General features: G+C 40.6%; 1 protein-coding gene and 1 pseudogene across 1 annotated transcript; both read right to left on the bottom strand.

Moving 5' to 3' along the window:
• Positions 1-4,442: 4,442 nt before the first annotated feature.
• LOC138849464 (microtubule-associated proteins 1A/1B light chain 3 beta 2-like) lies at positions 4,443-7,649 on the bottom strand (annotated as a pseudogene).
• A 4,797-nt stretch (positions 7,650-12,446) lies between these two features.
• ADAMTS5 (ADAM metallopeptidase with thrombospondin type 1 motif 5) lies at positions 12,447-66,304 on the bottom strand. The gene is made up of 8 exons (XM_002716775.5): positions 63,151-66,304; positions 50,868-51,000; positions 39,880-40,047; positions 30,317-30,600; positions 27,500-27,683; positions 26,963-27,138; positions 24,155-24,330; positions 12,447-19,128 (listed from the first exon to the last, which is right to left on the bottom strand). Exons 1-8 carry the CDS (start codon positions 64,255-64,257, stop codon positions 18,561-18,563), a joined length of 2,796 nt encoding a protein of 931 aa, XP_002716821.2. The 5' UTR covers positions 64,258-66,304; the 3' UTR covers positions 12,447-18,560.
• Positions 66,305-72,089: the final 5,785 nt, after the last annotated feature.

Raw genomic sequence — 72,089 nt, 5'->3', positions numbered from 1 at the left:
CTGGAGATCTCCGGAAGCGCACGTGGGGCGGAGAGGCACGCACCTCCGCTGGAGGCAGTTGTGTCTGATATTTTCTTCTCATGGCCAAACTGACTGGTCTCTGTCCAATGATAACGCAGAGACTCATCATAAAAATTAGAAACACAAAAACGAATCATTGAAGTTTCATTTTTTTTTTGCCCCATGCAAATGGAGCAATAGCTCTCAGAGTAAAACAAACAGGATGTAAACAGTCTGTGCAATATCGCATTCTAAGGACGGACCTTGGAACACTTGAGACTGTCTCTTGATGAGTATCTGCCCTGGCATCCTTAGAACAGAGCAAGGAAAGCATGCAGAAGTATTGGTGGTATTTACGGTCAGTATTAGTGGTGTATACAGCTTACCTGATCAAAGCAGAGTGGGAAGAGCATCACAGTCTACAACCATGAAAATCACGCTGACAGTCTAGAGGCTTCTTGAACAGCCAGATTCTGTTACTGACAATGTGATTACCTTTCTCCCTGCCTTGTGATTTCCTTGTACAAGCATCGCCCTAGCTTTAGGTCACTGACTACAGGAAGTCATATTCACTATTGTGTCTCATCATTTTCACAAGTCATGTTACGTAAATGTTCAGGAAATACTTTCGCATGATCAATGCATACCAGCCATGTTTGACTCTGAAGAGCGTAATTTCCATTTGTAGGAGGTTATTTCCTAGAAAATTTCATTTTACTACATATTGCTTTTGTTTCTGTAACTTGGGTTTTCTTATTTAGCTTCTGTTTATAAATTATTTAGAATTACATGTATTTCCTACATAGGAATTTATTATGCAAAACATGGCTTGAATAGAATTCCCAAAGAAGTATTCTGGACCAAAAACTTTTGTGTTTCTATATAGTATAGATTTTTCAGAAAAAGATAAATTTAAGATCAAATGTAAAGTACTCAGACAAAGGCATATTTTCTGGAAAATGAGATAAGGCCTCTTTGAAGAGATTTTTTTGTTCCTTCCCAAAATAAACAAAAAAATTCTGTATTTATAATGATTTTCCAGAATTTTCTGATTCTGTTACTGAACTCACATAGTAGGACTATCAATGCCAAAATTCCAAAACACAATTTAGGAGTCCATTTCTCGTTGATTACAGGAAAAACCATAATGGGCTTCAGAAACATTCTATCAAAATTGAAATAATTTTATCTTTTTTTTTTTTTTTTGACAGGCAGAGTGGACAGTGAGAGACAGACAGAGAGAAAGGTCTTGCTATACCATTGATTCACCCTCCAATGGCTGCTGCGGCCGGTGTGTTGCAGCTGGCGCACTGGTTGATCTGAAGCCAGGAGCCGGGTGCTTCTCCTGGTCTCCCATTGATAGAAGAAGGATGCAACATATAAACTGTCTCTTTTTTTTAAAGATTTATTTATTTATTTGAAAGTCAGTTACACAGAGAGGGGAGAGGCAGAGTGAGAGAGAGAGGTCTTCCATCTGATGGTTCACTCTCCAACTGGCTGTGACGGCCAGAGCTGCACCGATCTGAAGCCGGGAGCCAGGAGCCTCCTCCAGGTCTCCCACATGGGTGCAGGGGCCCAAGGACTTAGGCCGTCATCCACTGCTTTCCCAGGCCACAGAAGAGAGCTGGATCAGAAGTGGAGCAGCCGGGGTTCGAACCGGCGCCCATATGGGATGCCCGCGCCTCAGGTCAGGCGTTAATCCACTGTGTCACTGCGCTGGCCCCCAAACTGTCTCCTTAGTCTCCAGGCTCCTTTTCAGCAGTACATACCTTTCACAGGCTGTGTTGGTGGATTTACAATAATTCATCCATAATCTCTCTTTGGTTCCCTGTAGGATCAATGATAGAGGAAGTTGTAGGGCTTACAAGTGAGATCTATCACTTTAAAGGACCAGGAACATGTTTGCAATTTAATTAACTAGAGCCAAATTAAGTCGTCATGCGCATTTCCTAAATAGCACATTTTCTTCCTAATTAGAATGGTTTTAGTTGCTCATGAAGTGACTCAGGAGATGACTGAACAATTCGTGACATCATTGTATACAGCTGCCTTAACATATTTTGGAAAATGAAAATATCTGTCCAACTTCACCCATACAACTAATAAAAACTTTCTTCACCATCTTAAATTTGGTGCCTGTTTATATCAGATACTTCTGTTTTTCAGAATGATGACAACTTTCAGAAATGCTGACTTTTTTCCAGAGGGAAAAGAAAAAGACACACAGACCAGGAAAACAAAACAAAAACAATAAGGATCAATTCTTATTCCCCACCCAACCTGGAAGACTCCCCAAAGTCAGGACTGGCGTATCAAGTAAATTACAGCTTGTGCGACTTATTGTCTGCAGCTTGCTTATTTTTATACTCAAGTGAATATCATTTCCACTTAATTGTTAACAATTAAGCCTTTGTAATTCTAAACATTGTTGTTTCTGAAATGAAAGAGCCCATTTTTTGTTTGTAGAAATGGCATGTTAGCAAAGAAGAAACAACTTTAAAATGTTGATAATTAAATGAATGACTTTTAAAAAAAGATTTATTTATTATTTGTTTATTTATTTGAAAGGCAGAGTTACAGAGAATCAGAGAGAGAGAGTGAGAGATATCTTCCATCTACTGGTTTGCTCCCCAAATGACTGCCCAGGCCAGATCTGGGTTTATTGGAAGCCAGGAGCCAGGAGATTTTTCCGGGTCTCCCACGTGGGTGCAGGGGACCGAGAGGACTTGGGTAATCTCCCACCACTTTCTCAGGCACATTAGTAGGGGACTGGATCCTATATGGGATGCTGGCACAGCAGACAGTGGCTTTACCCACTATGCCACAGTGACATCCCCAAGAGTGACATGTTTTCTAATTTCTCAACTCCTGGAAGTATTTGATTCACATACTGTGAAATTTTTAGTGAGTTGTGTTAAGGAAGCGTATTTTGGAAGTTCAAAGCACAGTAAAAAAGACATCTTTTAGATTCAGCTTGGTTCTCTGGAAACAGCTGCTCTTAAAACATGAGCCATTTTATGAAAAGATAGAGCATACTACAGAGAGGCCACACAGGTTACATGAAGACAGAGGGCACTCAGCTGAGATTGGCTTTCTAATCACAACTTGCCAAGATACCGGGCATGTGAACGAACTGGATAGGTTCACTCTAGTCCAGGCCTTTTGATATGTGAAGTAGAAATATCATTCACTGATTCAATGAGTCTGTTTTTGTGACTATATCCCACATGAAATTATACCCTTCCTCTCCCCATGCTGTGATTATTGTCATGAATCCCTCACTTTGTGATATGAATATCTCTTTTTTTAAGAAAAATTCTGGAGTTAGAAATGTGCCAGAGGATTCCAATACAATCCCATCAAGGTGGCATGTACCAATACCATCTCACTAGTCCAAGTGATCAATTTCAGTTCACAATTGATCACACTGATAGGTCTAATAGTCAAAGGGATCACACAAACAAGACTAGTGTCTGCTAATACTAGCTGATAGAATAAAAAAGGGAGAGAACGATCCAACATGGGAAGCAGGATGCACAGCAGACTCATAGAATGGCAGATGTCCTAAACAGCACTCTGGCCTCAGAATCAGCTCTTAAGGCATTTGGATCTGGCTGAAGAGCCCATGAGAGTATTTTAGCCATGGAAAGTCAAGACACTCTGGAAAAAAAAAAAAAACCTAAATAAAAGATCTCTGCGAGTGAGATCCCAGTAGAAAGAATGGGGGCATCAAAGAAGGAGGTACCTTTCTCTGAAGGGAGGAGAGAACTTCCGCATTGACTATGACCTTGTCTAAATAAGATTGGAGTCAGTGAACTCAAAAGGCTTCCATAGCCTTGGCAACTCATGACTAGAGCCTAGGGGGATTACTGACACCATAAACAAGAGTATCAAATTGTTTAGTCAACAGCAGGAGTCACTGTGTACTTACTCCTCATGTAGGATCTCTGTCCTTAATGTGTTGTTCAATGTGAATTAATGCTATAACTAGTACTGAAACAGTATTTTACACTTTATGTTCTGTGTGGGTGCAAACTGTTGAAATCTTTACTCAATATATACTAAATCGATCTTCTGTATGTAAAGATAATTGAAAATGAATCCTGATGTGAATGGAATGGGAGAGGGAGCGGGAGATTGGAGGGTTGTGGGTGGGAGAGAAGTTATGGGGGGGGAAGCCATTGTAATCCATAAACTGTACTTTGGAAATTTATATTTACTAAATAAAAGTTTAAAAAAAAAAGAAGGAGGGAAATCTGGATTCATACCAAGCAGCAGGAGCCAGCCATGTGGAAGAGCATACAGGCCAGAAAACTAAAAAAAAAAAAAAAAAAAAAAAAATTCTAGATATGTGTTTGTATATAATATCTGCATTTAAAATTATTTTGGCAAAATGCTAAATAATTGTTGAATTTTAAAACTAAAAAAACCACAAATGAATATAAAAGAAAATATTAACACTCACTGAGTCCCAACTCATGAAATCATATAGTTCAATTACTTGCTGCTTTAAATTTTGGGATGGATTGTGAACTGCAATATATGAGCAGAATGACTTTGTTTAACTTTTAATGTATTGAAACCTTTACTTGTGGGACTGGTGCTGTGGTGCAGTGGGTTAAAGTCCCAGCCTTCAGTGCTGGCATCCCACATGGACGCTGGTTCAGGTTTCAGCTGCTCCACTTCTGATCCAGCACCCTGCTAATATGCCTGGGAAAGCAGCGAATGATGGTCTAAGTCCTTGGGCCCTTGCACTCATGTGGGAGACCCAGAAGAAGTTCCTGGCTCCTGGTTTTGGATCAGCTCAGCTCCAGCTGTTGCAGCCATTGGGGAGTGAAGCAACAGATGGAAGACCTCTCTCTGTCTCTCTCCCTCTCTGCCTCTCTCTGCAACTCTTTTAATTAATTAAAAATAAATCTTTAACAAAAGACAAAAAAAACCCTTTACTTATGTATTTACTGGCAATAAAACTGCATGTTGGAAAACATTGTTCTAGGTAATAGATAAATGCATTCATTGACTCCTTTTGCTTTCTTTCCACTGTTCAGTTCCATTTGGTTGTTATTACTGTGTCTGTAGATTCTGCACTCTGCCCCAAGCTATTAGCTAATGCCTTCTTTGAATTAGAGAGTGTTTAGCAGCTCAAGTGACTCCATATCACAGTTGGCTTAGATGATGGTTGTATTCCAAGTTTTTGTGCCAGATGTAGTAACTCTGATTCTATTATTCTTGTGTTCCCCCTTGTATTATAATTCCAGTAACTAGGTCTTAACCTTGTTCATTCTGATTATGGGTTATATTACAGGGGTGGGGAACAGTGAGTCCATGGGCCATACAAGGCCTGTGAAATCATTTGGTCTGGCCCTGCCAACGCAACTGCATCCCAGACTCAAAATTCAATAAATCGGTACCAGGATAATTTCTAAGCTGATTATTTTGTATGGCTCATGAATGATGTTATAAATATCCAAAAGGCCCTTGGCAGAAAAAAAGTTTCCCATCCTGAATGACAGTTGTATTGGTCAGCTTTTCATTACCGAGATAAAATACCTGAATCAGCTCACCTGATAAGAAAAAAATTTAGTTAGATCACAGTTTTGGAGGTTGAAAGTCAAGGACATGTGGCACCATGGATTTGGACTCTGAGGACAGAGATGAAGGGGACAGTGCTGCACGTGTAAAGGAAGAGTCACAGGGCAAGCTGGGAAGCGGAGTGCAAGGGTCAGACCCAGCTTTCATAAGCAGTCCCCTGGAGAGAACTACCCCTGGAGGACACATGCCCCCTGTGACCCACTGACCTTCTGCTATGCCCACCTTCTAGATATAGCAATTGGATTAAGTCTAAGTACTGCTAACTTTCTTGGCAATTTAGAATGCAAAGTATTTTATTTTTAAACTCCTAAAATTTGAAAACAAGATAGCCTAGTTAAGTCATAGTTTTCCAAAGCTGAATGTATTTCTTTGGAGCTGTTTTGCTGCTTGACACACAAAAATCACTTCCTACAACTCCTAGGTGGGAACACTACTATTTGGATGACCTGTGAGTGAATGATTGAAGGATCAGTCTCAGTTGCTAACGCCCATTTTTCTCCTTGGTCAGGATCTTTAAAAATCTAGAGTCGATGCATTGCTCTGGTCTTGCAGTGACAATTTCATTCCAAGTGTCTCGTGGGAGGCACACCTCTTATAGAGGAATCCCTCTTCATCCTTCCCACTCTCATACCTCTGAGATCTGCGTGGATCTGCTCACCGTGCTGTGCCCATTCATCAAGAGGAAGAAAGCTTGATTAACGTTGAGCCGTAAGTGCCTCCTAATTATTTTGATGAGTTCACTCATGTTCACATGATCAGCTACAGAGAATTAAGTTTTTATTCAGGACAGAAGCTGCTTCTCATTCTTGTATCTTTCTTTTGTCACTGGAATTTTGGTAGAATGATGCTGTCAGATAAGCAGCATCTGTTGCCCTTTGTTCTACCCCAAAAGTGCAGAGCTGCTTGAAGGTTTTCTCTGAAGGCTGGGTGGTGATGGCAGGAGGTCCCCGTGGCTATGTACCACTGACTTGTGATTCTGGAGTTTAAAGTGCAGCATGAATTAGGAAGGCAATCGTGTTCAGACTGCAGCAACACCTTTGCTAATACTCCACTCAAGAAAGGGACCTTTCTTGGTTTTCATCTGTGTGTTCATTTTCTATTGGTACCGTGGCAGGTGCAAATGTTCAGAAGCTTTATACAACGAATGTTTATTATCTCATAGTTCCAGAGATGCTCAGGAGCAGTGTGGCTCAAGTGGATCTCCGCACCAGGTTTTTCAAGGCTAGAATCAATCAGCTGGAGTGGACTCCTTTCTGGAGGTTCTGAGTATGAATCTCACTCCAAACATGTCCAGTGTGTTTCGTATTGCTGTACTAGAAAACTCTAATAGATATAGCAACTTGTAAAGGATACAAACGTATTTCTCATACAGTCTGGAGGTTGTGAGATTCAAGGTTAGGAAGCCAGAATCTGATGAGGCCATCTTGTTGTATAATAACCTAGTGGAGAACATAGTATGGAGGGAAAGAGAGAGAAAGAAAGAGAGAGAGAGAGAGGGATCACCCCCTTTTAAAGGAATTCACTCAGTAACAACCGTAATGCATTTATTAAGGCAGGTCCTTACAACCTAGTAATTTCTTAAGGCTTGCACCTCTCATCACTGTTGCACTACGGATCATCTTTCCAACACATGAACTTCAGGGGACATACTCAAATCATAGCAAAGTTCCTTTTGTTTGTTGGCATCCAGTTTCTTAAAGTTGTACAACTGAGGTCCCTTTCTCCTTGTTAGCTATCTGCTAGGAGTAATTTTCTCAGCTACCAGAGGATGCCTGAATTAATTATCTTGTGGCTCCCTTTCTCCATCTTCCATGTCAGCAATGGAATCTCATGCTTAGAATTTCCCTTTCCTTTCTGCTTTTGCATTTCATTTTTGAAATATTTATTTTATTTATTTGAAAGGCAGAGTGATAGATTAGGGGAGGTAGAGAAAAACCTTGCATCTGTTTGTTCACTCCTCAAATGACCTCTACAGTCAAGGCTGGGCTAGGTTGAAGCCGGGAGCCTGGAACTCCATCCATACCTCCTTTGGTGCAAGGTAAAAGGAATTTTGCCATCTTCCACTGCTTGCCCAGGCTAATTAGCAGGGGGCTGGATTGGAAGAGGAGCTGCTGGGATTTGAACTGGTATTCAGTTTTGATATGCAGCATTGTAAGAGAGAGCTTAACCCACTCTGCCAGGTCAATTTTCCTTCCCTTCAGTTCTGAAGATTTCATGTCATTATATTGTACCTTTCAACTTAATCCAGGATAATTTCCTAATTTTGATGGCTGTTGCTTGGTAACATTAACTCCAACAGACAATGTGTTCACAGCAGTTCCTGGATTATTGGCATAATCAAGGGATGAAAACCATGGGAGGGCATCTTTAGAATTCTACCTTCTACAATGAACAGTTCTAGGAACTAAAGTTCTCTTTGTTAATCCAATACCCATGTTCTTGCTATCATGACACTATCCCTACTCCCCTGACCTAACCTGGTTTGACTTTTTTCTAAGATATTAAAAATAGTGTTATGGTTTAAAATATTTTCATTACCACATTTTGCCCACATTCTGAGACATTCTTGACCATTTCCTGAACCTCTTAATATGACTTTCTGCCTGAATTGTCATTATTTCATTTGCTGACTTCGTTATTCAAGTACTTATTGAACTCATGCTATGTGCCATGTAACTTCCTAGGAGCCAGTGACAAAGGAGTGAACCAAAAAGATCACGTTCTAATATATACATTTGCACATCTGTGTAAATGATGGAGATAACGGACATAAACACATGGCTGCATAAAGATCTCTCAAATAGTTATAAATTCCATGAAGAAAAACTGGAGGAGGGAAAAATTAATTTCATTTGAGTGATTAGGCACAGGAGGAGAGGAAACTCATGTATAAGAGAAGAGTGTTCTAGGGTAAGGACTCTGGGCCAGGTTCATGCTTGATTTGATGAAGATTAAAAGGGAAGCAGAGTAGCTGGAACACAGAACAGAGATGGGAAATGAGAAGACATCAGAGAAGTAGGTGGGAGCAGAACCTATGGGGCATTCAGGGCTATGGAAAGATATCACAGTTTTACACTGAGTAAGATGAAAAGTTGTGGAGAATTTTTATCAGCATTAAATGATCTGACATACGGTTTTCCATGAACAATATGGCCACTGAAGGAAGCTGCAGGCAACCCGATTAGGAGGCATTCACTCTTGCTCAAGGTGGGAAAAGTTTGGACTTGGGAGGTAGCAGTGGGGGAGGTAAGACTTGACTGGGTGTAGCAAAACCTTGAAGAAAGGACTCTCAATTGCTTGTTCTGACACACTAGCATTCTGTCTGATTTTCTGGTCAGAGCTGCAAGGACTTTTTCAGGCTTCTGCCCATGCAGGCTCTTGTGTCTCTATCTTCTGGATCCTGTCCAGCTCTAATATCTGAGCTCCCATCTTGAAATGCTTAAAAAATACAATGAAGATACAAGGAGCAAGAAAGACATTTTTGAAAGAGAGAGACAGTAAAGGAGTTTGAGAGTGGAGAAATCATCTAGACCTCTTTTTGTTACAATGTCTAAAATGTATCAGACATATTTGAAAGGGGAATAGTTAATGGTTGTCAAAATTTTTTGTAGGACTATTTTTAACCTGAAAGTAGTTCATTCACTGTTTTTGGAATGACTCTACTTACAAGTGATTAATAAATATGTTTTATGCCTTTCTTTTTAAAAATTTGTTTATTTACTTGAAAGGCAGAGTTACAAACAGGGAGAGGGAGAGACAGAGAGAGAGAGGTCTTCCATGCAATGGTTCACTCCTCAAATGGTGGCAATGGCTGGAGCTGGGCCTATTTGAAGCCAGGAGCCAGGACCTTATTCCTGGTCTCCCACGCAGGTGCAGGGGTACAAACACTTGGGCCAACTTCCACTGCTTTCCCAGGCCATAGCAGAGAGCTAGACTGGAAGTGGAGCAGCTGAGACATGAACCAACGCCCATATGGGCTGCAGGCACCACAGGCAGAGGGTTAGCCTTCTATGCCATAGTGCCAATCCTTGTTTTATTCCTAAGATTTAGATGCTTTTAATCTTAAATAATAACAACAAAATTATAATGATTTCAATGTAAAGCTAACCTCAATGAATACTGAAAAAATCCCTTATATGAAATATAGCGTTTTCATGTGACCTTTGCAGATCCTCCTGTGTACTTTAAAGCATCTTTACATTACATGTAATTCTTAATACAATGTAGATGGTGGGTAAACAGTTGTTCTATGGTGGTGTTCAGGAGATACCGACAAGAAATGAAGTCTGTACACATTTACAGTGGGCACAATTTTTCCTTCAAATATTTTCTTTTTTTTTTTATTTATTTGAAAGTCAGAGTTACAGAGAGAGGGATAGAGAGAGAGAGAGAGAGAGAGAGAGTATGTTCATTTGCTTATTTACTCCCCAGATGGCTGCAATAGCCACGGCTGGGCCAGGATAAGGCTAGGAGCCAGGAGCTTCTTCCAGGTCTCCTATATGGGTAGCAGGGACTCAAGCACTTGGGCCATGTTCCACTGCTTTTCCCAGGCCATTAGCAGGCAGCTGGATCAGAAGTGGAGCAGTGGGGACTCGAAACAGTGCCTAACTGGGATGTCATTGTCACATGCTGTGGCTTTATCCACTATGTCACAATGTTGGCCCTCTTCAAATGTTCTCAGTTTGCAGTTAGTGGTATACATAGATGTGGAACAAGAGGGTTTGGAGGGCTAATTGTATTGATTCATTGCTTGGGAAAACATGAACTGAATTGAAAAGATTCAGTAATATATCAAGAAAGACATAATGGAATGCAGGAATAAAGACAATTTGAACTTCACAAACACCTAAAATTCCATTTCCAATAATCTCCTTTGTTTATTCTACTCCTAATCTAAAAGCCAGTCCTGGGACACTTTTTGACTTTGACCTTGTTAGAGCCAACTCATTATTAGTGGTGAAGGAGTTTGCAAGATAAAATACTGATGTTTTTAAAGCCTTACTAACAGTTTCCAGGTTTTCCAAATCAGATTCTCTTTTCTGTCCTTAAGCAACAATCCTTTGCATTGCTGGAAGCTCCTGCCTATGTCATTGTTGCTTTCCTGGGTCTCCATCTTTTCCAGCCGTCTTCATTGGAATTTCAGAACTACTCTTGCTGTGACTCAGGGAACCCATCTACTAGGGCATCTAAACACTTTCTCCAACCTCATACAGTCCTTTACCCTCCATACAATCCTCCCTGATATGCACAGCCCACAGGATTGAAGACCTTCAGTGCTTAAAGAAGCCACAATTTGAAAATAAAGTGCTCACAGCGGTGTATGGAATTGGTGAGAGCCAGATAACCATTAATGGTTACTATGTTGTGGCTGCCATTTGTAGTTTTGGAACCTCAAGACTAACCAGAGAGGAGTATGCTTGAAGTCAGGAGGCCCTTACCATAAGATATGGTCTAATAAGATATTCCGAACACTCTTAGCTATTTTTTGATGACTAAATTTATATGCTAATGTGCTCCATTAACAACATGTTGTTGAACAAAGGACTGCATAGTTGATACTGGCTTCATAAGATTTTATTGCCTAATGACATCATAAACCGTATAAACACGCTCCCTGATGTTCACACAAAATCACCTAATGACTTAGATCTCAGGATGCATGCCCATAATTTTAAAAATTCATTTATTTATTTCAGTGAGAAAGTTGGAGTCTAGCGCTCAGTCTGCATCTCTGCCATCACTGCTGCCCTCTGCCTCCCCTCAGGGTATGCCATAGAAGGAAGCAGAAATCAGAATTGTGCTGGAACTCAAACCTAACACTCTGTTATGGCATGTGGGAGTTCCAACTGGTGGCTTAACCACTACGTCAAACTCTCACCTCTATATGGCATTTTCAAAAAATGTCTTTTAAAAGTATGTCTTGTACTAACTAGAAAATGTAAGTGCCAAAATTCTAAAATATTATTTGATATGAGGGAAAGGGAAATTCAGAATTTGGAATGTACACTAAACACTTGTGATTTCAGGTTTAAAAAAATTAATGTCCTTAGAAAACTTAATGCTATAGAATTACTAGCTAAAAAAAAAAAAAAGACTTTTGCTAGTGAATTGCAGTTTATCTTTTACTTCCACATTTGTATTATTATCTTTATTCTTGAATTTTACATATGGAATAAATTTATGTATAAAATAGAAGTGAAACAGTTGACCATGTAATTTGTTCTTTGTAATTTAACAGAATTTCAGTACTAGGCAGCCTTTAGAGAGTAGTAGTCTAGTAAGAAAAATGTGAAGCAATAGTTTTGTGGTATTTTAAATCAGATGAAGTATTACATGTTTATAACAAAATGGGCCAGCGCCGTGGTTCAATAGGCTAATCCTCTGCCTGCAGCGCTGGCACACTGGGTTCTAGTCCCAGTAGGGGTGCCAGATTCTGTCCCGATTGCTCCTCTTCCAGTCCAGCTCTCTGCTGTGGCATGGCAGTGCAGTGGAGGATGGCCCAAGTGCTTGGGCCCTGCACTCACATGGGAGACCAGGAGAAGCACCTGGCTCCTGGCTTTGGATCAGCACGGTGCGCTGGCTACAGCGCGCCAACTGCACCAGCCATTTGGGGTTGAACCAACGGAAAAGGAAGATCTTTGTCTCTCTCTCTTTCACTGTCCACTCTGCCTGTCAAAAAAATAAAAATAATAAAAAAATGTCTATAACAAAATGAATGATAGATGATAGAAGTCATGGAAAATATAGGGTCTCCTTAAGACCTGGCTTCGTGCTACTAGTGGGATGAAGAAATTAAACATAATTGGACATGTGTTCCCAACTTTAAAACATATCTTGTACAGTACATACTTTAATCTAGTTTATAATTTAGATTTATTGTGTCCACTAAAACCACAAAAGCAATGTTTAATTTTACAGTTTAACATCACACATAGGGAAATGTCTTACAAAATAGGATATGTTCCTTAATAAAAAATATACAGACTAGGTCCCACACAACTCAGTTCAAGTAGTTTACCTGAACCACAGTGCTGTTGTGGAATGCAGGCAACAAGACACAGCAATGCTTTAAATAGCTGATTCAGATTTGAAGTTTGCCAAAGCTGAAGAGATGTTTTAAACAAGACCTGCTTTAGTTTTCCAAGATTTTCTTCTTCTTTCTACTTCACTATATGCCAACACTTCTAGAAAATTGAAGTTCATAAGCAGTTTGCATTTTACATCTTATAAATAGTGTGCAAATCTGCAATATTTTTCTATACCATGAAAGCATGTTTTAAGATTTTAAATTTTGGTTAAATCAACTTAGTTTTATTATTTGAATTTACTCACATACCCTAATGTAGGAATTTAATATTTGTGCAACTGCTTACATCAAATGGAGCATATTTCTGTAATCTGTTTAGTTATCTGCACTGTCTATTTACAAAGCACATGCATGACTTCCTCTGACTAATAGGTCATTCCAAGATGTAGGCAGTGTTTGTCAACTGTTAATGGTAGCAAAATGAACCCATATTTTTCAAGCCTGGCTGTATAATATAAAAACATCACCCAGAGACTATATTTCTTAAATCAAAAGTGTAGCGTCACAAAGTTACATAACAATATGAACTTCTAAATATACTCTCAGTATAGGTAGCAATGTTTGTAATATATTGTAAGTTGTGAAACAAAAGGCTGAGAGATGCCGTCAGTAATGTTTACAAAAATATTGCAAAACTTAAAAAAAGTCAGGCCAAATGTGCACAGATATTTAAATGGAGTAGTGAGAGCTTAGTAAATACTGAAACATAGCTTTCAAACCTGACTGTGGCCTGACACTCTTCAATTTTTGATAATAGCTTAATTGTGTTTAGAATATGTATAGTTTATATTGCTTGCCACAGTCGGTCAGAATGACCACTGAATGTGCTTATGTTTCAAACTTTGAGTATCAAGTTGCACCCAGCTTTAACAAAAACCTGAGAGGTCATTCTTAAAAGTTATTAAATCACTTAGAAAGAAATAGTAATTCAAAAATGTTGCATTTAACAGTTGACCACTGATGATATTAGCACCTTAATAGGAATTACAACTGATTGTTGGATGTGCCAAACAATCAGGAAAAATGTATGCACTATTGTACTTATAAATCACAGTTTTCCTCCCAGTGTTAGACTTTGGGTCATTCTGATGTGGCATTGCCTTATAGGATGATGGGATATTAATTCATTTTTTTCACTTGACCTATGCAATCTACATGGACTACTTAGTGGAAGTATATGATTAAAAATAGAAATAGAAAAATTATTTCTAAAGTGGTGTTATATTAATAAGATGCAATTAACTAGGTTAACTAATGTGCACTTCTAAGTCTTATGCTAAAGTCTTTCAAAACCAGTGTCTTTGTATTTCTTTATTTCTTCCACAAAACCTGCATGGACAATTATATAACATGGTATCAAAGAGATAATTGCCAGATTATTTAATCCGCTTTCTGAGGTGAATACCACCCATATTCCCATTTTCAGTTGTGTAAATACATGGTTTCATATTTCAATATGTTCCCATACATCAGTTGAATAGAGCACAATTACACATTACAGACTAATGTGCTTCATGAAGATAAAACTAGATAAGTCATTTCTATAGTTCATGCTAACATGGGCTATTCAGCAATTAGGCTGATCTGTTTATTTTGTAATCTACAACTACAAATTGTTGGCAAATGAGAAAAATTAATAGCGAAAACATCCAAGTTTTTTTCTGTGTCTAAATGATAAACTACTTTGAATTTGTCTCTATTATAACTTTAGATGACCATTTCAGTGGTCATCTATTTTGTATCTTTGAAATGTTCAAAAATATAAAGTTATTTGTTTGGCTTGAAGTTTAACTATGAATATATTAGTAATATTCCTAATTGGGCCAGTGAGATTTCACACTCAGCCATAGACTGCTAGCAAGTGTCAGTCATTATTAAACATGACCTTACTGTACAAATTGTGACCCCTGAGTCACAGCACAAGTACTGGACTTCTGAATCTAGTAGCTGTTCTCATCCAAATCATTACAATAAGCTTGTTTAAAAGGGAGAAGTTGATAGGAAAACATCAGAACCAGAGATGGATCCAGTGCATTGTGCTGTGAGGCAAAGGTGCTCTGTCTTATTCTTGTAATCAGACAACTAAATTATAGTCAGAGGCAAATTGGTATTATCAGACATGTCCCTACCTGTCCCAAGTTGAATCACCACTCCAGGGGATTTAATAGTAGCAATAAAAAGTCACATTCTATCAATGAACACACCATATTTGGAAACAGTTATGATTACTAACATCTGAATCATACGAATCCATTTGTTTGTAATCATCTATGGAATTCTACAGATACTAGGGAATAAATGATATTAAAGTTATTAAGTGTTTCAAAAGCAGCAGAAGACAAGTTTTATTATAATTTACATCACTCAGAGGTGTGTGTACACAAATTTTACATAATACATCAATAGCTCCTTGTCTAGATTACTCAATGAAGTGCGTGGACCTGATTCTTGACTGTGCTACAGCTACTATGGGAAGCTTTCTAAATGCTCAAGTTTAAAACCTGCACCTTAAATGATCAAATACATGTTTCTGTTATCTGTGACTTTGAAAAATTAATGTTAATGGTATTGAAAATACCTATTAACATAGCTACAAGTAATGAACACTACTATTCATGAATGATTAAATTTAAAATTTCCTTAGAAAGGAAAATGATAGTATCAGTAAAGATACATGAAGAATTATATATATATATACACCTGTTTCACACAGAAAGCTTTCTGTAAAAAAATACAAAAGCAACCAGTGTTGTATATTATGTAAACTCACAAAGTGTACTTTATACACAAACATGAAGCATAAATTAAAAGGTAGGACAATAGCAAAACATTTTAAATATAGAAGAATTTGCACATATTTTTGTTAAATAAGAATAAATAATTTTATCACACAAATTCACATACAAGTTGCAAAAACAATAAATTACTTTTTTTCAGTGCTGCAACTTTTTTCTCAATTGTGATTCACCCCTTAATTCTTAGATTAATGGGATAAAACTGTTTCCACAGGAAGGCAAAGGAAGTTGAATTTGTTGAATAAGTTACAACAATGCCCTTGTACCTCTAAAGACCAAAGAAGGGCTTACTTTAATCTTTTCCATTCTAGAATAAATACTGAGCTCTCCTGGACTTCGTTTGTAATTGAGATTGACATTTTATAAACCTGAGCATTTTCAAATATTTTTTTCTTAAGGAAGTAGTCCCTAGCATCTTGAATTGCAGACTTATTAAAAATTCAAGATGCAACTTTGAGAAGGTGAAAGATGTAGTACCAAGTCAAACTGGACTGAACTGGATTGAGCTATGGAGGATTTCCACCTTGTTCATTACTCTTCATATTTATTGATCATTCTATTTATTTGAATTTCAGTTTCAAGTTTGTCATTTTTCTCAGAAGTTCATGCATACATTCCTTGGTCAATCTAGTGATAATCACAACAAAAAAAAAAGTAGAGAAAACTCTTTAAAAACATGGAGTAGTGGTTTATTGTTCTAAGTTCTTTAGGATTATTTCAATGAGAAGTGTACAACTTCATTACTTTGGGGAAAAGATATCATTAATAAATCCTTTGAAAATTTTATGAATACAGTTGTAGAGAAGTAGAGTAGAAGACAATCATGTTTACCCTTCAATTTTTTTAATATTGTTGAAATTTTAATCTCAAAAGATAAAAATAAAAGTTGGCACATTTAAGTTACTTGATTTAAATTATTTTCAAAGCTAGAAAAACTAAGATTGACCTCTGTACTAATTCTCTTTGCATGGTCAAAAGGTCTATGAGGTTTGTTCAATAGTTCTTTTCTCTCTCTCTCATTCTTTTTTCTTTCTTACTTTCTTTCTGTCTTTCTTTCTTGTTAACCAAGTTGGTCAGCTTTTATCCCTGTCCTTGGTATCTGGCTAGCTCCATCTAATATGGGTTACCAGTCCTGTAATGGATCTCATTTCTCAAACTGTAAATTGTTAAGAAAACATTACCATGTCTAAAACAAAGTCAATGTATGAAAATGTAAAGGATGACTACTGATTTTGTATTCTTAAGAGAATAAAATGTACTAAAATTTCTTAAGAAAATAAGAAGTGCTTAAAACAGTGAGATCCATTTTTCTGCCCCACTTAAATGAACTTGATATAGCAAGTTTAATTACATAATTATTTTATATTAAAGGATTTTATAATAAAAATAAACTCTCATGAGTTCAGTGGAACCCAAAACAATGGTTTCTTATCAACCTTGTATGCACATCTTTAACAATAGGCACATTTGGTATTATTATCAAATTTTATTTTTTAAAAATTAGTTTTGTGGCATTTCACGAAGAAAATGAAATCTGAAAAAATGAAACACCTAACATTTTCTGAGCTACAGAGTGGAGGGGATGCAGTTTACCATCAAAAAATAAATTTTTAATGCATATGATGATAAAAAATTTCAATTTCTAACTATTCGAACTTAGAACTCACTTAGATGGAAATAAAAGCAACAAACTTCCTAACAAATGTGATAGAAAATTATTTCATATTTCATCCTTCAAACACTGTTTGATACAGCCAAATGCTTTCCATTTGGGGGAAACTGCTAGTACAGTAAGAATATACTTGCAGTAAAAATAATCGAGGAATTATTGCCTATGGTGTGGAAACAGTCTTATTAATATTAACCACTGATTTTTGCATTAACCACATTAATGATGATAACCACTTTTAGATGTGGTTAACTACCAAATGATCTTTAATATTCCTATTAAACCAAGTCAGCAAGTACAAATTATGGTAGGTCTTATGGAATCAATGAACAAAACGAACAAGTACATGAAAACAAAGACATTTTAAAGGCTTACTGGTAAGATGTGTACCAGTGTTGAAAGTGTTGAATATGATAGAAAACTCTTTGCTGTGTGTTTTGTATCTATCTATATTACACATTGTAAAATATCAGCTGAGAGCCAAAGAGAGAAAAAGCAGTTGTGAACACATAAATTGACAATATGGTGAAATAGATGTTTTCTCTTTTACAATCCAACATAAGGAGTCTAACTTTTAGACTGTTGAATACTGATCACATACACACACACACACACGCACACACACACACACACTACTTCTACATCCTGACTATGCATTAATTTGGCTAACTGTCTGGAATAAATACAGTCACAAGTTTGAGTAAATGGACCCATGTATGTATTTAAATGACTAGATACACTGAGATCCTTTCTCTTTTCAAAATTTCTCAGAAGATGATTGCTGTCAAAGTGGTTTTTGACTTAAATTTATCTCCTGTAGTCAGCAAATGCATTAAATCTTATTAAAACAGCAGCAAGTCCTTAATTTCCAGTAAAACATCCACAGCTCTTTCTGGAAATTAGAAGGGATTGAAATAGCTGCAGACCTACTTTGGTCAAATATTTTCTATAGAAATATATATATATATATTAATAGAACCAAGTGATATAAAGTGACATATCAAGGGAGAATGTATTTACAAACAGTAAAAATAAGCTACTGTGTGTCATGGGTGACAATGATTATGATGCCTTTAAAGACATTCTATAGAGGTAGGTGACAAAGGGGAGACTTCTTCCATCTTCAAACGTCCCCTGAATCTACATTCATCACTGCTTCTTTTTCTTTTCATTCTAGCAGGCCCAGGGGATAGTCAATAACTCCCAAGTTTTTCTATATTCCAAGGTCACCGTTGTCACATAAAGCAGTGCACATCTTCATTTGGTCGCGGAGAGCAGATTCTGCCCATAATTCGACTCCTGTTGACAATGACACTGAAGCATGACTCTCTGTGCATTAGGTAGACCTCTCGTTCACCACTCTTGGATCTGTGATGAATCCTCCAGTTACATTTGTGCATAAGAGCATAACCACAGGCTAACATTTCTTTAGCAGACACTGCTTAAAAGCAGAAGGCCTCTGAGATAGGAGACATCCCTTTGCTAACTTCCGGTTTCCATCCTGGCACTGCACCGTCCTAGTGTGCCAGCCTGTGTCACAGGTCCTAGAACAGGCGAGCCATGGGCCTGTCACCCACTGCAGCTGTGACGTATGTGATACCACTTTATTGCTGCCATGGTTAGTGACAGAGTTTAGATTTTGAGTGGACTTCTTGGGAACAAAAAAACTGTATCGGACGTCTAATGCTTTAGTTGGGTCCGTTGCAAGAATTTGCACTATCAGGATTTCCTTTGTGGCTGAGTAGCCCATACCATGTAGAAAGTCATCTCTGTGGCTCCAACCACTGTAGTTCATGACTGTTCCATTGATGTCAATGATGGTCTCTGAAGTGGAGATCATGTACTTCCCATTGATAAGGTACTCACCATTTTTCTTCTTCAAGGCTAAGTAGGCAGTGAATCTAGTCTGGTCTTTGGCTTTGAACTGTCGAACCTTGATGTGGGTTGCCCCTTCTGGAATCCTCACAACATCGGTGTAGCCCTTACTGATGGCAGGAATTGTGTCCACAGGGGAGGGAAAGAGTGGGTGGGGGTGGAGAGGAAAGAAATAACATTGAACAAATGACTGAACAAACAAATTCTCCAAAAAGTGTTCCCTGACACAAATTATTAATGCATTTAAGAAATATGCTTAAATTTGGCTTTAGAAATTGATTTTCTTATGACAAAATACAGTTACAGTTAGACTATTGTATACAATTATTGGCATATTTAAAGTTAGAATGGGAGCTGGCACTGTGGCGTAGCAGGTAAAGTTGCCGTCTGCAGTGCCAACATCCCATCTAGGAGCTGGTTCGAATCCCGGCTGCTCCACTTCTGATCCAGCTCTCTGCTATAGCCTGGGAAAGCAGTAGAAGATGGCCAAAGTCCTTGGGTCCCTGCACCCTCATGGGAGACCTGGAAGAAACTCTTGGCTCCTGCCTTTGGATTGGTACAGCTCCAGCCATTGTGGCCATCAGGGGAGTGAACCAGTGGATGGAGGACCTCTCACTTTCTCTCTCTCTCTCTCTCTCTCTCTCTTTCCCCTCAGCCTCTGCCTTTCTGCCTCTGCCTCTCTATAACTCTGCCTTTCAAGTAAATAAATAAAAAAAACTTCAACAAAAGAGATGACATTAATAGTTGCTTTTTTTTTTTTTTTTTGACAGGCAGAGTGGACAGTGAGAGGGAGAGAAACAGAGAGAAAGTCTTCCTTTTGCCGTTGGTTTACCCTCCAATGGCCGCCGCGGCCAGCATGTTGCGGCTGGCACACCGTGCTGATCCAAAGCCAGGAGCCAGGTACTTATCCTGGTCTCCCATGGGGTGCAGGGCCCAAGTACTTGGGCCATCCTCCACTGCACTCCTGGGCCACAGCAGAGAGCTGGCCTGGAAGAGGGGCAACCGGGACAGAATCCGGCGCCCCGACCGGGACTAGAACCCAGTGTGTCTGCGCTGCAAGGCGGAGGATTAGCCTAGTGAGCCACGGCGCCGGCCAATAGTTGCTTTTATCTTCAAAATTTATCACAACTGTATTTAAAGATTTATACAAGCACTAGCATTTTTTTTTTTATCAAATCCTACCATCTTTACAAAGCTACTTTATGTTCTTCTTCACATCAGGTTTCACATGTAAACACAAGCTGACAAAATCTGCCCTCATTAATATCAAACAAATTTTTTAATATTTCTCTCAAACTTTTACACATTGGAATCACCTGAAGCTATCAGAAACATTCCAACACCATACGCCACACCAATTACATTCCCAATTTCAACATGGGTAGCACTGTTCCAATGTGTACATTAATTTGTGACCATGGATTCTAAAAGTTTCTTGGACTAGCTGCAGGATAGAGGCTTTATTTCCATTTCCACTGAAAGTCTGGGATTTACGAGACAGAAAATTCAATGGAACAGAAGATTATATAATTGGGTAATAACATCTTACTAAACTTACCAAAAAATTAATATTATCTGAGCAGAGTTTCCTGAAGGCTTAGTTCCCATGAGATACCACAATAAATTCCATAAGGCTTTACCATGAGTGACAAATAGATCTCCAAAGATCCACCACCTTTTCAGAGGAATGGGCCAATGCATTAATATCTCTAATACCCATGAATCTGTGGCAAATGCCAGGGCTGAAATACTAGTTAAGCATCAAAGAACTATTGCAGTTAGAAAGAATCCTCTTTTGTCAGATCTTTGCTTTATAAATCATTTCATAATAAGGACTTCTACATGTCTTACTTTTTGAATTAGATGATATGCATATAGACAGTTTGAAGCCACAGTGGCTTCAAACAGTCAACACTGGGATCATGGAGAAAATATCACATCTCCTACACAAAGAATACCAAGTTGCAACGGAGAAATGTGTTTGAACAGGTTCACTCCAGAGCTCATTAGTGGCAGTGTGAGGCTTAACTGCTGGACCTCTTGACTCCCAATCTGTGTTCCTTTCAGTGTGCCCGGATGCATGAGATCTTTGCTTTGCCAGACAGATTTTATAGCAGTCAAATGAAAATAAGTTCTGGTTGCATGCAGAGTTTGAGTGATAAGAAGCAAGGAAAGAAGGAAGGAGCAAGGAAAAGAAAGAAGAAAGGTAATGGAATAGGGCAAGAGAACTTTCCAATTTTTAATGCTGATTCTTACAGCCTGTCTCACACGGATGAAAGTCACTAAGGGCATCAGCATTGCAGTGGGTCTTCAAAATGAGTTTCACGAGGCATCAATAAATCTGAGGCTGGTGCTCTGATTTCCTAGTGCCTTAGTAAAGGATGATTGCATTTCTTATTCCCTATCTTTATACTCTGCATGGTAGCATTTCAATTTGAGACAGTAATTGGCTCCCTGGCTATAATAAATGAATCCCACTGCCTTCATACTATAAAGGATGGCTGGCAGGGCAGGGAACTCTTGTATTGTTCAGGGCTATCTGCACAGGACCATGCACCATGCCTGCCATGGAGGAATATCTTCTTCATATTCATAATGCTTTCATGGAAGCAAAACTTTAGTGGGGGTGGTCAGATCTCTACCTCTCCCTACCAAAACAAATCTGTGGTTTGTATTGACTGATCAGAATTCTGAAGAAAGAGAACAGGGTAAAAATGGAGAGCAATAGTGGGGATGGGAGAGAGATCCTTCAATTCATTTAGGGTAGTCATCATCAGTGAGGGGACACTTAGCAGGGACCTACAGAAACCCAAAGCGAACACTGATTATTAATTAAGGAAAAGTGATCCAGGCAGAGGGCACAGCATTCACCTGCCAGGGCCCATGTTTGAGAGGTGGCAGGCTGTCCAATGTGGTTGAAGCAAAGTAAGTGACAAGGACATGCTGAAGACACACACAGCAGAGCAGGGGACAAATAAACTCTCTTGTAACTCTCGGGTTACAAAAAAGTCTTGGACATTGACTTTAAGCAAGATGGAAGCCACTGGAGGGCACAGGGCCTGATTAGAAATAAAGTGTTAGCTATCCTTACCTACTGACGGGGACTTGGGGCTGGGAGATAGTGAGGAGGAGCTGCGTTGGGCCAAGTAAGAGCTAATGATCATTTGGATGAAGTGTCCTGGTCACAGTGGTGAGGGCGACCAGATTCTGGATACAAAGTGGAAATAAAGCTGGCAGAATTTGATGTATGGATGTGGGGTGTGAGAGCAAATGAGAGGTGAATGGTAACGAAAGAACTGGGCTTATGTAACAGGACTGAATGCCATTTACTGAGATGGGGAAAATTAAGGAAGGAGTGATTTAAGTTTAGGATCATATCTGTGATGGGTGTAAGCTTAGCAAAATATTTAAATATGTATTACCTTGCTTAACCCTTGTAATCAATTTTATTAATTACAGTATAATTACTATTATTTCCATTCTACCTTTGAGAAATCTCATGGTAAAGATACTACATGAGTCCTCAAGGGTCATGTGACTAGCAAATTATTCAATCAGAGGCTGGTTGCAAATATTCCAGTCCCAAGATCCTTGAATAGGTCATTTGTCCCACATGCATAATCTTGGCCATTTTGCAAGTGCTTACATTGCACACCATTGGTTGCTATCATAGATTTCTTCCTCTTTTCATGTGACAGCAAATATGCAGGTGTTACTTGTTAGCAAACTTAGGCATAGCATTTTGAAAAGTGACTGACAATTTTGTGTAGAAAAAAATACATAGCATATGATATATGAGATGTACTTTTATTTTATATTTTATTCCTAAACTGGTTACTGAATTTTTTTCTCTTTTTTTTTTCAGTCTTTCCCCTTCTTCCTCTCTTTCTCCTTCCTTCCTCCCTTCCTCCCTTCCTCCCTTCCTCCCTTGTCCTTCCTCCTTTCCTTTATCTTTTTACAAAATGTCTTGTGCATCCTGTGACTTAGGTGACAGCCTCTGCCCTGCTCTGACGTTCATCAGTTGTGCACCACCTATAAAGGCCTAAACCTGAAGAGTCTCAGTTTTCTAATTTGTAAAGCAAAAGGTTGGACATAGATCATCTCTAATGTGACTTGCGCTTGGAATGTGTAAAAATGCAAGTTGTAATTGAGAGATGCAGGATTTTTGACATAGATGGTCCAACACAATGAAATGAATAACTTGCATTAGCAAGTAAGATGTAATACATATTTTAACTCAGAATAACTTCTTTAGCCATGGATTTTTAAATATTAGATCAAATGTCATGACCAGTTTTTATGTTAATGACATAAAATTTCTATTATTAACATAACACACAAAGAAGTTTTTAAAAAATAAGTCCTTATTATCAATGTGGTTTGCATATTACTCTCAAGTTACCCACCACGTGGTACTTACACTCAGCCAGTGCCAATCAGCATGACAGTGATAGTACTAAGGAAACAAACAACTCTGTATTCTATGGGATTCTGTAGAGAACTCAGCCCTTTGGCTGACAGCACAATGTTTTATGCCAGAAGCTTAAAAAATGTACATATTTAAAGCATATTTGTAGGACCATGAGAGGAAGTAGCAGATAGTCATGGCTGCATATATTTCTCTATAGAATAGCCATAAACCAGAGTAGTCCACTATAAAACAGGATTGTTGCTCACACCACTGTAATTAATTTCTCCAAGAGAAATGTTTTCTCCAGAACAAAACATACAATTGAGAATCCATTTGTTAAAAAAAAATTAGTTAAGATATAAATCAGCCATTCTTTCATGAACTGTGTTTCAGGAATCATACATCTGCAAGATATCACTAAAATAGAATGCCACCCACTTTTTCTTTTCAGTTTTTTGACTATGCAAGACTTTAACCCTCACAGCCATTGTAGTTTATCTCCTCCTGGAGGCACCACAAGTGTCCAACCAGAGCTGTATGCATCTCCTCTCATTCCTGATTCATCTCCTCTCATTCCAATCTCATATTCATTCTGTGTTACCAGAATCACGTTAGACGTCCTCCTATAGAGAGCTTACGATGTTATATGAACCCCCTTTATCAGTTTTGCAAGAGTCGATGAAGTTCTGCTGGAGTCATGTAAAGGCAAGAGTTCTACCAATTACCTTTTTTTATTGAAGGTTCCAATAATCTTTGTACAACTGGAGTTGTCTCCTCCGCATACTCCACACTTGTCATAATGAAGCTTTGAGCCAATAATGCCATCGCAGCCGGTTCGCACACACCTCCCTCGAACGCAAACGGAATTACTGTATGGCCTGCATTCAGTTCCATCTGTCACCTGAAGCACGACACACATATTAGCCGTGGGCAATATTTTGTTCCTTTGGTAAACTAAACAATTCTATTTGTGATTTTTGAGTTTTAGTGAACTAGATAGGATATGGACGAATAAACAAGCAAACAACAGCAACTGCATAGTTTCCAGGAGTCTCTAACAGAAAAATCCTTGACATACTGGGAGAAAGAAGATCTGGGAGAAGTCTAGGTTGCACACTTTCTCCCTTCAACTTAATTTACATCCTACTTAATTCCCAGGGTGTTGGGAGATCCAAGGTGCTCATCTCCCTTTCTGCATACTTGTTCCCACAGCAGAAATCTTGGCTGTCTACCTTGATAGAAGCAGTCTTCTCACTTAGTGTTTCTGATTATCACCTGTGTGGAGTATATATAAGTGCGTCCAGCAAGCCATGGTCCTTCTTTGTTGCAGAAGTGTATTAGAGTAACGCATTTGAAATTCTAAACCTGACATTCAAAACCATGTCATGGTTGGAAGGCATTCCCTATTTGTAGGTTGACATGTTAGACACTGAAATAGGGGCCAATTAGTAGAAACAGGAGCATGGAGAAGCCAGAAAAAATATTTACTGGAAAAGATTCAACAGAGGATGAAAAAAAGAATATGCATATATTATAGTTAAAAAGCCAGTTGTAAAATAGTATGTAAATGAATTGTTCGTTGTGTGGGCATATGAGTATATATAAAAGTTGCAAAGTGATCTTTGCAGAACTATACAAATGTACTTCAAAAATTTGTGGAAAACTGGAATAAAAAGACAAGGTAATTTGGTGCAAAACTTTTTGAAATTTCTACATAGTTTTTTATAATACGCATTTTTCTTGAACTTTTCCAATACACCTCATCTGCAATGACATATAAATAAGCATATGTATCTTACACTCATGAATACATGAAAACTGCTTTTCATACATGTGTGTGAGCAGATGAATGACTGCATATTTGCATGTAAATTATAGAACATATTTCAACAGGTTAGCAGCTCCCCAGATGATGGTATATCCAGTTAATATTTTTATTTTTATTTCCCTGTGATAATTCAAATGAAAATGTATTATTTTTAATAGAAAGATACAATATTTTAAAAGTTGCATAAGCTGAGCAGTAGCTTCTTTTTCAATACCATGTTATAAATATATGAATACTAGTTTTAGAAGAGTTTTAAATGTAGCAACTGTTTGAAAACTAGATCAATAATACTTTAACTACTATAAATTATTGCATAATATTGAGAGCAAGAAAATAATCGAAGTATATTTAAAAACATTTTTAAAAGTATATCAAAAATATCTCTTGTAAAAGACAAGGGATAACTACACACAAATTTTTGATGAACCCTCATATGAATAAATTCAAAATGTTTTTGCACCTAAATAAACTTATCTTCTGGGGCTGGCACTGTGGTGTAGTGAGTAAAGGCTCCGCCTGCAGTGCCAGCAACCCATATGGGTGCCGGTTTGAGTCCCGGCTGCTCCACTTCTGATCAAGCTCTCTGCTATGGCCCAAGTCCTTGGGCCCCTGTACCCACATGTGGGACCCAAAGGAGGCTCCTGGCTTCGGATCGGCACAGCCCCGGCCATTGTGGCCAGTTGGGGAGTGAACCAGCAAATGGAAGACCTCTCTCTCTCTCTCTCTCTGCCTCTCCTTCTCTCTCTGGAAATCTGACTTTCAAATAAAATAAATAAATCTTTAAGAAAAAAGTTTATATTATTATTCCATTTTCTGTGAACATTTTGAATCTGCCTTGTATGTGGCATATAACTAGAGGGACACTAACTTATTTTAAGGGTGGAAGACTTATTCAAAAGTCTGGGTCCAGATGATGATTTTTTTTTCATGTTCTTTTTTTTTTTTTTTTGAAGGTTTTTGTTTTGTTTTGTTTTGTTTTGTTTTTGTTTTTTGACAGGCAGAGTGGACAGTGAGAGAGAGAGACAGACAGAAAGGTCTTCCTTTGCCGTTGGTTCACCCTCCAATGGCCGCCACGGCCGGTGCACCGCGCTGATCCGAAGGCAGGAGCCAGGTACTTATCCTGGTCTCCCATGGGGTGCAGGGCCCAAGTACTTGGGCCATCCTCCACTGCACTGCCGGGCCACAGCAGAGAGCTGGCCTGGAAGAGGGGCAACCGGGACAGAATCCGGCGCCCAGACCGGGACTAGAACCCAGTGTGCTGGCGCCGCAAGGTGGAGGATTAGCCTAGTGAGCCGCGGCGCCGGAGAGATGATGATCTTGAAACCCATCTTCATGATGTATGAAGGGAGCCTTAAGTAAATGACAGAAAAAGAGAAAGCTTTCTTGCTCTATAGTCACTTAGGCAATTCTAGATATTTCCATGGCTATTTTGAAGGTACAGTAACATTCTACCTTCTTTGACAGTTAGTTATGCTTTTCAAAAATAGCCTTTAAAACATTTACTTATTCTGTTTATAAAATAATTTTTATTCATTGTATAAAGTTTGAAAATATAGAAATTATAGAGGTGAAAATAAAAATCTTCCAAAATACTAACCACCCCAAAATATAGTGGCTGCTCGTGTGTGACGTTTGCAGGCTTCCTTCTACCAAATAATTTCCACAGAGGATGCCCTCTGCTGGTGGACAGTCAGGGTGTACTTACCTTTGGCGAGAAGACCACGTAGTAGCCAGTGCCCTTGGCTCTGCAGGTCAGTTTGCACACATCTGCTGGCAGGACGCCTGCATATTTGGGAACCCATTCCACAAATGTTTTGACTCCTTTTGCATCAGATTGATAGCCATTTTTGGCTTCACATTGTTCATGTCGAAAAGATTTACCTAGAACCAAACACATCACAATATTACTTTATCTGTTCTGAAATTTCAACATTTAAATAGTTAATTTTAAGGAGAAGATGCTAACATTTCAAAAAAAAAAATGTAGAGCCTCTTAATTCACCCGTGTTGAATTTTATCTATACATGGGTTCAAAATGATGACTATTTTCTGTTGTCACCTGAATACCTAAATTATAACTTAATCAATTTAGGGATAATTCACATATTTGTTATTGATTTGCACCTTGGCAGAATTGTGCACTATAAGATTAATGCTATTTCTTCAGCCTCCCCTATTTATTAATGCTAGAATAGAAACTATATGCGCACATGTTGCTTATTGACACTTGGGAGCAACATACCATTGGCTGGGCAGGGCGTGACACTGCACGAGCGGTAGATGGCCCTCTTCCCTGTGCAGTAGCGGCCACTGTTTCTGGGCGCAGGGTTATTGCAGTGGCGATAGGCAAACTGTACTCCTCCCCCACAAGAGCGAGAACACTGGCCCCAGGGACCCCAGGACCCCCAGTTTCCATGACTTGATGTCTGTAATAGAAAACAGAAACCATTTTAACTCAGGAGGAAAGCTTCCAGTATGTCCCTTTGGAAGTCGCTTGCGTGTAAAGATGCATAGAAATCTCATGACAGATAGGAGCGCATCTCAAAAAGTTCATGGAAAATAGAATTAAATGGCAAGTTTGCATTTTTGTAAAAGCATTGAAACCCATGCATACAGGAGGTCTTCAGAAAGTTTACAAAAATGCATATTATGGAAAAACTATGTAGGGACTTCAAAATTTTATGCACCAAAATGAATTTATCTTTTAATTCATTTTTCCCACGATCTTTTTGAAGTGCCCTCTTGCAGTTATATTTCTACCAGACTGAGCACAGCCATGCTCTGGAATTGCAGTGTGTTTCCAATTCTAACCAATTCATCCCCTCTCACACCCCTCACACCCAGCACAAGTGGATCGGAAAGCTTCGTCCTAAGTATGCACTGAACAAACTGCCAAGATTACCTCCGAGCCATTTGACATTATGCCTTCTAGTAGTGTATGTCTCTGCTAACAATCTCTGGGTCATGGTATGTCTGTCCATTTAGCTAAAGTTATTGAATTTATTTGAAAGGCAGAAAGATGGGGTTTGGGGGGAGATGAGAGGAGAAGAGGGGACAGGAGAGGAGGGGGAGGAAAGGAGAGGGAGAACAGAGAGATATCACCTAGCTTTGATTTCATTCTCAACATACCCGTAATAACCAGGCCAAAGCAGAAGCCATGGGTGGGATGTCAATCCAGGTTTCCCATGTGGATGGCAAGGACCCAAGTGGACCATTACCAGTAAATCTGAATCAAAAACAGAGCCAGAACTCCAACCTAGGCACTCAGATAGGGGATGTGGGCTTCCCAGGTGACAACTTAACTGCTGTGCCAAGTGCTTGCCCTAAGATCTTGGATCTTTAACATAATGTATATGGAAGAAACTTGTGTGGGATGGCTGGTATTTTTTGTGTTTGCATCTCTTTCTCCCTCACCGGCACTAAATTTTTTCAGTTCCTTTGTTGACATCACATATCCTGTCTATAACAGGCCTTCTGCTCCATACATAAATGTATTTGAGCTGGGTTTGGTTAAGTAATTAGGTGTGACAGATACTGCAGGCACATGCACACCACAGGGAACACCTCAGGTCTGTACTCTGGACACACTGCAGGATGACACTGCGGGACTCCAAAGGGTGGAATATTGCAAGCTGCTTTGCCAAGGGAGTACACACAGAACTGCCCTGACAGCCAGGGCTGGGATATTGGGAGAGCAGGTAAGGAGCATATAGAAACACTCTTCCAGAAACTCACAAGTCTCATACATGAGAGTAAACCCACATTTTGTTCAGACCAGAAAGGTCTTAACACTTGTGGACCTGAAATTGGACTGTGCGTTGGGTGGAAGACTTGTTTCCCTGAGGTAGCCATAGGTTACCCTAGCTGCTTCAGTTAGGTTAACTTGCTATCAGAGGGACAAGTTGACCATTTTGGAGCTGACTTATTATATATGAAGACCGTCAGCTCTGCTATTATTTAGTGGACTGTTAAGTAAATGTATTCTGGGGTGGGTATTTGGCTCAGCAGTTAAGACTTCTTTTGGGCCGGCGCCACGGCTCAATAGGCTAATCCTATGCCTAGCAGCGCCGGCACACGGGGTTCTAGTCCCGGTCGGGGCGCCGGATTCTGTCCCGGTTGCCCCTCTTCCAGGCCAGCTCTCTGCTGTGGCCAGGGAGTACAGTGGAGGATGGCCCAAGTGCTTGGGCCCTGCACCCCATGGGAGACCAGAAGAAGCACCTGGCTCCTGCCTTCGGATCAGCGTGGTGCTTGCATTTGAATTTGAGTTCTAGTTCCACTTTCAATCCAGCTTCTTGCTCATGATCACCCTGGGAGGCAGCAGATGGCTCAAGTGTTTGGGTCCTTGACCCCACATGGAGAATGGAGACCTGGGTTGAGTTCCTGTCTCCTGGATTCACCCTGGCCCAGTGCTGGCTGTTGCAAGAATTTGTTAATCAGCAGATGGGAGATTCTCATATTTATCCTCTCTCTCTTTCTCTCTCTCTCATTTCTCTGCTTTTCAAATAAATAAATTTTAAAAATTAAACAAATGTATTCTGATAACTTTAGCAAGAGAAATTCAAAAGCAAGATTTCACAAAAACAGTTTTAAGGGCCATATTTGAGGTCTCAATTAGACAGAATTCAGGTTATAGTATTTATTTGTAAAAGAGTATAAGCTGTATAGAAATCTCTGTTATTTGCATTTTCTCCAATATTTGATTATTGAGAACGGCGGCTGTGGGGCAAAGTGAAGTTGTAAATGGATCTATAAGTGGAATATATGTTAATTAAGACATGCAAGGCTACTTCATAGGACATCATCAAAACTAGAACTAAAAGATAAATGTATTTTGGTGCAAAAGGTTTGAAACTTATGGAAACAAGAAGTATTCAAAGAGTTCATGGAAAATGCACATTATGAAAAGGATATGTATGATTTCAAAAAAAGTTTTTGCACCAACATAAGATTATCATTTTATTGTATTTCATGAAGCTAATGACAGTGTCTATGCATGCCCCAGGAATGCACATTTCCCGACTTGGATCTCTAGTCACTGGGTGACAAGAAAATCACTTACTGAGTAATACTTCTTCTTGGTCTTGTCCACACACTTGCCCTGCAGGCAGATCCTGCCTTTCCCACAGGGTGTGCCCTCCACGGCGGGCAGCTTCTTGGTGAGGCACACCATCTGGCCCTGGCGCACCACCGCACACCACAGGCGGGCACACACGTCCATGCCGGGACACACCGTGTACTCAGGCCCGAACGTCAAGTTGCATTGCTGAGTGGCATCGTAGGTTTGTCCTGGGAGTTCTTCGGGGCCCAGGATCTGCTTTCGTGGTACATCTAGCAAACAGTTTCCTACAACAACAAAGATTGATCTCCGCTCAGGGTTTAGATTTTAAGCCAATGAAATCATGAATCTAAAAATGAAATGACTCAGCTGGTGTTGATGCAGGATGCACCCACACACCTGCAGTATCAGGCTCTGGAGAAGGGACCCCTCAGGGGGTGAGGCTTGGTGCCTTCTTGCTCCAGAACCTTCCATTACCCATGGGTGACAGATATCTCTACCAACTCTGTAGTGGTGGAAGAGGGACCAGCAGTGGCATGAATAAATAAAATGAATTTGCAATAATTACTTGTGAAAATAGACAATATGCTGGGCACTAAAAGAAATTTTGAATGGTCCTAGAGGAAATCAGATAGTGAGCTTAATAATAACAATAGGGAAATCGCTGTATAACTTTCAGAAATAAAATTTATCCTTGACACTCTATACCTCAATCTCCAGTTCCAACCTACTTCTTTCCTGTGTGCCTGTCACAAGCTTCCTTTCCACTGATTTCACAAACAATAACGGAGGTGCTACACCACTCATTCCTGCACTCACTCAAAAAGCATTTGTTTGGCATTTACAATGTTCTAGAAAAGTACATTAGATAACACTCAAGTAATACAAAAATATGACCAGGCTCTATCCCTTAAGATCTTCCAATAAAAAGAATAATATAGTCTAAGTCAATAATTTCTCCCAGGCCAATAAAAGTGACAATAGAAAGCTGTTAATATGCACAGAATGGAGGAACAATGAGAGAAGAAAAGCAACACTTTTTGACTATTTCGGAACAAAACAGTCTTCATACTCTTTTTTTCCATTGTGTCTGTTAGTTAATGGAATTGGCATTTGTTGAGTGTGGTAATGCATCAACTAAAACCACAGTGGTGTCTCACTGTATCACAGATGGGAGTGTGAGGGCAAACAGGAGTAGTCCACAGAACCTCAAACAGGGCAATGAAAATTCAGAAGCTGAAATGTGCATCCTCTCCCCAAAAAGAATCCTTACCCAGTGAGTTGCTACCAGAGATTTTTCTCTTATCATATACACATGTATAAATACTACAAGTCAGCTTCTATATTTTTTTAAATTTGATTTTAGGATTTATATGCAGGCTATAACAGCAATAAGAATAATAACAAATATTTGTTATATATCTGCACTATTCTTAGTTCTTTTCAGGTATTTGTTTACTTAATCTTCATGAGATCCCTGTGAGGCAGGTTCATTTATTACATTTGTTTTACAGATAAGGAAACTGAGGAACATAAAAGATCAATTACCCAAGGCCACACAGCTGTTAGGATTTTGTAGTCAGAGGCTGTTTTCCTCATTGCAGACCATATTGCTTCTAGTGAACATGTGGATAGTTGTCTTATTTCATTGCTGAAGGGTAGGCTTGGGTGAGGATTCCTTAAATGGGAACTTTTGTGCCTAATGGTAGAAACATCTGGTCTAAAGTTTAATCCTGATGCAACCCTAGATGGCTGAGTGTTCTTGGCCAAGTAAGTTAATCTTTCCCTAATTTATTTTCAAGACCTCTGAAATGTTTCCCTTCTCATTATGATTCTACAAAGGTAAAATCAGCTAACAAAGAAATTAAGAAGACCAAACAGTATGAGACGATAATTGGTTCTATTCTCAAAATATTTATCAAACTTTTAAGTGTTTCAATTATTTTACAGAAAAAAATAACATTCAAATCCTCAATTCCACTGAGAATAGAATATTCAGCACATTTTAACTATACTGTAAATGTTTTTACAACTACATTCAAGTTTCTTCAAAGTGAATACCTTAAAATTTGTTGATCTAGGATGGATGCATTATATGAAAATGAATAAAAAGCAAAGTTCCCATTTAACTTCTGAGCCAAAGCATTTGAAGAGGTAAAACTTCTTAACATAAGCCAGCAAAAGCATTAGAAATAAGCTTCCAGCCAAAGAGAACTTGGGGAGAAAAACACCAAGCTAAAAGAAAAACATCAACATCAAGTCAATAGGAAAGAATGATAGTAAAACCTCCATTGGTTTTGTTTACAGGACAGAGTAAGATAAGGCACTTTAGAACTCCAGGGACAACGTTATCTTCATTGCTGCATATAAAGGAGCACCATGGTGTGTAAATCAAGCAGTGCTTAGCAGACTGCTGACTTAGAAGATTGTCAACAAACCGCTGAGTCAGCAAGAATGCTTTCCAATTCTTCAAAAGTGCTGCTTTAAGAATTTTTTGAAAAATTTTACTGAAAAGCACTGACCTTAAGAACTGGGTAACTAAATATTAGCTGGCAAGTCTTTATCATGTGAGGGTGCATGTGACCTGGGTCTACTTCATTTATCTCCAGCCAAAGTAACCCACGACCTCACTAAAGGCACACAGCTACACAGAGCCGCCATACCTCACTGGTTGCTGCTGATGAATGAGAAGAAATGGGTAACACAAACAATCTGAAATCAGCTTCCAACAGGGAGGCTTCAAGATGTGGAATCCCTTTACAAAGCTTAATCCAGAAATATAATTTTTTAAAAAAATAAATACGCAATTGCTTTGCTACGAAAAATAAGATATTACCAGTTCCATATTTTTCCCCTTACAGGGCAGGATTTGGAGGTGGCATTTTCTTGCTTAAAATGAAGTGATTGATTTCAGAATTGCCATCAGTTTGTTGTCCTACTGTTCTCAGTAGAAGAATGTGTTGCTGCATCTATTTCTCTTTACCCTGAAACATACAGTCTATCCATTTCAATTTCTGTTGAATTATGTCCATTTACACAGACATCTCTAGCAAATGGCAGGCTCTGACTCGTGCCAAGAACAGCAGAGTGAACAAATCAATATCAGCCTGATTCTGTCTCACAGTATGAAATATTGAAAATCTAAGTAATAGTGGAATGGATATGCATGCTCCATTTTTAAAAATGTGTACAGTTTGAGGGAGGAGTGACAGAGGAAACTGATCAACCTTTTGGCATCTTTTATATTGATCTGTAAAGGGACCCAAACTACAGCTGACTTTTCTTTGCTTGCTTTGCATTTACTCTCAACCACATCTTCATAGCGACATCACACGTATTCTAGTTTATCCTGGTCTGAAATTCTATCTGGGCTTCCCTGCCAACATTTTGTCTGTCTGTTCCACAAATTGCTAAGTTGCTTCTTTCTCCCATTCTTTCATTGGCTTTAATATGTTGTATATATAATAGGACAGTGTATTTTTTTAAAAGGTAGAATAGTACATCTTTGTTTTTATCATCCATGTTAAGCAAAGTGTTTAAAATAAAGCAAAATGCTTAAAAGGAAATGCGATGATTTGAGATGAACAGACAAAGAATCTGGCAGTCTTTCCACGGCCCCTGAAGTTCACCAATGGTGATGGAAAGTACACCAGGTCTCCAGGAAATAGAACGGAAAAATCTCTCTTTTTTTTCAATCTTACCTCTATCACTAATTGTCTTTTTAATTCATGATTAATGGAAATTATTGGTTAAGGATTAATGAATGGAAATTAATGGATTATGGTTACTATTCTTAATCCTTTCATTTTTCTTTCTTATTCATAGCACTGTAGTTATTTCAGTCTACTCCTCCTTGTCCATACACAAGAAATGCACTTAAGCATTGGCCCAAATATCCATGGCCTTAGAGAAATCAATGAATGCTCCTAACCAAACTCAATCAAAGCAGCATAACCACATCTGATCTCCCCTTTTGCTTCCTATCTCCATGTCCCTGCCTTTGTAACACTTCTTTTAGGTCTTTACTTGAATTTCTGCTGTTAAGAGATATACTGGTGCATTTGCCTACTCTTTGATGAGTCATTTTGGGCCCAGTGATAGTTAAGTAAACAAGGGCACTGGCAAAGGAACAGATTGTTGACCAAAAATAATTGAAGGGGTCTGATTGTGAAGCTCTTAGGTGCATGATACACACTGTTGAGCAGATGTGATGACAAGGAAATTAGACTAAAAATTTTCCGTGATATAAGATGACGCAAAGGTTTTGAAAAACACAGTCGACCAGAATCTTAAAATTTGTGTCTCATTTGCACACTCTCTTAATATTTTTATTATAAAAACTAAGATACAGCTATAAAAGACTTTAATTAATTCCATCTAAGAGACTAGTTGTTTAGCACTTGGTGCTAGCATTGCAGTCTACAGGTAAGAAAGGATTCAGGATGGGGCCGGCACCATGGCTCACTTGGTTAATCCTCTGCCTGCAGCGCTGGCAACCCATATGGGCACCAGGTTCTAGTCCTGGTTGCTCCTCTTCCAATCCAGCTCTCTGCTGTGGCCCGGCAGGGCAGTAGAGGATGGCCCAAGTGCTTGGGCCCTGCACCCACATGGGAGACCAGGACAAAGCACCTGGCTCCTGGCTTTGGATTGGCACAGCGCCGGCCGTGGCGGTCATTTGGAGAGTGAACCAATGAAAGGAAGACCTTTCTGTCTGTCTCTCTCACTGTCTATAACTCTGCCTGTCAAATAATAATAATAAAATAACCCAAAACATTAAAAAAAAAAGAGAGAGAAAGGATTCAGGTAACTGTGTTTTCCAACAGCATTTCATATCAAAGACCTGTGTTCAATAAATGGTTATAAGATAAGCTCTTTCAAAATGCTACAAATTAACTTTTCAAAACTGTCTATGATTCTCTCCAGCAGCTGAGGTTGCAGGTGCTCTCATGCTGTGTCTACGCAGATGGTGGCCTTAGTCATCACCGAACGTTGTGGATGTGGCTACAGCAGACACAGCTATCTGTTCTCTTCTCAAGGTTATTAAACGTTTGAGAAAGGAAATGCAATAATCTGCTTTCCTTGCACAGTTTCTCCACCATTGCTTACCTTTGTTTTCGAGGATCACACTCCCAGCCAAGCTGCCTAGAGCTAACTTGTATAAACTGTCTCCAAGGATCTTGGCCAGGGTAGCAGGGTCAGGGTGGGGAATCTTCCAAGACATCGCTTTTCTTTGCTGGAATCAGAAATCTGCCTATACAGTTACTTTCGAGGGTGCACTCTGACTTTTCAGCCATACCTAACTGATGCATAGCTCTTGTTGGAACCAAATCAAGAAACACTCAGTATTAATGAGTTTAAATTTGGCAGTGGCTGAGTGCTACAAAAGTCCAGCTACTTATAGCTAATAATTTTAAAAATAAATCAAATGCTCTGAATTTAATTTTGCTCCAGGACCTCAGGTCTCTAGCATTTCTGGAGGTGGGGAATATGGAGTGGGGATATGATATTACATATAAATGGAATGTCAAGATAATGTACTTTTAAGACAGTATCCATTTTAAAATAGCAGTTGCTTTGTTGATTTTATAAAGAGGTAGCTTTAGGGATCATGCACACATACTAGGGTTTTCTACCTTGTGGAAAACCATGCTACAGCAAGATGTTATTATATTATAAAGAGTTTATTTATTTATTTATTTATTTATTTATTTTGCTTCTCCCTTATAGTCAATTGATACCACTTCTTGAGCTCAGTTCACCTGTCCGAAGTATTCTCCAATCCTATGACTACTTTGTTAGTGTGGGCAGGTATTGTGGTGCCTTGGGTTAAACTGCAGCTTGCTACACTGCTTCACTGATCAGAGCATGAATTCTAATCCTGGTTACTCTGCTTCTGATCCAGCTCCCTGCTAATTCACCTGGGAAGGCATTACAGGATGAGCAAAGTAATGGGTTCCTGCAGCCCACATTGGAGGCACAGAATGACTCCTGGCTCCTACTCTCCGCCTTACCCAGCCCTGGCTGGAGCAGTCATTTGGAGAGTGAACCAGTAGATGGAAGATTCCTTCTCTGACTCTGTCTCTCTCTGTCTCTTTTTCTCTCTCCCTCTCTCTCTCTCTCACACACACACACATGCACATGTACTAGCTCTCTTTCTCTCCTTCTCTTTCTGTCTGTCCCTCCCTGTCACTCTGCTTTTCAAATAAATAAATCTTTAAAAAATTATTAGTGTAGAGCAATGTTTAATTTGTTTTTCATTATTTTGACATTACTTTTGTCACTACAGACTGCTGATAAAATAAAATAATGTTTTTTGGTTAAAACAAAAAACGGACTAATCAAGTCAACATATTCAAAAGAGAGAAAGCCTAGAGTTTAATCATGAAAATTCTCTGTCTAAAGAATTTGGTAACTGAATTTATTATTTATTCAATATACTCAGAATTTTTTTTTTAAGTCAGGCAAATGTATACAACCTATTTATACTGAAAGTATGTCCTCAGTTATTCTCTGTGCTCAGTGCTTTGGAATAGAATCCAAAATGTAACAGATAAGTATATTTGTTGTAAAATTTTTAAAAAATAAGAGTAGAGACATCTTTAAATATAGACCCATTTTTCAAAAATTAAGACAATGGTGAAAGGATATTTACTGCACAGAAAGTAAAATCATAAATTCCACAACCATGGAATCATTTAAAAATTATGGCAATGAGGAACAAAATTGTGCACAGCATTGTAATTAGTTGACCTAATACTTGCACAGGAAAAAAAACTGTACCATTTAACAGTAAGTATTTGCTGTTTTAGCAACTAAATCCATTCAATTAGTGATTCAAGGTTTAACTCAAGCTTTTGGAATGTGTAATGTGTGATTTTGAAATTAAATATTAATGCTATTTCATTTTCATAAAACTGAAAAAAAGAAAATGAAACAGTAAGGGTAATATTAACAGTGGAGAATTAAGATTCTACTCAAGAGGATCTTTGTTAAATATTGGTTTGATCAATATAGTTAGGAAAATAATCAAGTAAACATTAATTTCAAGACTTTAGCATCCTTCAATTATATGGAACTAAACATAAAGTTACAATTTTATTACTGATAAAAGAAAAGCCTATCGTAGTGAGTATCAATATTGATTTTAAGTTTTTACAGTACTAGGATGTTCTTTTCACTCGTAAAGAACACATTTTTTATTGAGAAAAACTTTAAAACAGTTTGGACCTTGATTGCTTTTAGGAACAGAAATGTTTTAAAAGTTTTATTTATTTTTATCTGAAAGATAAAATATGTGTTTGTGTGTGTGTGTTTTGTGTGTGTGTGTATGTTTGTGAGAGAGATTATCTGTTATTTCATTCCCCCAAATGCCTGTAACAGTGGGAGCTGGGTCAGACAAAAAAGAGGAGCTGGTATCTGCAATCAGGTTTCCACATTTCCACATGGGTGGCAGGGATCCAACCAATTGAACCATCACTGCTGCCTCCCAGGGTCTACATTAGCCGGAAACTGGAATCAGGAGCAGAGCCAGGATTTGGCACTCTGGTATGGGATGCAGGTGACCCAAGCAGCACCTTAGCTGTTAAGCCAAACTCGTGCCCTGGGAAAAGGAAATTTAAATAGTAGAAAGCAGCTAAGGTATTGCAAGTTCACCATTAAAGCAGTCAAAATGAGTTAATGACAGATTTTGGCTACACAATATTGAAGAACTAGGTATCTGAATTTTTTGTATGAAACAAATTGAATTGATAAATCTGTTTTGATGACATAATCAGAGTTTAAGATGACCAACACATGAACAAATTATGAAAATATTAATTCATAAACTTTGTAGAACTGGGAAAAAAGTTACCACAGAATATCTTTACCCAAGTTTAAACTATACATCCTGAAATAATTTTTTGGGAAATTATTATGATCAAGAATTTCTTTGAGGGGCCAGCATTGTGGTAGAGCGGGTAAAGCCAACACATGCAATGCTAGCATCCCATATGGGTGCCAGTTCCAGCCCTGCTGTTCCACTTCTGATCAAGCTTCCTGCTAATGCACCTGGGAAAGCAGAGGAAGATGGCCCAAGGGCTTGGGTTCCTGCCACTCATGGGAGAGACCCAGCTCCAGCACTTTTGGCCATTTGGAGTGTGAACCAGCAGATAAAAGATCTCTCTCTCTCTCTCTCTCTCTCTTTCTCTCTTTATTGTAACTCTGCCTTTCAAATAAACAAATTTTTTAAAAAAAGTATTTGTTTTATATTCAATGTAATGACTAGTTTTAGAAACAGATCAATTTCAGGGGAGCAAAGAAGAAATACGAATATGCCTTTTTTTTATTTTTTTATTTTTTGACAGACAGAGTGGATAGTGAGAGAGAGAGAGACAGAGAGAAAGGTCTTCCTTTGCTGTTGGTTCACCCTCCAATGGCCGCCACGGCCAGCGCGCTGCGGCCGGCGCACCGCGCTGATCCGAAGGCAGGAGCCAGGTGCTTCTCCTGGTCTCCCATGTGGGTGCAGGGCCCAAGCACTTGGGCCATCCTCCACTGCACTCCCTGGCCACAGCAGAGAACTGGCCTGGAAGAGGGGCAACCGGGACAGAATCCGGCGCCCCGAATGGGACTAGAACCCGGTGTGCCGGCGTCGCAAGGTGGAGGATTAGCCTATTGAGCCGCGGCGCCAGCCGAATATGCCTATATTTGTAAGACCAGAAACTGGACCAGTGTGATTTCTGAAGTTCTCTTCCAGCTCTTATGTGTCTATGCTCCTGGGTTTCCAGTCTTTTAAGGTAATAAAGGATGCTAGGAAATCTGCAACAATTTGTTGTAAAGATTATTAAGGTATCAGGATATGCTATTTCTAGAAACTGTGACTTCTTTATTTGTATATAATTTGTTGTATTATACTTGGTTTCATAGAATTTAATAAAGTATACTCTTCTCCTGAACTGTTATCTAAAGAATAAAGCCAAAGATTTTCTTTTGAACTGCTTAATGTGTTTTCTCACCATTCAGATCACTTTTTCATTTCCATTCTGCTGTTTTTACTCCACTTTCAGGAGAATCTGCTGTCTGGATGAAATAAAATTCTTTCGGTCAATGCAAACGTGGAGAACTTCCCTCCTTTGCTTTCTGTTGCCATGAAGAGAATCCGGTGGAACTGTCACCTACCCCTTAACCACACCCCTATAATAAGCATGTAACAAATAATTCTGAGAGTCATCCTAATAGCAGGGAAACCAACATGTCTGCCAAAGTTCTCACAGGAAGCTGGTGGTGAAAGAAGGAATAAGAGCCAGGCTTTCAGAGCACCAGCGAGGCATTCTGTGTGGTCTCCCACACTGTTTCTCTTTTGAACTTTGCAATTCCAGAGCAAAAATACCATAGCTGCAATGCCACCAAGGACGCTGGCATTACGTGCCAAGAGATGGTCAGCTCCCTTGCTCCTTTCTCTCAGAGTGTCTCAACATCCATTGTCTAACAGGGCTGGATGATACTGTGTGGAGGCTATAACGAAGAAAAACTCCGAAGAATCCCCAGTGATTTGTTTCCGGGACTACGCGGTCCTGAATGATACATACCATGGCCATCATCCAGGAATTCCGTGATGGTGGCTGAGGTGCACTTGGACCAGGGCTTGGAGGCATCGATACTGGTGAGGATGGATGACATTAAGCGCTTGTCTTCTGTGGAGCCAAAGTTCTCTTCACAGAATTTGGAATCGTCATGAGAGAGGCCAAGGAGATGTCCTAGGGAGAGAACAGAGAATGTGAAAATAATAGGTGATTTTGCATTTCTGTGTTTCCACACAATTGCACTAGCACATGATTTTTTTTCCCCAGGTGGTAGATGAGTTCATTTTTACTACCTTATCACCCAGACGCTGGATCCCCAGGGAAATAAAAGCTGCATGTTATTAGTGAAATAGTTACTTTTGGTGAACATTGAGATGAAGATTTGAAAAACTCAACTCAGGAGAGGATGATTGCTCTCTTCATCTGGTCCACATATGCCGTGTGACATGTAGAGACCAGGCCTTATTTAGAATCTAGAATCTGTGAGACAACTGTGCATTATGTCATAGCCCTCACCACATATTATTTTGATCGTCTAATTTTCTGTTTTCTCGGATCAACCATAAGCCCCACGAGATCAAAGTGCTTCTCCCCCCATTCACTGCTGAGACTTCAGTATTTAACTTAACGCCATGCAAGTTGCAAACGCTTACTAGAGGGTTTTTGAATGCCAATGATTTCTGTTTTCTTTGTCAAGGAAATACATGGCTAGCTGTGTGAGATGTGAGGATGAAAGAAAGAGAAGGGAAAATAGAGACTTTCTGGTTCCATGAAAGTGTAAACATGTTATTCCTCTTTATTCCTTTTAGTTATTTTGTGAGTTATGACTGTTTGCTAGTCTCCCAAATAAATTGCTTATTTTGAAAATATGCCTATCATGGAGTCAGTGTTGGTGCTGGGAGAGAAACAAACGTTGTTAGTGCAGTGATTGTTCAGACAGCACTCAGCCAGGTGGTATTTAGGCTGAAGCTTCCCAACCACGTTCTTGGCAACCCCAGCCTACGCCATTTCTATCACATCAAGCTAGATATTATTTCACAGAGTGGATAATTGTTATTTTATAATCCAATAAATTGCTTTTCATTACATAGTATTAACTTCCACTAATATTAGGATAAAATTACATTCTCCAATATATCTATAATGCTGCTAAAAATACAGAAATTTGAACAGTTTGTAGAAACTCTAAAAAGTAGTCAAAAATCACTCTAAGAGTGCCTTTTTAGTAAAGGTTGCTAGAATAGAATAAAAACCACTTATAAGGATGTGGAAAGTAGTATTGCCAATTGATTACTGCATTCTCCTTGGGTTCCTGATGCCAAATGTGAGTGCTCTGGCCATGCTGTCAGGAGTTCAATGCACACAAATGAAATCCAACAGAGATGAAATCTTTCACGTTGCATTCCCACTACTTTTGGCCAACTTGTTAAATCACTGACACCTCATAACAAGATCGTTCACTGAGCAGCTGACTGCTGTTGCGGCTGCAATTAAGTGACTAGGGCCCAGTGACCTTCCAAGTCTCCACATTCTTAGCTATTTTTTTTTTTTCGGATATTTACTTCAACAGGATTTACTATGCTAGCAAATTTTCTCTGGGAAAATCTCCCAAATCCACTCACCTTTCCTTGGATCAGTCACATAAATGTGCACCATACTCTAGAAAGTATGTCTCAAACAACATGTAAAAGAAGATTAGCAGGAGCTCATCCAATTTTGACTGGTGTGTTCAGAGAAGTCACAGATCCCAGAAAAATACAGAATCTTTCACTCATGTCCTTTTAAAAACTACTTACAGTTACTCAGGACATTCAACACTCGTTGTGAGTGCCCTCTAACCTTCCAGAACTTCTCAAGGTAGAAACTTTATCAGCTAGCACTGTGGGATTGGTGTGGCAATTTCACACTGGAGTTTTTTTTTCCCCTCTCTGGCATAGAAAAGAGAAAAAGTGGCCCCAAATGACCTTTGTAACACAATATTTATTTGAACCTAGGTTTCATACTTTTTTAACAAAACATTTGAGTTTTGCATTCTATTTCATAAGATAGTCCTATTTATTTAATGGAGTAATAGTCTTTTCTTCCAAATCTATATAAATTAAACTTTCCATATGCATTTTTATTATTGCATCAGGGATTTTCACTTCATTTGGAGGGGAATGATTTTGGATTTCTGATTTAAAATGCAGGCCATATGGCAAATACCAAGTATACTTTCAGGGGCCTGGGAGAATATCTCATTTTTTTTCCTTTCTACAGTGAGACAAGTCATATAATTTTAAAGATTTAAATTATGTAAGCAAGGCAGTTTACTTTTAAAATATTTTGTCATAATTTTATTAATCTTTTGGCCTGCTCTTGGGCATCATATTGTGAGTTTTATGCTTCTGAATTTGCTAATTTGTCCATGTAAGTGAATCGCTACCACAGATACATACAAGAATTCTGCCAGACAAGCTCGCCATTCTGAGCATGGACAAGTCATAGCTCCACCTCAGCCAGAACTAGAGGGGGATATGAGGGGGATATGAATTTTGTTAGCTCCCCAAGCCAGGCAGAGAAGGGCTGATTGCGGCTCATCTGGGAGAGACTGACATTTTAAGGGTGAAAAAAAATCTTGTCCTTCATGGAGAAAGGCTGTGTGATGGCTGCGAGAGACATGGGCAATTTGGAGAACACTGATGCGCCCCCAGACACAGGAAGCCTGTTCCTGAGTGGCTGGAATCAGGGCACAGAGAGAGAAAGCCCATGTGACTTCCCTTCAGAGCTGGACGGCGACTGAAAGGGAAGATCAGCGTGGGGGATGCTTGGATGCTCTTCAGGAAAGACGTGACCCACATACTGAGAGCTGTGCACAGCATAGGGTGGATTCCAATGGGGGGCCCCCCAGACAGTTTTGCTAAGGCTTCTGATGTCAATCGGAAATTTGCCCACATTATTCAGCCTGGAAATGACAAGGTACATACAAAAGCAGCAGCTCTTTTAAAGGAGACAACGCACTATGACACTAAAAGCTCACTAACAGAGCAAATCTGGAATCTAGCGAATTTAACACCAAGTTGCTACAACCATGTATGTTGAGGAGGGGTTGTGAAGGGGAATGGGAAATTATACAGAAGACCGAGGACAGTCTCTGGCTTTGGCGACATCTGTCTTTCCAGGGAATTTGTTCATATAAACCCACAGAGATACTGGAAATGAATGGTGTGGTTTGCAGATTAAGGATTTCTGTGACAAGCAGCTTCCAACGGCATTTCCCAGCAGACAGGATTAGACATTCACGGCCCCAGAATAAAAGGGTTGGTGAAGAATATGAAGAAGTGGTGGAGAAAGTGATTACAATGCCTAAAGCAGGTTGTTGTTTTCATCAAATTGTGTTTTATGATTTTTTTTTACATCCATACAGAACAGCAGAGTGAATTGAAGGATGAAGTCTTGAAGGAGGCAGGAAAGTGGAATTCAGAAACCCAGGAAGAAAGACAATTCCTGGAGCAAGTGTTTGGTGCAGTAGTTAAGATGCTGCTATGGACGCCTGCATTCCATATCAGAGTGCCTGGGTTCGAGTCCAGGCTCTGCTGTTGACTCCTGCTTCCTGTTACTATGCACCTTGGGAGGCAGCGATGACGGCTCAAGTAATTGGATCTCTGCCCTTCAAATGAGAGATGCAGACTAAGTCCCAGGCTCCTGACTCCAGCCTGATCCAGTCTTGGTTGTTGAGAACATTTGGCGAGTGAAGCAGTGGATAGGAGATCTCCCTATCTGTCTCTGCCTCTCTCTCTGCCTTTCAAATGCATAAATGAATTTTAAAAAGAAAACAATTCTTCCCTTAGGAATATGGAGAAATATTTCTTTTTTCAGAGTCAGAGCATAGGAAGAAAAGGGTGGTGAAGATTCTCAAGAGTAAAAGAAGAGATTTGGGACAGCTCAAGCAAGCTCCCTCTGCAAAACAGGCTGAGCAGACTTCTAGTGAGAGGGAGCCACAGGGATGGACTCGTAGGGGTCTGGTGGGGGTGGGAGTGGGGTTGAAGTCATTTATAGTCAGGGTCTAAAGCTGAGTTCCCAAAGTCTTGCTTTAGAAGAAGTAGTGTTTGTGTTTGCAACCACTTGTAATCAAGAGACATGCAAAATGTGGAAAAGCAGTTTGCTTGAGCAATTCTGTTCACAATACTCTCTTTCTTAGTGAATCCTTAATTCTTGATGATATAATTGGAAACTTCTCACCTAAAATCCTGCGGCAATGAAAAACCAGTCATTGACAGAATCTGAATTTATGTACTCTAAAAAGAGGAGAGAGAGGGACAGAAGCCAGAGTGAAATTTCAAGAATAATATAATTGTCTGAGCCAGGAGTGTTTTCCCAAGGAATGCCCCCCTCAGGACTGTATTCATTTGCTAACTATAATCATTAGTAAAAGTCAAATTGTAAATTGTAGGTGCTTTTGTAGAAAATGTTGGTATATTCTTGACAGATATTAAGTGATGTCATAAATACAACTGTCCTGTTAATGAGTGCCCTTTTCACCAAGTAACACCAGGATGGAGTTTGTCTGAACAACACTAACCAAATGAATTTAATGGTAAATTATGTCTCAGCAATGTGTATACACTCAAGAGTCTGAGTGATAATGTTAACACAGAAATGGGGAACAGTTACCTGATAATGCTTCTAGTGTGATAATTCTCTTTAAGATTGACATATAGGTGCTATTTCATTTAAAATTTTATCTTTGATATTCCCAATATGGAAGAATGTGTGGCCTCCTTAAATTTACAAGTGAATCTAATATTAGAAAGAAAATCTGTGATAAAATAGACATATTTCCTCCACAGGCAAGTATTGGTTCAGCTTCTAATTCAACTTAGGTATTACTGTACTCTTCAGTATGACTTAGAACATTAACTTTAGGAAGGAAATCGCTTGTTTTTCTAAACTTTGGTGTGCAAGTTAAACAGAATTTCACAGTCTTGTCTCCTGATTCCAAAGTGACCAATGGTCAAGGGGACACAGCACCACATTCTAAAAAATGTTACAAGCAGCTCTGTAATGTGTTTACTTGGGAACGCACTGCATGGATGAAGCATCTGTTTCTTAATGAAGTCATGTTTTTATTTTACCTCATTTTCCAGCTGGGATTATGGAGGTGGAAGACAGTCTTGCCAGGGTTGAAAAGTGAGTCAACAGCTTACATGGGATCAGAATCTAGGATCACTGAAGAGAAGAGTCATGAACTCCAGTAATCAGGCTGTACATGTCTACTCAAGCATCTATTCCTTATGGAGAAGTGATAAAGTCTCCTTACAAAACAATAAATATGAATGGTAAATGTGGTACCAATTATGTCATTTGGAAGGAAGAAAACTTTTTTTTTCACTTCATTCACTAGCAGGGTCAATATGCTTTTGAGTCAATTCAGGGTTATATCCTCCAAACTGAATATTATCTGAAAAGCAATTAAAGGCCATGAAAGAAATCTTGGGCTCTGGAGCTAAATGAGTTGGGTTTAAATTTTACCATAGGAATGTATTAATTGCTAACCTTAGGTTTAGAAACTTCTTGGTGTGCTGGTTTCTTCTTCTCTTGGTTGATCTATAAATAGTTCTTATCCCATGGCACTTTGTGAGGTTCAAATGATGTAAAAGATACAAAGTGTTTAGAACATACGCTTGGTATTTTTGAAAGGATTAGTAACTGTTAGCTAACTTCACTGTCCTCATCAATATTCTAAGACTGTTATACTTTTACTTATTCATATGCTAGTCTTCAGTAGTTTTAATACACTTTGATGTTATTAAACAACTTCCTTTGGGAGGGGAGGAAAATTTTCCCCTAGAGAAACAAGAATTAAAATCTGATTTAAAAAAAAAAGAAAAACTGACAATAAACACTAAATCTCTCAATGATGCCAGACATAGAGCAAAGTCCTATATTCCCTCTTTCCATCTGGAGGCCAAGTAAGGCTTAGTGTGGTATTGCTCCACGCTGGAAAGAAAAAAAAAAAAAAAAAAACATGCTCAGTTCATGTTGATTAAAGCCATGAGTTTGTGGGTAAATACCAAGTTTAATCCCAGCTTCCTCTGACCTCACATCTCACAGCCAGTCTGGACATCTGATTCTGTGCATTTGGCTTTGGTCTATGGTGCTTTGAGGGCCTCAGCAGCTTTTCAAAACATGGCCTTTTTAATCTAATCATCTATGGGAGCAGAGTCACACGAAGATCAGCACAACCAGAGAACAGCCTGTAACCACAGCAAAACACAGGCAGTCCTGCTGTTGTGTCTCGACCACTTCCTAAGTCACAACTGAATATAGGGTCTTGGCTTGTTTAAGCTGCCGGACTTTAGCCTAGGAAGCACACTGCAGTCTTTCATTCTGCAGAAATTCACTTAGCACATTTTATAATTAACTACAATAAAGCAAAGCTTTGGCGTGTTTGCAAATTATGGATTTCATTAATCTAAATAAAATGATTGTTCCCCCTAGAGTATGGAAAGCTGGCCCTACATCAATAAAATTATGTTTCTAATAACCATGTGTGCAGCAGGTGAAATCTTTATTACAAGTTGATAATAAAAAATTGACAAGTTAAAAATACAAACGCAAAATGTAAACTCAAATTAACTGAAATGTCTGAAGTTCACATTTGGGTTGTAAATGGCTGTAAATACATTCCTGCCTCCAACTCAAGGCACATGAATGGGGACTGTATTTTCTGAGTGCTTGAAATGCCCTAACAATATAATCAAAGTTTGCATGCATCTATTAAAGCAAGGAGGAAAGCAATTCAACATCTATTAGCATCATCTTTCAGTAGCCTACATTGTCATCACTTGACTATATACTTCCAAAAATCTCACTTTTTTAAAGAATTAGTAGAAATAGAGAAGTGTTATGCTTACACGTAATACATGAAAAGAGTAATTTCTCGGAACTGTCTGTTTAACCCATGCCCTTATGATTTTGAGTAATTTAATCCTGTATCTAGAAATGGTGTCACATAGAGACTTCAGTTTTGCCTCTACTTATCTTACACATCAGTTCTCCATGTAGGAGCTTTTTAGGTGCAGGGAGCAAAAGGAAAAAAAAAAGAAATTTTGATTCAATTTATGTGGAAAAATGAAAGCACTTGGGTACTCCCATGAAAACTTGCACATCAACCAATGAAAATGCTATTCTTAATCAAATATATCCTTTAGCTGTTTACAGAAGAAATAAAGTAGAAAAAATCTGAGATGGGCCTGAGAATTTTCTCCCAGCTTATTTTTTTTTTTTTTTTTTTTTTTTTTTTTTTATGACAGGCAGAGTGGACAGTGAGAGAGAGACAGAGAGAAAGGTCTTCCTTTTTGCCGTTGGTTCACCCCCCAATGGCCAGGAGCCAGGTGCTTCTCCTGGTCTCCCATGCGGGTGCAGGGCCCAAGCACTTGGGCCATCCTCCACTGCCTTCCCAGGCCACAGCAGAGAGCTGGAATGGAAGAGGGGCAACTGGGACAGAATCCGGCACCCCAACCGGGACTAGAACCCGGTGTGCCGGCGCCGCAGGCGGAGGATTAGCCTATTGAGCTATGGCGGCGCCGGCCCAGCTTATGTTTTGAGCACAGCGATACATTTACGCGGCATGAAGGAAATGCATACTGTGGAATATGGTTTAAGGAAATTCAGAACACTCTGGAAACAGGTTCCAAAACATTGTTTTTGTCACTTTACATGGCCTGTACATGTAAATTCCACTTATGAAAGTAACAAATATCTAATGGAAGGGAAGACGGAAGATTGCATAAAAAAGTCAAGTTAGAATTAGAATCTAGAGTGTGGTTAGCTTGGGCTGATAGCTTCATAAAGCAATCCAAAAATAAAACACTGGAAACAGAGTAGTGAACTACAGTATGCAAGATCTAACTGGCTAAAGAGAGAAGACTCAGGTGATATTTTGTAACACATGTTCATAATATTTAGGCAAAAAGCAAAACCAAAGAGTAAAGCAGTGAGAAAAAAATGAATTAAAGCCAAATTGCTTTACATAAGGGGAACTGATTCCTCATCCTCCCACATCTTGACCTTAAATATTGCAGCTTAGACCATGTATAATGTAAAAAGAGAAATCAAGCAAGTAGTGCTTAAGTGATGGAGAATGAGTTACACAGAATTTAAAAGAAGGAAACTGATATGGTTCAACCAAAAAATTAAAGTGAACACACGAGCATTTGATTTTGCATGTACTTCAAAAATTTCATAAAAAATTAAAGTCTAAATGTATTTTTGTGTAAAAAATTTTGAAATATGTGCATAACATTTTCATATATGCATTTTTCATGAATTTTTAAAGATTCCTCATGGGAGCATGCATTACTTCTACACTGTTCTCTTGTACATCTGTGTCCAATACCCTTGTCCTTTTAAGAAAGGATCCTCTTCTACACTTGGATACTCATAGCTTTAATGTCACATTTGTTCTCACCAGCATCTAGCTTGCCATGTCTCAGATTGGTGCAACTTTACAGCAAAGACCCTTGGCTTAGCAATTCAGGAGTGCTGAGAAGTTATGCTGGAGGGTCCTTCCTTGCAGTCTAGCTGGTTTGAAAGTCATAGCAGCTCTGAAGAAGCTGTGTTCATTGCCACAGGATTATACATGAGAAACTTCAAAATGCTCTCAATGTGAGAGACCAGAGGAGAGGACAGAAAGAAACAACCCTTCTTTGAAGGAATGTGCAATCGATGACAAGAGCCTAGGGTGATTACTGATGCCATAAGCAAGAGTGTCAATTTGTTAAGTCAACAACAGGAGTCACTGTGCACTTGCTCCTCATGTAGGAGCTCTGTCCTTAGTGTGCTGTACATTGAGATTTAATGCTATAACTAGTACTCAAACAGTATTTTTCACTTTATGTTTCTGTGTGGGAGCAAACTGTTGAAATCTTTATTTAATGTATGCTAAACTGATCTTCTGTATATAAAGAGAATCGAAAATGAATCTTGATGTGAATGGAAGGGGAGAGGGAGTGGGAAAGGGGAGGGTTGCGGGTGGGAGGGACGTTATGGGGGGGGAAGCCATTGTGATCCATAAGCTGTACTTTGGAAATTTATATTCATTAAATAAAAGTTAAAAAAAAAAGGAATGTGCAATCGCATCTTTTGGAGATTGGGATTTAGCACTCAAAACCCTGTGCATGATGGTGCTAAAATTCAACACTTGCTTATTCCCCATCGTTTCCCTCCTGGTCTGGAACTTACCAGCCTTTGCCTTCCCAGATATGTAGCACCACTCTGTTGGGATTCCATTCACTCTGAATAATGGTGATTAATGCCCAGCACACTATTTAAATTTTTCTGCTTAACTACAGCCCTTTGGAGTATTTAGACCAAATCCTCTTACTTTCTGCTGCAGAATCAGACTGTTGCCTTGGACAGCTCGTCTGTTTCTTTCACTCACGCACATACCCAGAAGTGTAGCGAATATTGACTATCATTTTATATCAGGCTATATTTGTATCAGGTATTTTAATAGGTGGGGGGAGAGACACATGCAGATATAATCCCTAACCTGCGGTTCAAGTGACATATGCTTTTACAAGGACACCAGCTCTTCCAATGCACGCGTGAGAGAGTCACACCTCGTTATTAGGGCACCATATAGGGAAGAAAGGCATTCAAAGTGTTTGACTTTGGGATAACAAAGAGGACACAGGGACAGGTCTGGGACTCCATCTTGGCTCTTGGCTCTCAAAGGCAAAGATGCCCAGTTAACAAAGTATTGAATTGAATTATTATCAGTAATGCTTGTATTACTGATGTTATTTAAATTTTATTTTCTTACGTATATGTTAAGAAGGGTATTAATCAGGAATATTAATGTCATAATTAATACTTAAGAATTGAAATTTATCTATGTGATTATACCTTGGATCAGAAATTATTTTTAACTCCTCAAAGAAAATACACAGTTTAAAATTCTCTGCCTACAAGGAATTTGAAAGAAAGTTTGAATTGCCATTTAAAAGTTCGTTTCAATTTTAAATAAGACTAAAATTATCTTATAAACCAAGTATAATAATTATCAAGGATGCTTTGACTCCAAAAGATGATGCTGAGGTGATAAGTAGATTTAAAAAGGAAGTGAACTATTTAAACAGCAAAAGAGAAGTACACGGCCATGTAAATAACACAGAGTAACTATGCCCTACCCAGTGTTGTGTAGATCCTTAACACAACTCCATGAACTAGGACCTGTTATCCCTATAGTGAAGATATGAAAACTGAAGCTTAGAGACTTTAAATAATCAGACCCACGAGACACAACTAGAAAGTACTTTTGTAAGAATTAGGCTTAGATGTGTCTAGTTCTAACCATATAGTCCTACGTACTAAGCCAATTTCTCACATACCTGGCAGCCCAGGTCAATGATAAGGAAGCATACATTCCTTATTCTGTGGATAGTTTTATTAGCACCAAATTTACGGCTGTAGGATTTATGTGTTTCTTCTAAGAAATAAATTTGGTAAGTGACATTTAAAGCACCGGGATTGGTTTCATCTGTCTCACTACATAAGGACTAAACAAGAACATGTATCATAAGTGAAAGATTACCTTTACTAGGAACTTAGAATTATTACTCACAGTGGAGTACAGCATGTTAACTTTCTGTACAAACAGATTCACCTTGGATGAGTCAACACCACCTTGAACAACGTCTAAAAGCGACATGACACATTTTGTCTAGGAGCTATTTAGCAATCCTTAAAAAGGAAGCAGACAGTAGCAGTAGCAAATGTCTCTTCCACTTCTAAATGACACTGACAGAAGGAAACATCTACTGTGCTGCTGACTTTGCCTTCCCTCTCCCATATTAGTTAACCCTAAAAGTGCAAATATAAACAAATTTAATCCCCAGCGGTACATATGAACCGGGAGAAATCTGGAATTAATTGCCAAGTATTTTGGTTCCTGTTGCAGCTGTTCCAAGTGTTTGATTTGGCGAGGGAAGAGAAAAGGCGCTGCATACCAATTTCGTGAGCCACGGTGAAAGCGGCGTGGAGGCCATCATCTTCAATCACGGCACAGCTGCGCTCCGGAGAACATATGGTCCCAACGTCTGCCATTCCCAGGGTGTCACATGAATGATGCCCACATAAATCCTGCCCAAGAGAAAGAAAGAAATCATTAAAATCAATTTACATCCAGAAGGAGGCACCATGTAAAGCCGCTTGCTCACCCCAAACGGCAAGACGGGAGTAGGTTTATGGTATCACCTGTTCAGCTTTGGAAATGTTCCAAAGACAAACTCAAGGCAGCTACTCTTTTGTGATACTCTGGGACCAAAAACACAGAAGGATAATGAAACTCAATTGTGCTGAAAAGATGTTTTAGGACTGTAGCTTGTCCGTTACAATAGCAGCCAGGGCCTTAAAAAAGCTGTAATGTATACATGTATGTCAAGGATCACATATGGGCATATTTAGGAAACTCCTCACATTCTGGTCCAAATTCATGCTAAATTCATCAGAAGCCAGACCAAAAAATTTGTTTCAATCACAGATGCAGACTACAACCACACTTGCAACAGAATATGGATGTATCAGCTTTTTCGACAGAAAACTACATTTTAGCCCAGAAGTGTAATTCTTTGAGAGATCATTTCTTAATTTCCAAATCAAGTTGCAATTTCATAGGTTTCCATCTTATAAATGTGTGCAGTCTTACCGATAGCATTTACTATAGCTCATCAATCCTCAGAAATTATATGTAGTGTATTATGGGTATGTAAGTGAGTATATGCATTTTTCTGATGTGAAGTTGTATAGCACATCCCACTAACCAAAAACATCATCAATTTAGATGAAAGATAGATCACCAATCCTTAAAATATGAAGCATAAAGAAAAAAACATGAGTCACAAATTTTGACATGATGGATTTGTAATGATAAGCTTTCTCTTTAAGTGCTATTAGGATATTAATAAATGTTAGAATTTCTTTTGTTTTATATTATTTTCAATGAAAACTAATTGACAGTGTGTCCATTTGCAATACTCCTAATGGTCCATAAGTCAATAACTGCAGAAGGAAAAGATTTAGAAAGACATTAATTACTATGAGAGAAGACTGACAGTTGAATTAATAAGTACCATTTCCATTACAATTATCTTTGTATTTCCAATGACTACAATGTTTAGCTTATGATAGCAGCTCAACAATTACATGGCTAAGTTAGTTCAATTTGTCACTATCTTGACAAGTGCAAGACAGTGCTACTACATAAACAGTGCCACACTCAATGCCAATAACTCTTCAGCTCCTTCCCTAGTTTGCTATATAAAAATTCAACTAAGGTGAAGAACTGTGAAAAGATGTACCCTATTCTCTTCTCTTTAGTACATTTCCAGGTTCTTATTGTGTTCTGTGTATTATGAACTCCCAGCTGTGATGAATTACAGTGTGGCCACCATGTTATTGTAGCTTCAGACAGAGGAAATCTCAGCCAAGTGGCCTGGTGAATCAAGGCACCGAACCAACAATAGCCTTCCAAATTCTCCCTGCATCTCCTTGTATGTCATCCTGTGGGATCCCAAATTACAGTTGTTGAGAACAAATTAGTAGTTTTTAAAATTGAAACTGGAACATGCTTTTGCATAATAATCAGCCTTTGAGATAATAATACAGTCCAATACATTTTTAATTCCCCTTCCTCTTCCACCAACATTTTAGTAGTTCTAGGATTAAAACCCATCATAGCTTAAATGAGTCACTAGACACTACAGGTTATGTCTAAACACATACATTTTTAAGCCAACCTTTGTATTTATCTTCATAATTCAGAGTTAATTATCTTCAAATAATATAATTGAAGAATTAAAATTTCTTTCATACTCCTTCACTAATAAGCTTGGAGGAAGACCTACAGCAAAAGGAAATGACCCTCATGCTCGAATAGAATTTAAACTGGAATCATAACATCTTTCTGTTTACTGTTAATCAACTGCTCATTAGAGGCCTTCAAACTTCCTTGTTATCCTTAAGTTGTATTAAATGCTTTTGGCCCTTTGCCATGAAAATGTGTGCAAGTGACAAAATTATGAACAGAAGCACTTGTGTTTTTTTTTTTTTAACACACTGACAAAACCCTTTGACCATACAGTCACACTCCATATTTCTATAGCTGTAATTATGTAAACTGGCACCCTTTCTATTTCACGCACATGATTTCAAAGCTTAGCAATATAGTCCCACTTTCAGGATTTACAGTGAGCCTCTAAATTTATTTGTGAACCAATTTCTATCTTAATGCATTAAAACTATCTATGTATCAACTTATTAAAATTACAACATATCACACTCATCTCTATTTTTTTGGTGATAATGTGTAATAGCATTTATAGGTAAAGCTTTATTTGAAGTGTATAAGATTTTCAGAAAACATTTTAATTCAGGTGTAAGAATACTTTGGGCCAATACCGGACACATGACAGATGAGAGATTGAGAGAGATAGAGACAGAAAGACAGAGAGAGAGAGAGAGAGAGAGAGAGAGAGAGAGATTTGTAAGTAGGAGATATTGATTACATGTGGATCCCATACTGTATCTACATAGGAGTTGAATCAGTTAAAAGTGGTACCAACAAGAATTTCTTACTTGTGTAACATGGATCTGAAGGTAATCATCACTGTCGTAATTGAAGTGTCATAATTGAAGATGGCTCTTTTTATGCAAGATGGCTCTTTTTATGTCACAGTTGTGTGTGGGACATTGCAAAGAGATTTAGTAGAGTAAGGGCTGCAAGAGTATGCAGAGATTTAACTGGTGGTCTAGGGGAGTGGCATTGACAAGGATACAAGACTGCGACATGACATCTAACAAAGATATATGAGGGAGCAGACACTGAGCCCAGCAGCTGATTATCAGTTCAGACGCCCGCATCTCACATTGAAGTGCCTGGGTTTGATTCACACTTCCAGCTCCTGATTCTAGCTTGGGACCTTGGGAGGCAGAAGTGATCATTTAAGTACCTGGGTTCTTGCCATCCACAAGGAAGGTCTGGATAGTACTCTAGGCTCTTCGATTTGGCCTGGCCCAGCTGTGATCTCAGCTGTTATGTAAGAATTTGGGGGGGATGATAGTGCTCACTTTTATGCTCCCCCTCTCTCCCTTCCTCTCTCTTTCCTCCCCTGCACCCCCTATCTGTCTCTCTCTGTTTGTCTTGCTGCCTCTCAAAAATAAATAACAAGATATTGAGAAAGTCTACAACATCAGTACAGATTTGATAGGAAGTAGTTGACATTGTGACTACTTACCAAATGAGACCTTTCAGAAGACTATGAATATGACAAAGCTTGTGATTTAGCATGGAATCCAGAATTATGAGTAGTATCCGAGACCTATACTTGGGAACAAGGAGGAGGAAAGGGAACCAGCAAAGTAGCCTGCCTTGAGAAGCACATACCCAGAAGATAATATGATTTCAGAAGCTCCAGTTGTCAGTGATAAGTGGAGAATAATGTTTAGGGGTCTGCACTGTGGCGTCGTGGGTAAAGATGCTGCCTAAGGGGCCTGCATCCCATACGGGCCCACGTTCAAGTTCCATCTGCTCCACTTCTGATGCAGCTCTCTGTTAGCGCACCTGGGAAAGCAGCAAGAAGCTTGCCCAAGTACTTAGGTCCCTCTACCCAAGTGGGATATCCGGAAGAGCTCCAGGCTCCTGGCTCCCTACTGGCCCAGCTCTGTCAATTGTGGCCATTTAAGAAGTGAATCAATGGATGGAAGATCTTTCTCTTGATCTCTCCCTCCCTCTCTTTCTCTGTAACTCTGCCTTTCAAATAAATAAATAAATCTTTTAAAAAAAAGAATAATGTGCAACATGGGACAAATCACAGGAGATGCAGATTTCTTGCCTTGATTCACGGATTGGTGTCCTTGCAGCCTATGTATGCTGGAGGAAGGAGCTACAAGCAACAGACATCGCTGAAGATAGAAAGCAGATACTATCACAGCTGCAGAAGTTAAAGTTAAGAAAACCTGGTACAGGAGTTAAGTAACAGCACCTTCTGGTTCTACATGTACATCCTGATGAGGGCAAGCAGGGAGTTCAAGGGAAGGGCCTAAAATAGGTTATAACTTGGTGTAAAATGTCTCCCCATCTGTCTGAACGATACTTACTGAAGAGAGATTAGTGATGGAACAAGTGGTCTGGTTCAGTGCCTCTTTTAGTCATAGGTATTTTACAGATGCACATGTACTCACACTCACCCTCACATGCCTGTTCTGTTCTTGAGGCATCATATGTCTGGCTTGCTATACAGCAATTCTCAATCATGGGGTTTTTGATTTTGGTCTTCAACAGAGAGTACATGAATCAGAATTGTTAAGTGAACTGATACAATGACTCATGTAATGAGAGGTCTTCAAAGAGTTCATTGCTTACTAGGTAAAGAGTATGTATGCATTTCAAATAATTTTTGCACTCAGACTTACTGATCTTTTAAATCAATTTTACCATGAATATTTTAAAATATCTTCATATACAAAGTTTATCCATGATTCTGGAAACAAACTGGATAACACCTCATGAACATGCAGAGCACAGCTATATTAAGGGCCAAGGGATGCAGGTTATTTACTCCTCAAACAATGATTGTCTGCTGATACAGTGATAAGTGCTAGCATTGCAGGAAACAAATAAGTTCTTATCCTGACCCTAAGAAACATCATGATATAGCACAGGTAGGTTCACAAGGAAATAAATTATGATGTGCTTTTTTGAACACATTGTTGACAGAGCATACAGGAGGGACTGATGAACTCTTTTTAAGGGAAACCCAGAAAAGTCTCCAAAGAAATGACTGGATATGAAAGTCTGGGAGGAACAGGAACTCTTTTTTATTTTTTTTAATTAATTTATTTTTTGAAAGGAAGTGTTACAGAGAGAGAGGGAGAGACAGAGAAAGAAAGAGATATCTTCCATTCTCTGGTTCCCTGCTCAAGATGTCCACAATGGCTGGGGCTGTGGCACTGGGCCAGGCCAAAGCCAGCAGCCTGGAACTGCATTCTGGTCTTCCACTTGAGTGACAGGGGTCCAAGTACTGTGGTCATCTTCCACTGTTTTTCCAGGTGAAATAGCAGGGAGCTGAACTGTGAGCAGAGCAGCTGGGACTCCAACTGGTGCTTACCTGGGATGTCAGTGTTGCAGGCAATAGCTTAACCTGCTGTGCCACAATGCCAGCCCCAGAGAAACAGGAATTCTAACAAGGAAAGTGGAGTGGGAAAATCATGGAATAGTAAAAGACAGGTTCTGTTTGGAGAATAGGATTTGTTGGATAGGAGACCAGCTGGAAAGAGAGTCTGCTTTCAGAACCCCAAGATAGGACATTTTTATCTGAAAAATATAAGGTGAGAAAAAGGGGAAGAAGACATGGAACAAGTTGGAGATGGAGGGGAAGTAGATGCTTACTACAGTCATTTTGGAGAATGGGAATGGAAGGCTGGCTGCTTTTTAATGCTAACTCTACTAATAAGAATCATTGCATATACCACTTACAGGCTTTGAGACGATGTCTTGTCATCATTAACATAAGGATTATGCACTAGGTCTAGGGCTCGTTCTAGCCGATCATATGCTGGTATTAATAAAAACAGTCACTTTGGAGATCAAAAAGAATTGATGCTTGGGAAAATAAAAGCCCCAGATCATCAGCTTGGACACACTAAATTCCAATTTATACTCAAATAAGTGGAATATCTATATTCCATTAGAGTTCCAATCTATATCTAAATACTGCAATTCCTGAACTTACATCATCATGGTATTAGTAAATCATCCTACAGGTTATTCTTGACATTCATCTTATGTTATATAGTCACAATATACACTTAGGCAAGCACATTCTTTTATGTAACAAAGAACAGCAGCATCTTAATTTCTAGGGTATGCTTATCACTTAGAAGCATTATAACCATAAAAAATGCACTGTAGGGGCCAGTGCTGTGGCTTGGCAGGTAAAGCTGCTGCCTGCTGTGCTGGCATCCCATATGGGTACCAGTTTGAGTCCTGGCTGCTCCACTTATGATCCAGCTCTCTGCTATGGCCTGGGAAAGCATTATAAGACGGCCCAGGTGCTTGGGCCCCTGCACCCACATGGGAGACTTGGAGGAAGCTTCTGGCTCCTGGCCTTGGATCGGTGCAGCTCCGACCATTGCGGCCAATTGGGGAGTGAACCAGCGGATGGAAGATATCTCTTTCCCTCTGCTTCTCCATCTCCCTCTGTATAACTCTTTCAAGTAAAAATAAATACATAAATATATAAAAATGCAGTGCAAATGTGCATTCCAGAAAACAAGACAAAGCCATTGCTGCATAAGAACCCTGGTGACATTGTTAATATGATTCTCTCACGCATTTGCTACATCTCATAGGTCACTGTATATGCATCAATGTAGTTGTCTACTGTTTCTCATTCCTTCCATTAATCCTTCCTGCCTGGACTTCTAACTGGGTCCTTTGCTTCCTATAACTTCCCTATCTATAGGTTGTGGTCAGTTACCTTCTTACAGCACAGATCTTGTTAACATTCCTTCACTCTTCCACATTCACCTCTTCCTGCCTGCACCTTACTTTCTTGCTCTGTCCTGTCCGCTATTTCCTGCATATGTTATGAATATTTGACCCCTAAATCGTACACCAAAGTATTTCTTCTGCTAGTAAGGATTACTTCACACCAATCTCTTTTAAACATTTCTTGACTCAATCCAAGATTCTTAATTTCTAATGCAACTGCTTTCATTTGGACTACATCCAGCCTCCTTTTCATGATTACTGAAATATTCTGCAAAGGCTCTCCAGAATCCAGCCCATCTACTTACAACAGAAGGCTCATTTCAGAACACATCTTTGGTCATTGCTCTTTTCTTACTAAAGTTCTTTCCATTTATTCCCAAAGCATGTAATTTGCAATAGAAACTTCCTAGCATGGTGCCACTACTAAAATATGTCCTCCCCAAATTCATAAATTCAAGCCTTAACCCCTTATGTGACTACGTTTGGAAACTGTCTATAAAGAGTTAAGGAAGGTTAAATGAAGTCAGAAGGGTGAGGCCCTGAGTAGATATGATTAATGCCCTTTTAAGAGGTGATAATCAGACTTCTCTTTCTCTCTCTCTCTCTCTCTCTCTCTGCCCTTTTACATCCCTTCCCCTACCCCAGGCACATACCACACAGGAGGAAAAGGTCTTTTGAACATATATCGAGAAGGTGGCTGTATACAAGCTAGGAGAAAGAACCCTCACAAGAAACTGAATTGCTTGGAATCTTGGTCTTGGGTTTTCCAGTCCCTGGATTGGTGAGAAATAATTTCTGTTGTCCAAGTCACCCATTCTATGGTACTTTCTTATGGTGGTCCAGCAGGCTTATAGACATGATGTATAATGTCTTCTACATTCTGGTTATAACTGACTTCAATTAATCTATCATGAAACCATCATGCTGTACAACAAATATCCATTTCCTTGTCCACTTTCTAGAAAAAAGACTCTAAAAAAACAATCTCTGAATCTCTCTCCACCTATGAGGAACACTGGATGTTTGAGTAAGTTAATTATAACATTTTTAGTATAGGGAACAACTAGACAGGACTACCTTGGCTTTCTGCCATCTGTCAACTATTAGTGTAAGAAGAGTATCTCTGTCTTTACATGAACATTTTAATCTACCAAAAGGAAATAATGAAGTGATGGCTACAGATTGTTGAAAGGATTAACTATAAACTGATTTATGGCCATGGACAGCAGAGAAACCTAAATCAAACCTATCAACCCTTCAAGTGCCAACTCTTATTTTTCAATGAGAACAGTATAAAGATCCATAGGCAGAATCCCTTTTTCCTCCCATTTCACATTTTTTTTTACAGCTCAGAGCATTTATTGGTTTTCCTAACTTTACAGTGATTTACACATGAATTTGCTTCCCCTCTGCAGTGCCAAGCCCAGTGGGCACGGAGCAGATATTTTACATTTTGCTACCATCAGCTGCTGAAATGAGTGTCTCACACATGGGAGGTGCATGTGCTAAATGTGAGAAACACAACACAATAGATTCCCATGTGTGTTGGTGTGTTGTCTGTAATAGACTTCTGATTTTTCTGAATATTCTTCGTAATTTACTTAAAAAATATCAACTAGAGCTGCTCATTCTGCCATGAGTCTCTCTGTTATGAGTTATTTAGCATTTTATTGATTAAGATTAACCTATGGGCTATGATTCCTTGATAAAGGTTTACCCTTGGCCTTCAATGAGATTTAAACTCAAATATGTGATTGACTCCACTCAGCAAGCCAATAAGATAAAGTATTTTCTTTGCCCTTGTCCAAGCCTCTGTTCTCCTTCTAGCACCCCCTATTGCTAACAAGGGACTCGATGGTAATGGAGAAATGCTGTGTGGAGTTGCAACCCCAGAATCATCAGGCAGAACGCAAAAGAAAGATTTCAACTGAGAGACAGCAGCCTATTAACATGCATATTGGTATTTAATGAAAGTGAATGAGCCTTTTATATTACACAGTCCTTAGATAGTTCCAGTCCAATCCATTGCTTTTAATCCATGAACAAGTAACACTTTGATCACTGCTGTGCGGTGGTAGGCAATTAAGCAATTTCCAATTTCATTATCAAGCAGGTAGGCCTTGTTTCTCAAAAAAAGTGAACAGTCTACACAATGAACTTCAGGGTTTGTCTTTAAATAAATTACTTTACAACAAAAGAGGAAGTCAGCTACAAAGAAAGTATTCTGGAAAGCAAAATTAACTCCTGGGCAGATCAGATTTCTACTGTTTGGTGGCAGAAGTCATGTGAATTCCAGCATAAGTGCTATTCCACAATGAAAAGGGCATCTACGCCAGAAAGTTGACTGATGCTAAGTTTTCTAATGAGAACAGTGCCAAAGTGCTGGGGTGCAGTCCTGACAGTGCAATGTGCTAGTTTGATAGATGAATTATTAACACTACTCTGCTGACTTCCAGACATAATGTTCAAGGTGGCCACAGCTAGTAAACAGGAGTGGAAAACATATCCTCACACATTTGCTTCATGCCTGAAAAACAAGCAATTTAGGAGAAGACATCTGGACACAAAATTGGAACAGGACTCAGAGCCCATCAAAACATGCATTTGATGGCTTGGCGTCTGGTTGCTAAGCAACGTGCTTCTTACTTTCAAAACAGAGTTGTAAAAGTAAAATCCTGGGCCAGCTCTGGGTATTTCTCATTGAAAAAGAAATAGCCGGGGCTGGCTGGCACTGTGGTGTAGCTGGTAAAAGCCTCCACCTGCAGTGCCGGCATCCCATATGGGCACTGGTTCTAGTCCTGGCTGCTCAGCTTCCAATCTAGCTCCCTGCTAATATGCCTTGAAAGCAGTGGAAGATGGCCCAAGTCCTTGAACCCCTGCATCCACATGAGAGACCAGAAGAAGCTCCTGGCTCCTGGCTTGGGATCAGCCCAGCTCTGGCCTTTGCGGCCATTTGGGGAGTGAACCAGGGGACAGAAGACAGACCTCTCTCTCTGCCTCTGCTTCTCTGTAACTCTTTCAAATAGATAAACAAACAAATAAATAAAAAGAAACAGCCATGAAAATTCTGCGTTAGACCTCAAGATATCTGATTTCCATGAGATAGAATAGCTCAGATCACCTTTCCTATAGACTTTCACTTTTCAAAGTGTTAGGCAGAGATTAACTTCACATTTTGAAATAGTCTCAAATGAATGCTACATAAAAGTCTTGGAGTATTTTTCTCATTCCCAAATTAATAGCACTCTTTTAAATTATATCCCCACATTTTTCTAATATTCAGTTCTCATGAAGTGAGATGTCAATACTAGAGGACCAACCAGCCAATAAACAAGATTTGCTTTGCTAAAAGTGTGCTTCTGCTTGGCAAGCAGGCTACGCAGGGCCCATGTGAAATATTTTCCATGTGTAGACTAGTTTGAGAAGCATATGTTATTATAATACTTATTATAATTAATACAGACTGCTCATTTATTTCTCCTTTGCTTTTTTCTATTTAAAATGTACCAAGTTTGGGGGCTGGACATTGTGGCATAGCTGATAAAGCCACCGCCTACAATGCCGGCATCCCATATGGGCACCAGTTTGAGTCCTGGGTTCTCCACTCTAGTCCCACTAATGCACCTGAGAAAAGCAGCGGAAAATGGCTCAAGTGCCTAGACCCCTCTAACCACGTGGGAGACCGGAAGAAGCTCCTGGCTCCTGGCTTCATTCTGGCACAGCCCTGCCATTGTGGTCATTGGGGGAGTGAACCAGCAGGTGGAAAGATCTCTCTCTGCCTCTCTATGCAACTCTGCCTTTCAAATAAATCAACAAACCTTTTAGAAAAAAGTACTAAGTTTCAGATTTTGCAAAGTAGAAATTGGTAACTCCCCAAACAGAAAAGAAATTCAGAACAAGCAAAGGGACACTGAATAGTTTCCTTTTTTAACAATTTGGAAGATTATTGGGGCAAGAGGTAAGAAGTGATGGTCCTTTTGTTCATTTTCATTTGTGTTAAAAGTATGGAATGCACATTTGTATTCCAAAACGAAAGCGAGCTCTTAAAATGACCTACTCTTTGGAAGAGTGTGCCTAGAAAAGCATTTCTTCCTCTTTCTTTAGAGAGTCTCCTTCCATAAATTCTCCAAAGCCTCTTTCTTGGCAGCCTCTTGGGATGCAGCAAAGCAAGGAAACCCAGACATGGAAAGTTGCTTACAAAAAATGTTAAAAACGACTTGGAAACCAAATAAAAACTGGATAGTTTTACAGGAGAGCTTACTTCACTTCATACGGAAGGCTACAAAATGAATGCTCTACCATTTCAAAGACCAATGTTGCACAGAGGAATTAAAGGTTGGCTTCCAGAGGCTCGCTCAGCGAGATTTTCCATTGTGCACAGCACTGTGTGCTAACTGGACCTCCCTACACTGTTGCCCTGCAGTGCCTTTGTTTACATGTGGCTTACATTCATGTCTACCCCCGTGAACCACAAGTGTTTCTCTACTCCAAATTTATCAACACTTTCCCTTCATACCAGAGGTGCCTTAGTAAAAATAGCAGAATTAGGTAGTGAAGCTGTGTAATCCTGAAGTTTCCTTCAATTCATCATCTAATTTCCTATCCCTGTTCTCTTTGCTCCATTTCATACCATGATTTTACATAATCCCTTCAGTAATCCTTCATCTCATCTGGATGGAGTTCAAACACGTCAAGAATGAGCTTTAAAAGTCCCTTCTTACCAGGCATCTGAGAGGCACAACTTAAAAGTGCCAAATCAGAGGAGAGTTGTGAAAACTGAGGCAAACCAGGCCCCAGGCTTTTTGTCTAAATGTCACACCACCCCAGCGGACAAATGACTGTGTCGACAGACACTGTGTTCCTCCCTGAGTCTCTGGTCTTACAGAGATCTGTTTCTTTCCTTTCCTGTTACCATCTTGCTCCCTAAGAAGGGGGAAACCCTGGGAAAACATTCCTTTCCCCTGGCTTCTTGACTCTTTGCCCAGATCTGCACTGGGACTTATGCTCCTCCAAGACCAACGTCATGCCAGCACGATGGTACCCTTCCTCTGGCTTCGGAGTTGGTGCGCGCAGTGCTGTGGGAGGGCTGGCCTGCTAGGAGGGAGTTAGGAGGCTCCCCGGTTTGTCCTCCTCACCGATTGGGTAGATCCTCCTTACCCTCCCACATTCTTTCCTTCTCAGCATTCCAAGGCGGACCTATGAGAATTCCATTAGGAAGCGTGATTGGACAAGGAGTCCTTTGGAAAGTCTGCCCTCTACTTGCGTTGCAGAAAAGGTTCAAGTAAGAAGACAGGGGGACATTCAGGAAGGAAGGGCATCAGATGAAAGTGACCACCAGGGCTGAATCACCGAGCCCCTTCTGTTAGGTTGGACAAAGTGATATTTCAGGTCTCACTGGAAAGGTTTCACAGGCAATGTCGCATCTCCCTCTTCCCATTGAACTCCCTAAAGGTTTCAGCCATGCTTATGCACCTGCGCCACCACACCTCAGACTGGGTAATGCCCAGCATGACTGCTGACTGACTGCCTAGGTAGGTCGAGTCGCCATTGAGCCAGGCACTGCTGCTGGGGCTAATGTGCACACAGGAGCAGAGTAGGAGCGTGGCGGGGTGTCCTGCAGGAGCGGTTAGTTATGCGAATCCACAGCGGAGGGACGGTTAGCGGGAGAAGCAAAGCTACCAGCAAAACAGTCACCTACCTCCTCCTCGCTGTCTGGGAGCACCCACCCCTGCTGGACCTACCTCCCGAGTAAACAGGATGGCCGCGTCGTAGTGCTCCTCATGGTCGTCGCCCAGCTGGTTGTGCTGGTGCTGCCACTTGCAGAAGTTCTTGAGCGTGGTGGCCGCGTTCTTGCTCACCTCCAGGCTCTTGTCCTTGTCGCCCAGCACCACCACCTTCACCACGGCCAGGCGGATGTGGTTCTCGATGCTGGCGTGGCTGTACAACCGGTTGGCGATGGAGGCCAGGGTCAGCAGGTAGTGGTGCAGGCCACGGCCGTACATCCGCGCCATGGTCGAGTCAGCCACCAGGAGCAGCTCCACCTGGCGGGACCGGGAGATGGAGCGGCGCCGCCGCCGCCACCACGTCTGTGGTCCAGGTCCGTCGGCGGCCGGCGGGAGAGCCGACAGGTCCGTGAGCTGCGGGGCCAGCGCTGCGCGTCGGGCAGGGCTGAGGTGCGCCGGAGGGCGCTCGCGGGGCCCCGGCGGGGAAGCCGGAGTCTCGCAGCTGGCGCGCGGCGGCAAGGCCTCGAAGCTGAAACCCTCGCGGGTGTAGACGTGCAAGATCCGTGCGGACTCATCCCCGTACACTCGCTCAGCCTCCGCCTCGGTCCAGGGCCCTCGCAGCAGAGGCTTCAGGGTGTAGCGCGCGTGCTTGACCGCGAAGAAACCCTCCAGACCGCCGCAGAGGTCAAAGACGGCCAGGGAGCGGGAGCTGCCGTCCACCGTGCCCCTGTAGAAGCAGTGGTCCCGGTGGCGCCGCGGTGCGCTCAGCCCGCCTCCTGCGGGCACGAAGCCAGCAGCGCCCACCGAACCATCCCGCTCCAGGTCCAGGAGGAATCTCCGGCCGCCCGCGTAGACGAGGTAGCCCACCTTGCCGCCGCCCGAGTAGAGCTGGTCGATGTTCCGCACGAGCCCACTGCTCCGGCGCTGAGGCGCCAGCGGCTGCGGATGGCGGGGAGGCTCGGTCCGCTCCTGCGCCTCCTCCCCCTGCCGCCGGCGGGGCTGGGCGGCCGCTGCAGCAGCCCGAGGCTGCCCGGCTTTATCCTGGGCAGGTGCCGCGGCGGTGCCGGCTGCGGCCAGGGACAAGCGGAACGCGCACAGCAGCAAGGACGCCCACCAGAGCAGCATAGTGCGCTGCCCGCGGGGAGGGGCTGCGTGACCGGGACCTTATGGGTATTTGTTATTCGCTAGGGAAGTTACCGGGGCGGGGAGTGGGGGCACACACACACACACACACACACACTTGCTCCCAAGGTTGACTCAAGTGTCGGAGGGTGGGGGGACCGGCAGCAGCGCCTGCCTGTCCGGGCCGCGGTGCCAGCGTGCGAACTTTTCTTTGTTGGTTTGGAAAAATGTTTGGATTGCAGCTCCGGAAAAAAAAAAAAAATGGGGGGTAAAAAAAAAAGGAAGAGAGAAAAAAGTCAGGTGATGGAGATTCAGCAAATACGTGGAAAGGAGAGGAAACAAGCAAACAAACAAAAAGTCCAATGCTGCCAGGTTCCTTGCACCAGGAAAAGTAAGGAGGGTACCGCGCACCGGGCCGGCAACTGGTGCGCGCCGCCTCGCCGCCGCCCCCTGGCCGCTCGGTCCCCGCCGGCTGCAGAGGTTCCGAGCTCCGGGGCCCACTTGCTTTCTTATTTTGTGGGTTTCCTCGGCTCTGCTGGAACCAGGAGGAAGGGGAGAAAGAGAGGAGGAAAAGCCATAAAAATTAAGACAAAATCGCAGGGGGCGGCCTGCGGCGAGCCGGTGCGGGTGGCGCGTCGGGGTCCCCTGGTCTGCGGTGCCTTCCTGCCCGCGGTCATCCCCAGTCGGCTGCTGCGAGCGCTGTGAAGATGCGAGGAGGTGGAACAATGAATTTATAGCGGCATGCCATCCTGCAATGGCAATTTCAACAATTCGTCACTGCACGCTGCCTCTTAAAGGGAGAGCTTCCCCCACCGCTCCCACCCTTCCCGCTCCGCGCCTAATCGGATGGGGGAGGGCAGGGGCGGAGGGGGAGGCTGATCGAGGAAAGGGAGACCAGGAAGGAGGAAGGGACCGGGACCCGGCTAGCGAGAGGGAGGGAGCGAGAGCGAGGGGAAAAAGTATTGGGGCAAGAAAAACAGAAGATTTCCTTGGCCTCATTTAAAGCCACAGCAGCTCCGGGTCTGTCTGATATTTCACAACCAATCGGAGTTGGCTAACCCCGCTTACCTCATCTCCTGAAGGAGTGTTTTGGTGTGTTTTTAAAGTTATTGGGACATTTCAAGTCTCTCCCTGCCTGCTTTTCTGGCCCTCGGTGGGAAGTTCCCGCTGTAAGTGTTTCCCCTTGGCGCGCCCGTGCGCCCCGGCCCCTGCAGACCCAGCACCGCTCGCCCACCGGCAAAAGGCGCCCAGCGTCCCCACCGCGTCCCCTCGCCCCCGCGCTCCTTTCGCTTCTCCCGGCCGTCCCGGTACCCAGGTCCCTCCCGCGCCCTTCCGCGGCCGGTCTGCGCTCCGACGGCCGCCGGCTTCGGGCTCCGGGTGACTAACTTCTGCCGGCCACCAGCTGAGCGGCAGGACAGCTGGACAGACATGGGCACTTCCTGGCTCGCCGCTGTGGTGTCGCGGGCAGGGCCGCTGGCGGCCTGGGAACTCCCGGCTTTGTGTGAGACTGGCGAACGCCCCTCTCTCCTGGGTGCTTAGCACCGGTGCCCACCGTCTGTCCTTAATCCCAGAGCAACTTCCTTTGCTTTAGAAGGCAGGATAGGAAGGAGTTAATTCTTGAAGGAGATTCAGCTGAGCTTTTTTTAAGATTAATTTGTGCTCACACTTTCTATTTTTTCATTCTTAAATGCTAATTAAATGATACGTCCCCATATTTGCTTTTACCACACCTCTCCTAAAGACTCCACTCAATGCCATAGGCCTGGCCTTACTGTCATCCTCAGAAATTCCTTTCTGGGGAAAGACTGACTTTCAGTGGAGGAGTATCCCTGCTTATTAGGGAGCAGCTGCCATCGTCACTTTTGTTACTGCAACTCATTGTAGACTTCCTTTTGGGTCCTCTATCAATTCTAAGAGGAAAGTCGGAAACGTCAACCAATGGCTTTCTAATCCCTACCTAGTAATTGCTACAGGATCCATTGCTGTAGGGCCCAGAGCCCTCATGCTGCCAATCATTCTTCAGGCTAATTCACCAAGGCCTCCAGGGAACAATGACCCCAGCATAAAGTTTCTATTACTTTTAACTTAAGTGGTGGTGTAGAGGCTAGTTGGAGCCCCCAGTGGTCACCAAGCCAATTACTGTGTCTGGGAGTCCACCTGAGCATCCAGGACTGGTGTGCAGTCTGCAGGGCAGGTGGAGGGAGAAGATTCCAGAACTCCCCACCCATGCTTGCTCTGTGCCTAGAATCCACTCTGGAATCATCTAATGAGAGGCGGAATGAAACTGACCTGAGGTTGCATTCTCATTTATAAATTAAGTGATCACGGGACACCCAGGAACATCCAACCAGCCCCTGATAGGTTTTGATATCCATAAGTCATGAAGGAAGTTGCTGTTGCTGTAGACCGCGGCTTCTAAATTCCATAGCCTCCTGGTCTCTCAGTGGCTGGTTGCCTGAGGGCAGTGTCACCAGCTGGCTGGGTCAGGGCTGGAAGGAAGATAATCTGTGTTTCAGCAGTGTGGTCCGTTCTGCCAGAAGCCCTCTAGCCTACGCTGACCATATGCTCTCTCTAGTGGTCATTCCATTGCGCCTACAGATAGCGAACTTTATTTAATTTTTTTTTACCAGTTCCAGTGAAAAAGAATCCAATATTTGATACAAATCAATATCTATAAAACAGCCTTGGTCCAGTAAATTTAATGGTTTCATAACTGTTAATATAAAAGGGTCATTTGATAGACAAACATTTTAGGTGACTGCTATTAAATTAATAAATTATAATTCTTTTTATTGATTATATATCTAAAATTTGAGAAAACTCCAACTGAATTTTCTTCTTAATGAAGTTTTTTTCCTCTTCCCCAAACACTGCACATCTCACATGAATCTGATTTTTATACCTTTAAAGTTAAATTGCAGAATGACATTTCCACTCAGATATTCAAATATTTATAAATATATTGAAGAAGGCCGGCGCCGCGGCTCACTAAGCTAATCCTCTGCCTTGCGGGCCAGCACACCGGGTTGGGTTCTAGTCCCGGTTGGGGCACCGGATTCTGTCCCTGTTGCCCCTCTTCCAGGCCAGCTCTCTGCTGTGGCCAGGGAGTGCAGTGGAGGATGGCCCAAGTACTTGGACCCTGTACCCATGGGAGACCAGGATAAGTGCCTGGCTCCTGCCATCGGATCAGCGCCGGCCGCGGCAACCATTGGAGGGTGAACCAACAGCAAAGGAAGACCTTTCTCTCTGTCTCTCTTTCTCACTGTGCACTCTGCCTGTCAAAATAAATAAATAAATAAATAAATAAATAAATAAATTGAAGAACAGAATAGAAACAAAGTTCCCAAAGTGTGTATCACATTAGAACATATATTTATGAGAAAAGGAATTAATTAGAGCTTATAAATATAATGAATGCATTCTTATATATTCAGAAAATTTCTTCTTGAGTATAAATTTTTCTGGGAAGTAATATGGACTCTTTAGGAAGCTAACCTGGTGATATTTTAGAGGATTAGGATGAGATTCTATGTTCAGGAAAAAAAAAATAATGCCTGTATGTCAAAGACAGTCATTTAAATCAAGTTAAAGTGGCCAACATTTTTATTTTATTTTTAACATAGAAAAAATATAGACTCACAATCACGTCTAGGTGGAGTAATTGCTTACTACTCCATTACTCCATCATCATATGTGACAGTTTTATTTGTCTATATTTAATAAGAAATTCCCATTACATTTATAGAATATATGCTTATGAATACAACTGATATATAATTTTACATTTCCTTAAAGGAAGAAAGGCTTTCCACTCCAGAATGTTAGAAGTTAGAAGTTATCTTAGACATCACCTAAGGCGACTTCCTACATCTGCTAAGAGACACTGAGACCTACAGGATGCAGGTGACTGCCTGTGGATAAAAACATCTGCTATTGGTCCACTCTCTTGAAACCTAAATCACCCAATCCCTAACGAAATGCTCACTCTACAACACTTTTTAAAAAAATTTATTTGACAGATAGAGTTAGACAGTGAGAGAGAGACAGAGAGAAAGGTCTTCCTTCCATTGGTTCACTCCCCACATGGCTGCTACGGCTGCACCTACGGCGATCTGAAGCTAAGGAGCCAGGTGCCTCTTCTGGTCTCCCATGCAGGTGCAGGGCCCAAGCACTTGGGCCATCCTCCACTGCCCTCCCGGGCCACAGCAGAGAGCTGGACTGGAACAGGAGCAACTGGACAGAACCCGGTGCCCATATGGGATGCCAGCGCTGCAGGCGGAGGGTTAACCAAGTGAGCCACGGCGCCGGCCCCTCTACAACACTTCTTAAAAATCAAACCAGTTTAGTAACTATTCTTCAAGGGCCTACTACAAAGTGCTTTCTGAGACATTCTGAGGTTTTGTGGTGATGATTAGGCCATGGTTGATGTTCACAAGGAACTCATACTTCAGAAATGGAGCTAATTTTGCTATTAGATATGTAGAATAGAAGTTGGCAAATACAAATATAGAGGCCGACAATCAGAGGAACAGTTCCTGCAGGTGCTCTGAGCCCTGTATTTCCAGTACAGCTTCACCCCATAGGATTTCTGTGTCCTTGTAAGTGGGATTTCCATTTGCTAAGGTGTTATCCCCCCCCCCCACTATGATTTTAATAGTAAGAGTGAGGAAATACTGACAGTAAAATTTTTCCCTCCAGTCAAACACCTGTTCCTTACCACCCATGTTGAAGAGTCAGACTCTCAATGTGCTTTCCTTTCCCACATCAAGATTCCTGCCCTAGCCCTTGCTGCATTTTGAGCCCCCTTAGGATCATCTAGCTTAGTACCATGATGCATGGATGTTGGGAGTGGGAATTCTTCTTCCCCTACTTGGGCCAATTGTAATGCCGGAAGGGCTGTAGATGAAGATTGGATTTCTGGTGCAACAGCCGGGACAACACTTGGAAAATACGCGTGCCATGTAAGTCCTGGCTCTGCTTTTGGTTCCAGAATCCTGCTAATGCACACCCTAGAAAACAGCAGGTGATGAGAGACCAAGATTAAATTCCTGACTTCTGGTTTTGACCTGGCCCCCACTCTTGGCTGTTGTGGCCATATAAGACATGAACAAGCAGATAGGGGATCTCTCTCCGGATCTCTCTTGCTCCCTCCCTCTTTCAAATAAAATTTTAAGAAACAATTTTTTAAGATTTGTATTTATTTATTTGAAAGTCAGAGTTACACAGAGAGAGAAGGAGAGGCAGAGAAAGAGAGAGAGAGAGAGAGAGAGAGAGAGAGAGATCCTCCATTTGCTGGTTCACACCACAATTGGCCGCAAAGGCTGGAGCTGCTCTGATCTGAAGCCAGGAGCCGAGAGCCAGGAGCTTCTTCTGGGACTCCCACGTGGGTTCAGGGGCCCAAGGACTTGGGCCAGCTTCTGCTGCTTTCCCAGGCCATAGCAGAGAGCTGGATCGGAAGTTGAACAGCTGGGACTGGAACCGGCACCCATTTGGGCGCTGGCCCTGAAATTTAAAACAATTTTAAAAAGACACCAGGTGACTTTTTCCTCCAGTGCTTCTTAACATTGCTAGTTCTGGTTCTAAGAAGACTTCTGCTGGGGCCAGCGCTGTGGTGTAGCTGGTAAAGCAGCTGCCTGCAGTGCCTACATCCCATATGAGTGCTGGTTCATGCTCCAGTTGTTCCACCTCCAATCCAGCTCTCTGCTACATCCTGGGAAAGCAGCAGAAGATATCTGAAGTCCTTGGGCCCTTGCACCCATGTGGGAGACCTGGGAGATGCTCCTGGCTCCTGGCTTCCGATCGGTGCAGCACCACCCTTTACAGCCATCTGGGGAGTGAATCAGTGGTTGGAAGGCCTCTCTCTCTCTCTCTCTCTCTCTCACTCTCTGCCTTTGCCTCTCTGTAACTCTGCCATTCAAATAAATAAATAAACATTTTTTTGAAAGACACAGTCTTATAAAACAAAAACAAAAAGATGACTTCTGCTTCCAAAGCAAAAGTTTTGGGGAGTGGGAAAAGCAGTGCATTTATTATTTTAGTTTTGATATGAATCTGACATTTCTAGAGGGTGAAACCACACCTGAACAATCCTTTTTGTCTCATTTGCCAGCCCTTCCTCTGCCCATAGTCCATAATGGTGGGACATGCATCTTAATGCATTAACACATACACACAATACATACATATTAGCACACATGGCAAACATGTGCACACACACGCACTCTCACCCCAATTTGTGTTTTCATGTAGGCTGCTCTGATGGGGGAGGGGGGAAGAAATTTCTCATCAGCAATTGGATAACTGGAGTAAAAATTTGACCAACACTAAAGAAAACTTTCTTGACATCTGCATTATAGGGTATTTTATTTTTTTCGGTGAAGTTTACTAGACCCTGATGAAATTCCAAGCCGTTTTCTTTGCTATCTTATGGATATCTTATAGAACTTTAGAATGTTCTTCTGTTGTGATGGGTCACATACGCTGTAAAATTATTTCCACTTAATATTATCACAAGTGAGTTTTGGGAGAAGCTAGATTTTCCCTTTTCTTACACACACAAAGTTTACACTGGATGAAAGTCTTCAAATGAATAATGTATATGTGTATTATTTAAGACATACAGGTGTTATCTGTAAAGTAAAACCCACAAGCCTTTTTTATGCTGACCAGCTGTGAAATGTTGTTTTAGCTTTTCTCACAATTATGCACATATTACTTGCTTTTATGAGTTACCCAAGTTATTTTTCCTTTATTTTCCAGAAATCAACTCAAAATCAAACCTTACTGGAAACACATGGAAAATCAGGAATTTCTAGCCCAGAGCAGTTTGAAATATTTGAAGTTTTTTTCCTCCTTTCCTTTGTGATGGCAAATTTCAAGCAATGATTTTAAAGTATTTAATAAACAGTAATTGTAGTCATTGTTTTTGGAATTGTTGCTCCTTAGTCCTACTACTATTTTTTTTTCTTAAGTTGAGATTACATCTTAAAATTACCTAGCTCAAAGTCTGGAATATTACAATCTTCTTTGAAAGTGTTTTGTCTCTCTATATTAAATGTACTTACCTTAATCTGAGCAGAAGTCAGCAAGTTGAAATTCATCCAAACTGATAAATATCAGTTGGTTACTGTGATCAATAAAGTAAGACAGCTGTTAATTCAAGCACAGCTAATATTAATTGGCTTACTGCCTCAATCATCCTTGGCTGCTATAACAGTTCAGACCGTAGATGCCTAATCAATGTACTTCTCTCCAACCTACCATGCCCCGTGCACTGCAAGTTGCCTAGATGGTCTACAGAAGAAATGCACAGTGTCAGTTATTCATGACTGCTAATGGACTCTTACATACATTTCTAATGCACACTTTCCCCAGTCAGGTCCAAACTAGTGAAACAGCAATATTCTGAGTTGTTGTCCCTGGAGGGGTTCATATAAAGACAATGCAGTTTTCATTTGCTTCTTTTTTTTTTTTTTTTGACAGGCAGAGTGGACAGTGAGAGAGACAGAGAGAAAGGTCTTCCTTTGCCATTGGTTCACCCTCCAATGGCCGCTGTGGCTGGCGCGCTGCAGCCGGCGCACCGCGCTGATCCGATGGCAGGAGCCAGGTGCTTCTCCTGGTCTCCCATGTGGGTGCAGGGCCCAAGGACCTGGGCCATCCTCCACTGCACTCCCGGGCCATAGCAGAGAGCTGGCCTGGAAGAGGGGCAACCAGGACAGAATCCGGCGCCCTGACCAGGACTAGAACCCGGTGTGCAGGCGCCGCAAGGCGGAGGATTAGCCTAGTGAGCTGCGGCGCCGGCTTCTTTTAGTCTTCTTGTTTTCCAATCCCCCAAT

Source organism: Oryctolagus cuniculus, chromosome 4, assembly GCF_964237555.1.
Source record: "Oryctolagus cuniculus chromosome 4, mOryCun1.1, whole genome shotgun sequence".
In the NCBI taxonomy this organism is placed as follows: domain Eukaryota; kingdom Metazoa; phylum Chordata; class Mammalia; order Lagomorpha; family Leporidae; genus Oryctolagus; species Oryctolagus cuniculus.
Note: the sequence above shows the minus strand (reverse complement) of the source record. Positions and strands in the feature narration are given on the sequence as shown.

What these genes read in the sequence shown, in the direction of transcription:
- ADAMTS5 (XM_002716775.5), bottom strand. Translation starts at nt 64,257, where the DNA reads ATGCTGCTCTGGTGGGCGTCCTTGCTGCTGTGCGCGTTCCGCTTGTCC. An exon ending in CCATCCTGTTTACTCGGGAG is followed by an intron (nt 51,001 to 63,150) that starts GTAGGTCCAGCA and finishes TCTCTTGGGCAG; the next exon opens with GATTTATGTGGGCATCATTC. An exon ending in ATTCCTGGATGATGGCCATG is followed by an intron (nt 30,601 to 39,879) that starts GTATGTATCATT and finishes TTGTTGTTGTAG; the next exon opens with GAAACTGTTTGCTAGATGTA.